This window comes from Eucalyptus grandis, chromosome 7 (assembly GCF_016545825.1).
Source record: "Eucalyptus grandis isolate ANBG69807.140 chromosome 7, ASM1654582v1, whole genome shotgun sequence".
NCBI lineage: Eukaryota > Viridiplantae > Streptophyta > Magnoliopsida > Myrtales > Myrtaceae > Eucalyptus > Eucalyptus grandis.
In genome coordinates, this window is record NC_052618.1 from 38,141,605 (window position 1) to 38,212,949 (window position 71,345).

A 71,345-nucleotide genomic window follows, 5' to 3' on the forward strand; every position below is an offset into this window, starting at 1 on the left:
GATGGATAGTTCTTTAAGTCTTGATATTTCTCTTATCTTTTCAAGATTAACATGTTTTCTATGGTTGCAGAATCGATACTATATAGATCCTAATCAATTTTTTATATAAGACATCATGTATTGCTTAAAAGTTGTTTTGCAGGTCAAAAGTTCTTAAATCTACAAGAAGTTTTGTCACCATAAAAAATGGAGAGATTGTTGGAGAAAATTCCTTTATTGTTTTGAAGTTGACAAAACATTTCCAAAGTCTAGTCCGAAGACTTTGTTAAAGTCCGAAGACCACCAAACTTTAGGTTCAAAGTCTGCCCACACTAACAAATTCCAGACTAAACGCTATTAAATAATGAAGACTTATCCAAATGCAAGATTATTTTAATTTCTTCAAGGATTCGATTTGTATGGCGTATGGATGACCTTCTAGTTGGATACAATACCTACATGATTGATTATCCTTATTGGAATCATTTTTTATATTCAAATCTTTTAGAAAGCAAGCAAACTTGGAAGGTTCTACTTATGGAAACCAAGATCCTAATTGTATGAGTGAACATGATTGACAAGCTTTCATCACAAATCATCAAACAACTCAAGATCCCTTTGATTGATTTTGTCCAACGGGTAGATTAGAAGAATTTCTTTGGAAAGTGCCAACAGTCAAGAAGGCATGAAGGAGTGTTTAAGGTGGACTCTCCTGTTGTTCAATAGTGTGCGTGAAAGAAAATTTTCAAAGTCTGAAACTTTCTAATTCCTTGTTATTTCATTCACTGAACTCCTTTATTATGTTCATAGTTTTATCTAGATGCTATAATAGGAATTTGTTCATAATTTGTCATTTTCTAAAAGCAAATTGTTTCTACTATTCGTTGCGAAAAATTGTCTTCACACCTATTCATCCCCTCTAGGTGTTCATACTAGCTCTTTCAATATCAAGATACAAAATTATTTTTCTAGCTATCCTAGCCTATAATTATATGTTATGTTCTTCTTCTTCTTCTTCTTCTTTTGGTAAATAAATATATACTGAGCTATAACCAAAATTGTACAAAGCAGATCTGCACAAAAAACTTACACTCATAAGACAACCTAGTCCACACGAGTGGAAGGGTGCCGAGAAAAAACTACAAGCTGTCCAGCAAGGGAAGCACAAGGCCAACAAGGCATCGAAGCCTAAACAACTGCTACAAAAGAACCAAAACAAGATCGGCCAAAACAACAGCAAATACACAGAGACGGAGGCAACTAGCAGCTAGAGAGCGTCCCCAAAAACGTATTCATGAGCAGAGAAGGAAAGGCAACCAGCAACCCAAGTACTGAAAAATCAGCCACACACCACCCTAGAGCAAAAGACTCGCCAACCCCAGTCGAAAATCAGGGCCCAAAGGACATCAAACAACCACCTCCTCTTACAGAGCAATGTCAGCCAACATAGGGAGAAGATAGATGAGTAATTCCTCAGCTGCGTTGCATCCTATTATGTTCTTTGTAATAACATAAGCAACAAAAACAAAAGAAATCATTTTTCTTCTTTGAAATCCACTCAACCATTAAAGGAGAAGTAAATATCAAAGCCAAGTTCATACAATTGACCCACATAGTCAGGCTTAAGGAGAATTTGGGAACCATCAAAGTGTTAGGTAATGACTATGTAGACATTTAAATGTTTGCTATGTGACTAATTGACATCTCTGACTTATCAGTTGTATGAAGATTAAGTGTTTGTGAAAGTAAATTGTCACGCCCCGAACCTTGAGCGCGCGCGCATCCCTCTACGGTCGATAACAATTTTGGGACTTCCCAGGACGAGTCACCGACCCTTTCATTTTAAGCACATGCAAAAACAAAACAAAAACCCTTGACAACAAACAGCATGTGATAAGAAAGCAAGGCAACATTTCACAAATGCACACTCTTATAAACGGCAAGGTTTAGGTACAAAATGAGTCTGATCAAAAGCCTACAAAAGACCGGCTCTAAAAAAGGAACTGTCCTATGACATACTAGTTGGACACATACGTTGATCCTTCAAACTCCACCTCCACAGACTCCGAGGCTTCGGTCTTCCATGCCCACCATTTAAGGACCTGAAAATGGTTATACAATAACCAGTGAAATAATGTCTCAGCAAGTCCACCCCCTAAACCCTTATTAGGAAGAAAATACACCCAAATGGCTACCTAAGCTTACTCATGAGACAGAGGACTTACCTTGGTCTTAGTTCATTCCTGTAAATCAATTCAATAAAAAATCATCAAATCACATCATCACATCAATCATGAATTCAAATCGAATCATCGATCAATTGACTCAGTCAATTATATGTCAACGAGACCATTCCTCGTTCATCTCAATTACTCAATCCCAACGCTGAATTACGGCTCAGCAAGCACGGCCTACACGGTTATCTCAAATACTCAATCCTAACGCTGAATTACGGCTCAGCGAGCATGGCCTACTAAAACTTTGGTGGTAATGCTAAATTACGGCTCAGCGAGCACAACCTAGATTAGGTGGCTTTCTTGACCTAACTCACAACAACATGTCCAACAACTCTCAATAGTCAACTTATCGCAACTATAAATCCTTACACGATTAATTACCTACGTTAACAATTTTTGAAATAAAAACCCACCATCACCAATCACACTCAAATTGCACAATCTAACAATCAATTGCATAAACTAATTACGCCACGACAATCAGTACGGAATTCCGGTCACCTACTGTCCCAGTTAATTCCTGGAAATAATAAATAATTAAATAAATTAAAAAATAATTAAATAAATTGCAATTAAATAAAGAAATAAATTGCAGTTAATTAAACTGAACTATTAAATTAACCAAACTATGCATGCACCAAATTAATCAAGTCAACATTTTGCAATAATACTAAACAACAAACATAGAGCAATCCCTCTTATGACCTCACACATAAGTTATCAGCATGCCCCAAGTCCACCACATCACTAAATACACCTTATTTAGTAAGCACAACATCAAGAACAACCACAAAACCATAACCGGTCTTAATTGGAAGAAACCGGGACATTCGCACGTCTCCAAGTTTAAATCCAGAAACCTAATCCAACGACTTTGGAAAAATTCCAAATTTTAATATATTGTAAGGGACACATAAACGTACATTTTTTTATGAAGACAACTTAATCCATATCCTTCTAGATTCGGCCCAATAAATCGCTCAATCCAGCACAAAAAACTGGTTCCGTTTCTAGAAAATATGTCTTCCGAAATCAGTTTGGTTTGAGGTCCAAAACATGTTAGTTTGATTTGAAATTTGAGTATGTTAAAATAAATGATGTGATAAACAACTTTTGTGAAAAAAAATTATTTTGAGATTCGAACCCTAAAAGTTTATAAAAACCCATAGAATCCTAAAATGTCACAAATTCCAACATAGTCTAAAACTCTATTTGTAAATGATGGAGCTGATATCTCCTTATTTTAAATCCCTAAAAATATTGAGAAAAATATATGTTGTAGCTGAAGATGTCTAAAACATTTCTTAAGAAGGAATTGACCTCAAATTCGCAACTCATTTCGATCCACAAAAATGACAAATGGCAAGGGTCTAGAGATCCGAACTACAGACAGTCCACTGGATTCAACTAAACCAACTTCAATGGTGCTAATCTCACTAATTAGATTAATACTAAACCATTCTAAGGTTAATCTAACAATTCTAGATTATCACTAATCCATTCTTAAGCTAATATAAACAACCCTTAAGCATAATTAACTTCATAAACAAGGTTTAGTGAGTAAACTCATAAGTTTTGCAATCCGATGAGTTCATAGCAACGGCAACAGCGAGGCAGGCGATAAACATCCAAGCGATGACACCAACCAAGGCTGGGAAGGGGCCGGAAATGGGACTTGAAGCTTCAAAGCTTCTGCTGGTTTAGTTTCTGCTCAAAACCGAAGAACTTGGAACCTACGACTGAAACAGCCAAGGAGGAACGGCGGAGGCTAGGCGGGTGGTTGCGGTGGCTTGGCTGGCTTCAACGATGGCTCACGGCTGCTGAATGACCAAGGACGGTGACTAGGGAGGTTTGGGATGCGGCTGAACTCACGAAACAGCAGTTGGCTCCCCGGAATGTGCGACGGCAAATGCGGGCCGGCTTCCACGGTGAGCGACGCTTGGACGGAAGAGAGTGAGCTTTGGCTGGCTGGCTTGCTGCTAGCTTCTCTATTTTTGCCGAGCTTCTCTTCTTCAACCACAATGGAGAAAGCCCCAAATTGAGGGAGAACGTCTGCTAAAGAGGGGGCTCCCCAAAGGCTCTCTAGCCTTCAAACACTTGTTCAACTGTCCTTGCTTTGCCCCCCACCATGACAGCCCATGACCTCAGCCATTCTCTCTCCTCAAATCTTCCTTAGCAAGATTTCAATGGGTCCAAAATGTTCTATACCCCATGGCATACGAATTTTGTGCAAATGTTCATCAATTCCATTCAATCATCTTCCAATTAAATCCAATTGAGCTCAAATCAAAGTCTATAATTTTATCCAAGGTGTCCTCACTTAAATCCACATTTTTCCATGCTAATAAATCCATCTTGGATGTCAAAAGTGCGCTCAAGAATGATCTTCCAACTTTCCTGATCCAATTCCGTCAATTCTTGATTTTTTGCCGAAAAACTTGGTTTGAAGAAAAATCTTCGAAAGATGAGTCGACGTTCCTAAAATGATTTGTGACATGACGGAACTTCCAATTTTCGAAATCGGGTTCAATTTCTCGATTAATTCCAATCTTGCGCGATTTTAGCGCGTCCTAATCTACCTGGTAGCTTTTAGGAACTTTTCGTGCAATTGACCCATGGTCAATTGTTTTCGAGCCACAAAGTGCATCTTCAACACATTGGCGACTCTCGGTTGTTGTATAAATCTCAAGATTTCAAATACGAACACAGGGTACTAAAATGACAGAGAAATCGGTCTAGTGCTGATCAACAACATTTGTGCGATCAGGTGGAATCACTCACACTTAATCATATGCCTTTGTCGAGTCGACTTATCTCTGGTCTCTAATCGGTCTATGCCATAGTGACCCTTGCAGATTAGTACGGTCGAACAAATGTTTCCTGTTTGAATTCTCAAGTCTATTGTGTTAAAATCCTTAACGGCTTCACCTAATAGACTAGTTATCTCGTGAGTGGCCAACTAAAAAAAGAGAGCTATAGGTGCGAAGATGAAATGCTCGACTCATTCAATTGAAAACAGAATTGGAAAATCAGGATGTCACCCAAATACTTCGATTTAAACAAATTGGTGTTCAAAATAATGTGATTGTAGCAGGCTGAATTAAAGAACCATGGACAAAAAATCCCTAGAATCACGAACAATGTAGAAAAGCTAGGGATTGAAGAGCTAGAGGTACTAGATTCTCGAATAATGGAGCAGAGATCCTCTAAAGATAAAGTAATAGATGAGCTATTAGGAGAACCCCTAATGAAAACAACAATGGTGGACAAGCATGCGAGTGGGTTTCTTTATCGAGACCGGTTGTTTGTCCTTATAGGCTGCCTAGGTTGTCGTTGATAGTCAGTGGATGCAAGATGACTAGTTCGATGACAATATGTGCAATATTTGCTATGCAATGAGGAAGAGGCAAGTGTGGCAAGTACAACATCTAAAGGAGTGGATAAGATGGGGCAGTGCACCTTCAAAGTATAAGCTGAGTCTCTTTAGTCAATAATTTTGATACAATTGTCTAAAGACGAGAAAATGGATCTCAATGTAAAAGTGAAGCTTGTGTAGATTCAAAATCATCATTGAGTGCCATAAGAAATCGCATAACACACATAGATCACGATATTTAGCGAACTTGCAAGCATCAGCATCAGCTTCTGATTGCGGCTTTTATAAAGCCAATTGATCCCAAGCAACATGCATGGAGGGAAAAAAATCGTTAACAGATTGACTAGTCTTCTGATGCATGCGATGCAAAATTCCTAATAGTTGATACTGATGAGCAATATTCAAGGTGGAGAAATGGCCAAGAGGCAGATCCACACTTCGTTTGCTATATTGAGGTGACCAAACTGTAGCTTGATGGAAAGAGCTGAAGTATTTTGAAATCATGTTAAAATCTAACTATTCTTGCTATTCCAATCCTCCAAACGTTCAATAAGTTTTTCCCCAATTTTTTTCATCAATCCTTTTTATTCTTTTTATACTTTCTTCGTCCGTAAATTACTGGAACGTCTGTCATTGTGATTTGCAGTCCACTACCTATACTTCCCTAATATTTTGGGGCTTGTTTTGTAAACAGTTTCAAATAGCTTCGCCATGAAGGACAGTTTTCGGGCATTTAGCTGGAACTTCTTCCTGATTTTGATCTTGCCCCTGCTCTCATTCCATCATATTCAGTGATGACATCTGTATCGAGGACTGTCACGCTTGATGCTTACTTGTATGTCTGTCGCCTTCAATGCACGCCGGTATGTCCGTAAGTTTTGCGCATGTCACAGAGATGCCAGGTGCCTGTTTTATCCTTTGGCGCTTCTGTACCATAGAATTGTAGCTTCCCTTGTTCCAAATGGAAAAAATTGATTCTTCTTTTTTGGGGTTCCATTCTTAGATGGCTAGAATTATTGTTTGCTAGTTTAGATGGCCTGGAGTTGTGCAATGTTGAAACTCTATTGCACCTTCAAGAATTCGATGTTGTCGCCAATGTGTCCAGACTTGCGATTTTTTTTCTTTATTCATTTTCTGCAATGGCAACGTATGCGATTTTCCTGTTCAATTTGAATCCCCATTCCAATTGTCCTCTGCGATGACTCAAGCACGTCTAACTAGGTTCCAGTGACTACTTGATTTCTTCCTGTGGCTCATACGAGAAGTGTTTGATTATTTCAGTTTCTCCTCTCCATCATATGTCTACACCTTTAATTCATGTTACTGTCATGGAAGGATTGTACAACTTAGCGATGAAAACTTGACTGAATCATTTCTCATTGTAGGAGTCGGTTTGAGGTCGTAGATCAATGGTTGAATCCTCAAATTTAGGGCAAGCTAGAATTTTGTGCTCCAAGAACAATCATAGATTATTTAGTGCAAAATATGACTCCACATCAGTGAGAGAGGGGGAAGAAAGTTTGCTGAACATGGAATACAAAGGGGAAAAATGATGATACACGCACATTTCATCTTCATGGAGAGACATAATCTGTTGGGCCATAAGGCTCAAACAGCTCAGCAAAGAATCCCTTCTTTCTCTTAGGGTTCCATCCCATGTCTCTGCACAGTTGATCATTGTACCAAATGTGAAGTGCACCAATGCATGATCTTCTGTAGTATGGACCTGAAGATCGCTTCATGTACTTTTCCCACTCTTCTATATCCTCCTCCATCTCCTTAATGGAAGGTAGCTTGAACGTACCTGCAAGAAGCTCGGCTAGCCACCGGCATCGTATCTCCGACGTGTACAAGTTTGCAACACTTTCTGAGAACCCGATCACTGCTAGTTGGGGAATTCGGGGATGAATGCATTCCCTGATCGGATGTGATCACATAATTGAGTCCGTGACGGTAACCATAGAGAAATAACACAGGCTACTCATCTTTTGGCTGAACTTTCCAAAGCAAAAAGTGCACATTTCATGCTTAAAAGTTTTCCAGCTATAATTTTTGCAAAGACATTCTCAGAAAAAAGTGTTGAGATGAACAATGAGAAACCAAAGACATTCCCGGGAAAGAAAAAAGGATGAATAAGTAGACAAAATTTTCTCTAAATGTGAAGACAAAAAGCATTCCCAAAACCAAATGCACCTAAATCTCCATGAGAACCCAGGACACAGGATCAGATTAGCTTATAGCAGGAGGGAATTCTAGGGCAATACCTGTATAGTGGAACTATTGAATTAGGAGATCCAGATAAGCAGTCCTGAAACAGTTGTGACTCAAAACAAATCTAGGAGCTTCTTTTCGCCCCTAAACCCAGTCGCGAGGATGACCAAGTCTGAATTCAGAGGCTCGACCTCTCCATCTATTGAAATCCGTTCTTGCAGAATCCGAATGCTGGGGCCTTCTTCAAGATTATGCTTCCTCTTCCACCCTGTCGTAGAACTTTTCAGGTACAGTCGAGATCAAGCAGGAGCTGAGTTCTCGAAGGAAACTGTGTTTTGGTACCATCCCGAATTTCTTCAACTGAAGCTTTCGCTTTATGTGGCTTTCAACAAACTTGGAAATCACCCATCTCTGTCATTGAAGTGGATTGCATTACATGAACAGCATGTAACAGCTAATGAATTTAATCATATGACGCACTTAATCTGAATAATTTCGAATTCAAATTTATTACTCCATGTGAATAATTCTGAATCCAAGTTTCTGTGACCAAAATTACTGGCTCGATATTACTAAATGGTGAAAGATATTCCTCTTGCAGCTCTAGTTAAGAAGGCGCCTATATCACTGTAGGCGAACAAATCGACATTTGTTTGGAAAGAACAATCACTGTGAGGAGAAGTTGCAAGAGATTTATCTCGTCGCGTACCAGGGGTGATAAAAGCGTGGCCAAGAGGCTCAACAACAAGCCCTCTCTGGGCTTATGCACGAGGAGCTCCGAGAAGCGGGAGAAGTAGAGAAGTGCGAGAGGCACGCCCCATGGTAGATAATCCGGCAGGTTCCAGTGTTCCGTTTTGTACAACACCGTACAAGGTCGCTCCACTCCTGCAGGGAAAAAAATTCAACCAAAAGGAAGTTGCCACAAATCCACCCTTGTCAAAATGCCGAGCTGGAGGAGCGGCTTGCACACGGTGAAGAAAATGTAATGCGGCCACGACTAGGCTTCAGTTTAAGGAACGTTGGGATTCAGGAGTTTCGCATTTACCATTAACAGCTGAGCACTCCATGGCAATGTCCAATGCGGATTTCTGCAGACCGACGACCACCACTCTCTTGCCACTGACGAACTCCTTCGCAGCTTGGTAGTCCATAGCTGCATAGTCCATGGAGTGGATCACCTTGCTATGGAACGCTTCCGGGCCTCTGTTCGGTGGAAACTCCGGTATGTTCGGAATGCCACTGAATCGACCGGCACAAAGAATCACAAAGTCCACTTCATACGTCTGTTATTGTCATTAGATGGTAAGGTATAGAAACTAAGAAATTGCTACCGAGCAATCATTAACACAAAATGGAAATGCAAATTATTACGGATTGCCGGTCTAAATAAGTATTGGCATGAGACAGTAACATGAAACTGAAGAGCAACCCCCAAATTATGCAATAACAGGAAGCATACGTCTACCTCAGTTTCAAGGCTCAGACAATCCTGCACTCTGATCTTCCACTTCCCACCCGAGCTGAATGGCCTGCCGTCACCGCCCCACAGGCTCCATGACTGCATCGCCTCAACAGGTGGCCCCTCGTACCCGATGCTAAGAACCCTGGTGCCGAACTTGATGTGCTTAAGCAGGTCAAAGTGGCGGGCGTACGACTCAATGTACCCGAGCACTTGATGTGCATCGGGGAAATCCTCGGCTACCGAGTCTGGCCATGGGAAGTCCGAGAACTGGTAGGCTGGTTTTGGGGTCTGGATCTTCGTGGTCTCCACGGTCTTTGTCCAGACCCCTCCGATGCCGGCTTTGGACTCGAAGACGATGGGGTGGAGGCCCTTTGAGAGGGTGTTTTTGCAGGCTAGGAGGCCGCTGATCCCAGCACCAACTATGGCTATCTTTTTCGTCTCCATCTCACTTTGCTCAAGTGGCTTTTCCTGTTCTGGAGAGAACTATATGTGTATATATATATAGTTCTCTTTGAAACAGTTCTTCCCCCTTCCCCTTTCTTTCTCTCTCTCTTTCTTTTATAATTCTCTTGAACAGTTCTTCCCCCTTCCCTTTTTTTTTCTCTCTTTCTTTTCTCCCCATTTTCCTCCGCATGTCACCCTGCCGCCCCCCACTTTTTCTTTTCGTCTCTCTCTCTCTCTTTCCCCCTTCTTCTTCTTCTTCTTCTTTCGTCTTGCTGGCTGCTGCTTCACCCAAGACACAAAATCTCCTCACAGAAACTGCCATCCCTCCAAAATCCCTTCACAGAAACCGCCATCCCCCAAAGCCCCTCTTCCTCCCCGGTTTCTCCCCTCGTTTCTTTCCCCCATCACTCACCATTGTTGTCATTTCCTTAAAAATTAAAATAATCCTCTCAACCATCCCTTCGCACCAGATTCCCCATTTTAATTTTTTTTTTCATCTACTCTTCTTGTTAAAATTAAAACCCTCCTCTTCCTCCTCCTCGCCTGTTTCTCTTCATCTTGATCTCTGCTCTCTCTCGGTCACCTCGTCGCAATTGCTTGCCCCCGCGCCTACGGCCCTCCCTCCTTCGCAGCCACAGCCGCAGCCGCAGCCTTCTTTAATAATTTTCTCACCTTCGCACTTGCAGACCCGCCTTTGAAGCCACCATGCTTCTCACAATTTCTGGACACACGAGTGAAAACGTGTCAGAAAAAATTGACTACGTGTCGGATTTTTCGACACGCGTTGACCGCTTGTCCAAACGTATTCAAGTGTATCAGACACATGTCGGAATATCCGACACGACACAGAAGCTCATAGAACGTGTCCGTGCATCATAGCCCATCTGTCGATTTCTCTTGAAACAGTTCTTCGGGAAAATATGATTTTACGTGTTTCACTTGCCTTTACCAATGCTCGGTCCAGCATTAGCATAGCTTGGGGAACATTATGTGCCTAAATTCAACGCATATTGGCAACCATCGTTTTTGAACCGACCTCTTGACTAGCATCACTTTTTTACCTTTAGAAAATCATCTTGAAACTGTAGAGTACATGGCAAGCTGTCTATTTCTTAATCAATATAGTGTTTACCCGGATTGACTTGAGGACAAAATTAGACTTTCGAATGTATTGCCTAATAATCCACGACAGTTTTATTTAAATATTTTAATAAAAACAGTTTATTTGATTTGGAGAAAAATTCATGTAAAAGATTATGCTTTGCGGGAAACCATTTTCTAGAAAAAAAAAGTGTTTTTTTCTAACTTTATACCCGCATATTTTCTTAATTATAAATGATAACCCATGTGGATTAAGAGGACTGCGTTTTTTATTTTAACGTGCCGATGCGAACACGCTCAACACCCCCAAGCTTCCCTATATATATATATATGCTGGAGAAACCGCTTTTGTCTTCTATAAAAGGAGGGAATGCCTTTTCAAGGTTTAAATTTAACCAGGATGAAGCCTTTTAAGGACTTACTTAGGTCCAATATATCATGGATGAGTACTTGCAAGTTATACGTCTTATGTCAATTTGGTAAAACCCATGTTTACTTTGCTTTTATAATTTACTCAAATAATACTGTTTACGGAGTATTTCCTTTGCTGTGAGAAAAAATTGACTCCGTAAAGTGAAACCTTGAGCTCAAACTCTTTAACTAGAGAGAGACAATATATTTATAATGTGCAATTGAACTCAATAATCAAGTGATATAAGATCATACTTTAACACCTCATTTGAAGTGCAAATCAAACTAAAGTCGTATACAAGAAGGCACATGGAATTGAACAAAGGGGAGTCACAAATGCCCAAAAACCCGAGATATAAAGGACTTGAAAGCCCGACTCTAATACTATGTTAAAAATTTCAACTAAAAGGTTAATATATCATACAACAAGATAACATGTTATAAGAGACAAAAGGAATTTCCTAGATATGCCAAGTGGTGACGTACTTTAACTGAGCTGTCTCTACGTATCTTTCGTCTTTTTATATTTCAAGGTAAACTTCTTCTCTTTCCAGGTGATCTTCTATGCACAAACAAGAACCAGAAAAGAACGAAAAGAGAAAAGAGGAAAGCGCCCATCGACGTCACCACTAGTGGCATCGCCGCCGGTCAAAGCTTATCAATGGAAGAATTTATCATTGCAAAGCTTGTGGCATCCAAAAATCTCGTGACAACCTCTGGAGCACCATGAACCATGATTAGGTAATTGAAGTGCCATTTGATTTTGTATTAGCCATTGAATTAATGAATTTCAATTAATTTAAGGCCAAGGATTTTATTTAGGTGCAAATTGATATAGAAATCTTATTCTTGGTGGTGCACTTTATAAGTAGAATTTTATTGATTTAAATTACAAAGTCTTGTGGATTTATAAGTTGAAATTAGGTGTTTGTTTAAATAAAGATTAAAGGGGATAGGAATAGGAGAGGGTGGGCTGATCTTTAGGCCCAAAGACCGTCCAACCAGCCCACACCAGCCCCCTATTCATTCGGCCCATGAAGGCCTAAGACCGGCCCAGCCTTGAAGCCCATCAACTTTGCATGTGAGCTGCCAAGTGGCATGGAGGAGGAGCCAAGTGTGGCTGCCCCCATTGGCTTCCTTGGGCAGCTTCATGCAATCAAATGATTGCAAATGATTGTAGGGAAGAAAGCTAAAGGGAGAGAGGCAGATGGGTGGAGAGAGAGAGAGAGAGAGAGAGAGAGAGAGAGAGAGAGAGAGAGAGAGAGAGTATTGTCCGAGAGAGAAAGGGAACCAAGAGAGAGGAAGAGAGAAAGAGAGGAAGCGGGCGTGCGAGAGGAAGAAGAAGACCGTCCGTTCGCCACTTTGCCACTGTTTTTGTTGCTGTTTGTGCTTGAGTTTAAGGCAAGTGAAGTCCTAAACCTACTCCTTGCATTGTTGTGTGTATGTGTAGTAGATGGTAAGTCTTGGTTGTGGTATATAGGATGAGATTTCGGAGCTTTGAAGAGGGATTCGTTGGTCATGCATGCTGTTTCTGGAAAGACCAGTTCGACCGTCCGTGAGTTTGTGTGTTGCATGTGACTTTTTAGTTGGAATATTGTTTTGATCTCCCCATGAAAGTTGTAGATAACACCTTGAAGAACAACATACTAAAATTTGAGGCAAAACGAACAAGTATTGGTTGGTGAAATGATTTTTCTTTGGAGGACTTAGATCTGGAATTCGTTGTGATGACCTTTAGAGATTTCTTGGTCTGTAAAGTAACTTTCTTGTGAAAATATCACTTTGACTTCTTAATGAAATTTGTGTTATACTTCTTGAGGTAGAACATATCAAAATTTTAGAGAAAATGAACAAATATAGGGCGGTGAAATCGTTGTCTTTTGAAGAAACTGGATCTGGGAAAAACGTTACTTCGACCCAGCATGATTCCGTGATTTTTATAAAATTATACAGTTAAAATTTGTTCGTGTGTCCTTAACTAAAGTTGTAGATAATATACTGAGGAACAACATACTAAAAATTTAGAAGAAATGAAGATATGTAAGTCGATGAAATGAGTTTCTTTTGAAAGATGATAATCTGGAAAAGATAACACCGAGAACAGGGGAAATAAATCATCTATATCTATTAATCTAGAATGATTTGGGTTTCTATTTCTCATGAGATATTTACCTCTACGACTTTTCTATAACATGTCAAAATTTCAGAATTTTTGGAGTTCATTTGGGTATTTAATTTAAATTACTCCTGAAACTGTGCAAGCTGAAATATTGAAGTTTTGAATTCTGTGATGCATGGACCATACTGTTTTGTGTGAGATTCTTTTGGCATGGAGTTATTCATGAGATATCTGCCTTTAGGTCTCGTCTATAATGTGTCAAGTTTTCAGAATTTATTAATGTCATTTACTAATTTTTCTGGAGTTTTAATTAGAGGAATGCATTCTGATTTATCCGAAACATTGATGTGTTTTGAAAAATGAATGAAATTATCCATGTGATGTAATACCTTGAGTGGTTGATCTTGCTGCATATGTGATGACATATGACATGTTATATGGCATGAAAAGTTGGTTGAGATCTTTGATATTATTGCATCGAATATCATGTTGAAAATTGAGATACATGTGTGTGGATATAACTTGAGGAAATAACGAGACTATTGGAGGTGTGAGCCGATAATGCCTCGGGAGTTTCGAGATGCCTGGAATGGGGGGTGCCGGATGCCGGGAGTGTGGGGGTTCTGGATGTCCTCAGGAGTTTCGAGATGCTCGGAGAGTGGGAGTGTCGGAAGCCTCGGAGGTGTGTGCCGGGGGATACCTCGTGATGCTAGTTGGGATACGAGATGCCCGGAGTGTGGGGGTGCCGGATGCTCGGAGGTGTGTGCCAGAGGTTCCTCGTGATGCCAAGTTGGATACAAGCGATAAATTGTGGGATGAAAACACTGGTCCCTAGAATGATAAAAATTGAGACTGTATCATATGGCATGGATATATGCATGAATGCTTGATGATGAGTGCATGGTGATATATGCACATATGGCATGGAAATATGCATGAATGCTTGATGATGAGTGCATGGTGGTATATGCACATATGGCATGGATATATGCATGAATGCTTGATAATGAGTGCATGGTGGTATATGCACATATGGCATGGTGATATATGCATGATTGTAAGGTAAGGTATGCTTGAATGCATGAATGATATGTGTTTTATTCTTGATTGTTCTGTTTGACGCATTGAGTAGTGTGGTGGATCTTTACTGCTGAGTGGTTATACTCACCCTTTTGGAAATTAACATTTCATATTAGAAAGATGCCTTTGCTACCAGTTGCACGCGGTACTTACTATGGCATGCCTACTGATGTGGATGTGGAGTGTACTGAGCATGTCTATGTCGGTGCTCCTGGTTTAGTTTTTGTTTGAGTCTAAGTACTGGTGATGTACAATGTGGGTCGAGCTGATGGCCCGGTCATCCAAGAGTTTTTATCTATTCATGTCCGACATGACGGAGTTATGTTAGGGATGTTACCGCCGCCGCCACCCGATGCACCGGATTGGGTATGATGGCGCGTATAGCTGATGAGAGCTGACACTTTTTGGAGATAGCCGACGCTCGTTGATGGAGGGTGCTACATGTTCGATGTAGAATCGAGTCCTTTTTGGGGTGGTAGCCAAGTATAGTTAAAACCTTGGCCTTTTTGTTGTATCGACCTTGATGTCCATCATGAAAATATAAATAAGAGTGAATTGACATTATCTTTTCTTATGGTGCGTAGTTGGTGTGTATTGCATTATGGTTATTGGAGGGAGAGGTGGTGAGACTTGTTTATGCTTCCGCTAATAAGTTGTGCTGGGACCGGTTTCAAAAAAAATAAAATAATCCCTGGTCAAAAGGGTATCGATCGGTGAAGTTATATGAGATCGAGTAATTAGGAAAGATCACCTGTGGCGACCTCAGGCGGAATCGGGGGTGCCACAGAGCTTGATCCCGTACCGACGTGGGCTCATATGGAAAGAGCAAGATAATGTTTTCTTTTTCATATTTCCATTTGACTTTTGTGTTCCCAACAAAATCTGACCGACCCATTTCCGAAGATGAGATCCAAATGCTGCTACAGTTTTGAGAACAAGTAAAAGAGAGAGTAGGCTAAAAGGAAGGCAAATATCTATATGTTCATGCACCCAGCAGCATTCTTGCTGAAAACCCTTCTGTGACTCGTGAAGCGAAGCCGTCGAGATGCGCGAGAAGACCAGTCCTCACCACCCGACTATGAAAACTCTATTAATACGTGACTATCGAGGCGTACTTGGTAAAACATAAATTAAGACCAAGAAGGAAGAAAAGAGGAAGTGAAGAACGAGACGATGAAGATGTATTTTTGAGGTAAATTCTAATCTTCTTCTTTTCATCCTTGTACATGTATAAATTTATAATATAAAAGATAAGAATAGCAGAAAGGATAAACAAGATTACCATACGATTATAATTTCCTACTTTATCTCCAAGCATCTTTGATTATATCAATTAAGATCAAGGTCAAGGATAAAATCATATCTATCTCCAATACTCCCTCTTAAGTTGGTGCATAGATATCTTGGATGCCCAACTTGTCAAGTGAGCTGTAAAAAATCTTATTTGATATAGCCTTCATTAGTATATCTGCTAGTTGATCTTCTGATTTTACATACAAAAATCAAAGAACCTTGGTATCTGAGTTCTGCTTAATGAACAGGATTATGAGATATACCTCAATGTGTTTTTTACGATCATGCTGAATAGGATTATGAGATATACTGATGATGGTTGTGTAGAACAACCTCATCTCGAAGATAGGAGCATAACCAAGTTCCATCATTAATCTCTTAGGCCATAGAAGTCCGACGTTCCTAAAATGATTTGTGACATGACAAAACTTCCAATTTCTAAGATCGGATTCAATTTCTCGGTTAATTTCAATCTGACGCGATTTTAGCGCATCCTAATCTACCGAATAGCTTTTAGGAACTTTTTGTGCAATGGACCTATGGTCGATTGTTTTCGAGCCACAAAGTGCATTTTCGACACATTGTGCGATCATGTGGAATCACTCACACTTAATCATATGCCTTAGTCGAGTCGACTTATCTCCGGTCTCTAATCGGTCTGTGCCGTAGTGACCCTTACAGATTAGTACGGTCAAACAGTCATTTCATGTTTGAATTCTCAAGTCTATTGCGTTAAAATCCCTTAACGGCTTCACCTGATAGACTAGTTATCTCGTAAGTGGCCAACTTAGAAAAGAGAGCTATATGTGCGAAGATGAAATGCCCGACTCATTCAATTGAAAACAGAATTGGAAAATCATGATGTCACACAAATACTTTGATTTAAACAAATTGGTGTTCAAAATAATGTGATTGTAGCAGGCTGAATTAAAGAACCATCGATAAAAAATCCCTAGAATCACAAACAATATAGAAAAGCTAGGGATTGAAGAGCTAGAAGTACTAGATTCTCGAAGGATGGAGTAGAGATCCTCTAAAGATAAAGTAATAGATGAGCTGTTAGGAGAACCCCTAATTGAAACAACAATGGTAGACAAGCATGCAAGTGGGCCTCTTTATCAAGACTGGTTGTTTGTCCTTATAGGTTGCCTAGGTTGTCGCTGATAGTCAATGGATGCAAGATGACTAGTTCGATGACAATATGCGCAATATTTGCTATGCAATGAGGAAGAGGCAAGTGTGGCAAGTACAACGTCTAAAGGAGTAGATAAGATGGGGCAGTGCACCTTCAAAGTATAAGCCGAGTCTCTTTAGTCAATAATTTTGATACAATTGTCTAAAGACGAGAAAACAGATCTCGATGTAAAAGTGAAGTTTGTGTAGATTCAAAATCATCATTGAGTGCCATAAGAAATTGCATAACATGCATAGATCATGATATTTAGCAAACTTGCAAGCATCAGCATAAACTTCCGATTGCGGCTTTTATAAAGCCAATTGATCCCAAGCAACATGCATGGAGGGAAAAAAATCGTTAACAGATTGACTAGTCTTCTGATGCATGCAATGCAAAATTCCTAATAATTGATACTGATGAGCAATATTCAAGGTGGAGAAATGGCCAAGAGGCAATCCACACTTCGTTTGCTATATTGAGGTGACCAAACTGTAGCTTGATGGAAGGAGCTGAAGTATTTTGAAATCATGTTAAAATCTAACTATTCTTGCTATTCCAGTCCTCCAAACGTTCAATAAGTTTTTCCCCAATTTTTTCATCAATCCTTGCAGGAGGGCAAATTGCCAAAGTTTGCGTCCTCTAAAAAAAAAAAACTGACATTTCTTGGGTGCATAAAATATAATTCAATCTATTCAATTAGTTTGAATGAGTATTGACATGTCCATTTTATCCATTGGAAAACACTAATTCATGTAATCACCAAGAAATAAGTACTAGGAGTGCGACCACCCGCTAGGGTGGCTCTGCTGGGTAGGCGCTCCTTCTCCCGGTGAGAGGTCGAGTGTTCAAAGCCCCTGCGAAGCAGGGAGGCTGGCGGAGCCACTAGGTGACTTACCTGGTGGCACGTGTGTGGTGGCTAGCACGTGTCGCCCAGGGGGTTTACGACACGCTGTCGGTTGCGCCGGTTCCTCCTGTCCACAAAAAAAAAAAAAAAGTACTAGGAGTGCGAATATGGAGAAATAACGCCAAAAATGGATCGGCACGTCGAAATACCTTAGGAATCGATTAGTCAATGGTAAACGATCAATGTTCAACGGTCAGTAGTGATGTGGAGCTGATGTGTTGAATGACGTGGCAGGTGACAAGCAAATGACGTGGAGGTGACATGGCTTAGAAGCAGCAGCAGATGACATCAAGATGATGCAATAGTGATGTCAGCAATCCACAGCCGGCCTTCTAATCGTGTGCGACGCACGTGGGCTTGTGGATCTAATGCGCAAAATCTGTGAGTGCGCGTGAGGGCGCATGTGACGTCCTTTGGGCGGCGTTTGGCTTGTTGGATTCATTGAGTGACGGAGAACCTGTCTAAAGTCTTTTATGGTAAAATATAACCAGCTTAATGCGTCCAAAATCGACTTATCGTTGACGGTTTTGATGAGTCCGACACGGCGGCTGGTGGCAACTCGTGGCAGCGGCGTCCGTTGTCAAGAATATAAGTCTAGCGATACCGACAAACAAGATGTGGAGGACTCTTTACCAGCAACTGAAGTTGCAGACTTGGTGGAGAAACGAGAGTGACGCGACCTACACGACTAACATCTTAACGATTACGTGGAGTGAACTTAGCCTATTGCGAAAACTTCTAAGGAAATAGCTTTTCAAGAAAGAGGCTCTAATACCAAATTAAGAATACTACGGAAGAAAGAAATAGAGAATTTTGTGTATATTTCGATGTATTTTGATAAGGAGTATATGAGCTTACTTATAGGCTTTATAAGATGGTTATCTATAGTGACAAAATATTACACAATCAATTACAATCAATTACGAAGATATTCAAAGTAATATAGATATTCAGAATTTCGTGAAGATATTCAGAATATTATAGATAATCTTAATATATATAACATCTAAAATACACATGCTGCGGCATTGTCTACTATATGATAGGCATCGGAATTAGCTTGGAATCTCGGCTTCAGACTTGTCATGCTAGAATGAGACGTGCTGGTTCGATTCATCCTTGTATCATCATATCGAATGATCCGAAAATGCTCGTTGGTAGGGAAATCAGCGATTTCCCTGAAGCATACTTACGAAGAAGCAACTTTATCTACTTTTGATTTGACTTTTCTCATGTCATGACCTCTTCGTACACAACAAAAAGGAAAAAAGAAAAGTTTAGATGCGCATAAGATCTGGAACCCGGGGGATCTCGAACCAAGATCGATACTCGATCATGTTTGATGCAATTGCCGCCTAAAGGACTGCTAGTTCCATGACTCCGAAAGTTCTACGTTAACGCCATCTTTAAAACCAAGTATGGGATTGCGGTAGACATTTCCTATCTTGATTTCCGTCCACCTGTAAATAAGTAGACAGAAAAGATCATGGGACAACTGCCATGAATTCTCGGCCCCACATTTTCTTGCCAGAGACAACCAGTATATTCGCAGAAGAATTGAGAATTTGTCTACCCAAACTTTGTGACCAACACATGAAGAAATGCACATAAGAAGGCTCGAGTGTATTATGCTCCAACACATTGTCTCATTCCTCCACCGAAAGGCATAAAGCTCTTCAATACTGTGCCCGAATCAAGATCCTGATAGGCAATGGACATCAAGTTATGCCAAGAAGACAGGAAAAAATTCAGTCAATGAAGACGTATTGAAAAGAGAGATCAAGAAACATCTGCTAGTTAAGTTTCAAGGCACGCACCTTCCAGCACCAAGGGTTAAATTCAAGAGGATTCTCAAACACATTGGGATTCGTGTGGAGCAGTAGTGACGACCATGATCGACCACCCTTTTGGGATCATAAATCCTGCAAATGCATAGTTTGTGACAGTATATTGCTAATTAGAGTTTCAAAAGTGCGAACATTTATCGAGACCACTTACCGTTAACTGGGATATCTCGAACTACTCTTCGGAGTAGCCCTGGAGCAGTATTTGCCAGCCTGAGTGTTTCATTTATTACCTGAAGGTTTTTTTTTCATAGAGTACTCTTTACATGTTGGAACATGATTCTTCTTTGAAGTATAGAAGGCATAGATATAAAAATGCCAATGAAGGGATTCCGCGTCACCTGCATCGTGAAAGTCATCGACTTGTATTCATCCCAGCAAAGTGCAGTACTTTGGCCCTCTCTCCTTTCAAGGATCAGTTTGTGCTCGGCCTACGATGTAATTGTTGCCATTATTGAACAATTTTTTACAATATGGCATAAGAGAATTTTTTAGATATTGTTAGTTCATACGCATTAGGTAAATCCTCTTACCCTTAATTCCTCTAGGATTGCTGGGGTCTCGGACAGTAGCTTGAGGATCATAGCCAGCATTGACGAAATAGACTCAGAGCTTGCAAAGATGCCTGCAAACATCATCTGAACTATGGAAATCCTCTGTTAGGAACTCCTGATCATGCATACTGTCAATTGCCTGATCGAGAAAATCTACATTGCTTGCTTTCCCTGCATTGAGTATCTCCCTCAGGATACCTTTGAGCATATCTATCAATTTCTTGTGTTCCTGGAGTAAAACGATGAATTGTCAAAAGGATTAAGATTCATGTATTTGGCTCAAAAGTTTCCAAGGTTTTCCCTAAGCTAAGTTTCTACTTCATAGCCCATGCTTTCCAACTCCCTAACGCCTATTCTGTCAGTCTTCAATGACAAAAAAAAAAAAAAAAAAACTCAGATATACTATATTTTTGTAACAATTTAGCTGGTAAATTGGCACTAAATGCAATTTTTGACTGCAAGGGAAAGTGAAATGGTTATTGAGATTTTCTTCCGACGAAAAAATCTGAGAAAACATAAGAGGTGTTGCAAGTTTTCAAATACCTTTAGGCACCTATGGTATGTAGTACCTGGGACATTAAGAGGAAAGGCCATGAAACATTTTCTAGTCCACAACTCCAAAGGAAGTTAATAGAACAACTTTGGTAGAAATATGGTATTGTATGTGAAAGGCCGCTTTCAAAGCGTCACCTCATAGAAAATTGGGTAAATTGATTATACTAATCATACTTCTCATCATGGCTACAAGGGTACAATTACACCTTTCGAATACACCATTTTTTTCAAGACTGTTGATACCTAATTTTGGCAACCCTAAATAAATAAAAAATAAAAAACACATTAGAACCAATAAAAAGAAAAAAATGGGGAAACCAATTTAATTGATCGTGCATAGAAGTTGGGAATTCCGAAGAATATTCAATTTTTGGTAAATGTGAAAGCAAATTCTTGATCAAAGAAATTAGGTGAATAAAAAAGTAAGGAGTTTGATAAAAGGAAAAGAATAAAACATTTAAGGAAAAATTAAGCCGATTGTAAGATCATGCTCAATTTACAAATCATGAATTAAGGGAAGAAGGCGTGAGAGACAAAAAATAAAATAAATAAAATAAAAGGAGAGAGAGAAAAGAAGCCTTCGTCCATTCAATCAGTCAACAAGGGGAGTCTTGCTTACTGAATGAGTGCAGAAAAGGTACAGAAAGGTACAGTGAGAGAGACGTGAGGGCAGAGAAAGGAAAAATAAAGAAGCACAAAAAGAAAGAAAAAGAAGGAGTCTTCTTCTTCACCAAACCGGGGCTCGACGTCCACGCCCTGCAGATCGTGCCTCTGCAGCCGTGAGCACCGCGCCTCAGACCGCCCATCGCTCGCCAGCGTCCTCCGCTCCTCCGCAGCTGCCCGCAGGAGCTGCGGCGTGCCCGACGCCGCAGCAAACAGGCGACCGACGCCCCCTCAGCGCAATCGACGCCTGCACCTCCGCCTCGTCAGCAAACCCGCGTCACCGCCGTCGCAGCCCTCCGCCCGGCGCCCATAGCAGCCCGCTCGTTCCCCCGCGAAAAATCTCGACACCTCTGACCCCCGAAGCTCTGTCGCCGTCGCTCTTGCCCCCGTGAAGCTGCTACTGCCCGACGCCACTGCTCACCACCGCCGCTGCGACCCGCGACCCAGCTGCTGCTCGCCGGTCACCGTCGCCCCGCCAGCGCCCGACGCCTACTGCGGCTGCGACGACCCAAACGCTCACCACTGCTGCTGTCGCTCTGCACGACGCCTCCGCCGCTGCTGCTTTCCCTTCGCCGACGCTTCCGCTCGCCGTCTGCGGGACCTCCGCCGCAGCAGTTCGCCTCCGCCGCGCCTCTGCCTGCCTTCCTCCGCTCGGAGCCCGACGCCGCCGCGCCTCTGCAACCCGCGACCGCCCCCCTCGCCGAGCCTCTACCGCGTCTCCGCTCACCACCGCGCCTCACCCGCGACCTGCAACTCGCCCCGCTGCAGCCCACTCGCCACCGTCCTCCTTCCGGCGCACCACCGCCACCCTGCCGGTCCTGCCCGCGACGTGCAGCACCGTCGCCCGCCGCGCCTTCTCCACGAGCCGCTACCTACAACCCTCTGACGAACGCCTCCGAGCGCCGACGCCACCAGCAGCCCGCAGCAACCAGCCCGTCGCCGCTGCTTCTGTTTTCCGTTCCTCCGCTGGTCGCCGTGCCGCACCTCCGTGCCAGCCCGCGCCACCGACGCCGCAAACGCCGCTTCGCCCGCTCGCCGAAGCCGTCGCTGGTCCACCTGTCAACGCGTTTGCCGCGCGTCGTGTTGAGTTCCCCTTAGGTAGTTTATTTTTATTTTTATTTTTCATTTATTTTGCTTTATTATTATTATTATTATTATTATTATTATTATTATTATTATTATTATTATTATTTAAATTTTAGTTATTTAAATTGAAACATTGGGTCGATGTTCATTTTATGAATATTGTAGACATTTCTGCAGGATTTTGTCCAAAATTATTATAATTATTAATTTGATTCGTAAACGTTGAATCATTTTTTAATTATATTAATTTTTTTGGGCATTTTGATAGCATTTTGGTTATTAAATCATTATAATTATTAATTTGACCAGCAAGGCTTTGGATCAAATTAATTATTTTGAACTTTCTCAAATTTTTAATTATATTGTGATGTTTAGGTTAAAATAATCGTTAATTTAATTTGTGAGACCTTTTTCGGTTATTTTAATCCTTCGTTTGATGAATATCTCAATTAGTTTAGATATAATGTTTATATGATAATTGCTTGTCTTGAAAAACACTAAAAAAAAAAAAATTCAAAAATCAAATCTTGCTTCAAAACATGTTGGTTTCATAAATTAGAATTGCATTTTTAGATTGCACATTTCTATAATTTTTTGGAATAGATTAGGCTTGGATTTAATTATTTTTTATAAGGGCTTAGATAATCTTTGTACATTTTTCTTAAGAAAATAGTTTTCTAAGATAGGATAGGGTTTAAGTCAAATTAATCCCTAAAATAAATTAAAAATTATTCATTTTAGATGGTTTAATTAGGTTTCCTTTATTACAAAATTTAATTAAAAAAAACAAAAATATTAGGTGCATGTCAATTAGTTTGCATGTTAGGTTCACTTAATTAGAAATAGCTTGTTAGTAAAATTAGGTCATGTAGTTAAAGTGCATGTTTTAATTCCGAAATAAAAGAAAATCCAAAAAAATTGTTTGTTTTGTGTGTTTATTTATTTTGATGTAATTTGTTTGATTCATGAAGTGTTTAATAATGATTGAGCACTTGTGTGATTACCCTTTGCATGATAGTAATTTAAATTAAAATTAAACCAAGCCGCCTACAAAGACATTTTTGAAAATAAAAGAAATGGCACCGAAAAGATATTAGAAAAATCTAGTGTAACCAAGTCCCGTACCTAAAATCTCTTGTTCGTAGGAGTAAAATAATTCTCCTATTATTTTACTTAAGTGTCTAATCGACTTACATAAACTAATTAGTGGCAACTCCTAGATAAAATCCATTTGCATGTTAAAAATTTGAATTTAAGTCACGAATTGGTATGGGTTTAGGAGAACCCGAGCTAAGTTTAAAACTCAGTAGTCCAATAGCCTAAACCCTAGGTGGTGCACCCGAAATTTAGGTCACGACAAAGACTTTTAGGCATAGTCAACTAAGCTACTATCCTAGGATCCTCCAACTATTTGGCAAATGACCTTTTAAGTTATCCAACATTATCATACTTATCAAAATATTCACCACTACAGTTAGATTTGATTACTTTTAAGATTTTTACCAACTATTTCTTGATTTCAATTCGAAAACACTTGAACATGTCAAAAGACTCGGATTTTTTCTTAATCAAGTATAGATAACTATATCGAGATTAGTTGTTAATGATTGTGATGAAATTAAAATTTTCTACACAAGGTTTCTGTTGACATGGAATCGACTGGATCAATTAATCGATGGCTCGATTTGACTTGATGTATTTATTTGTTGAAGTGATTCAGTGAATATATGAATTATACTGACTTGCAGGAAAGGACTGAGACAAAAGTAAGTCTTCTATCTCATGCGTAACTAGATAGCCTTTAAGCGTATTTCCTTCTTAGTCGGGTCTTAGGGGGTGAACTTGTTGAGATGCCATCGTCTCATCCCGTTGTTGGATAACATTTTCAGGTTCTTAAATGGCAGCTCTTCCCGAGCATTTTGGCCAATCAAAGAAGGTTACCGAGTAAAGGTGTTATATTCCGCTTCATGGGAACCCAAGGGGATGGGTCTATGAACTCGTGAGGTTCGTGGTCTATGTTGATGTGGGTCTACCCTATAAGGTACCTCATCAATACGGATCATGGTATCGTCGTAAGCGAAATGGACAGAATGAAGGTCCCATACCAGAGTTTGAGGTCCTTATATCGGTGCTGGAGGTTGCTTTTGGAAAAGGCACGGTAGATCCTCCTTGTGGTTCAATGGTAGACTCGGATCTTTTAGATCCAGGGACCTCGGAGTATTCAGTCGAAGACTCGACTAATTAGAGGATCTGTAGCCCGCCCCCTTTTTGCAGAGCTTGTATATAGTCGGCTAATATTGTATATGACATAGCTTGAAATGTATATAAAGGTGTGGGTTGGTTTTAAAAAATTGTGGCCCTACTTTTCTATCACATCTCCATGTTGTCTGGGGATTAATTATTCGCTTCCATATGCACATTAAAATGAATGGATCGGTGACGCGTCCTGGAACGTCGCAATTTAATCGACCACCGAGGGATGGGCACATGCTCGGAGAATCGGAGCGTAACAGATCCAGTCAACGTCAGGTATGGTACAATCAACAAACAACTCGGTCAACTCGGGTCCTGGGTTCGAGCCAGGTCGACCCATTTCCCAACTTCGTTGACATAAGCCCTAGCGAGAGCCCGCCAAGCACGTGCAACGCACACACTGCTACAATGCGCGCATGGCCATGCATGGAAGCACGTACAACGTCCCCTAGTGTCTTGCGACCACTCAAAATGCTTTTCTCAACGAGCTCTTTCCATTTATGTGATCAAATTTGATTTTTACCGCACAAAAAATCATGAAAAATGCTCGAATCCGTACATTCAAGTTCTAGATTATGGTTGTTCTGATGCCACATGTAAGTTGTGAAAGCGCACTGAAGATCTCCATAATTAGAATTAAGAATGCATATAAATAAGTAAAAAGATCTGTGCGCTTGATTTAAAATCCATCATTCTTGATGTGAAACAATAATGATTCAAAGCTCAAGTGTTTCTCCTCTATTGTCCTTTGTATCATTGGCTCAATGTGACTACCCTCACCCTTAGTGTTCCATAAATGCTTCTTATATGAGGATATTTGTGTGTTAGGATTAGATGAGAGACATGATCATTATTTATAGAATTTTCGGCTAGACCATCTCATCACAGGTTGAGCTCAACTTGGCCCATAATAACCAGTTCAATATTAGACTAATTAATAATATCTCACTTTATTAGATTAATCCTGTAGAATAGTAAATTACAGTATCAATTAATATAGTTCACATCAGAAAAATTCTGACGATTCATCCTTATATTGTTATAATAAATGACCCCAAAATGCTTATCCCAAAATGCTTATCGGTAAAAATCATCAATCTTCCTGGAAGCATACTTATAGAGAAGCAATTTTATGTGCTTTTTATTTAGACTTTTCTCATGTTTTGACCTCTTCGTACGCTGCAAAAAGGCAAAAGGAAAAGTTTAGATGTGCATGATATCTAAAGGATGGGGATCTTTAATTCAGATCGATACTCGATCATAATATCCTAGTCCCATGACTCTGAAAGCTTTACGCTAACACCATCTTTAAAACCTAGTACGGGATTGCGGTAGACATCTCCTATCTTGATTTCCGTCCACCTGTAAATAAGTAGACATAAAAGAAGATCATGAGACAACTGCCACGAGATCTCGGCCACATTTTCTTGCCAGAGACAACCAATATATTTGGAAAAGGAATGAGAATTTGTCTACCTAAATTTTGTGACCAACACATGAAGAAATGCACATAAGAAGGCTCGAGTGTATTCTGCACCCACACATTGTCTCATTCCTCCACCAAAAGGCGTGAAGTTCTGCGATATTGTGCCTGAATCTAGATACTGATATGCAATGGACATCAAGATATGCCAAGAAGACAGAAAAAATTCAGTCCATGAAGATTTATTGAAGAGAAAGATCAAGAAATATCTGCTAGCTTTTCAAGTGTCGCACCTTCCAGCGCCAAGGGTTAAATTCAAGAGGATTCTCAAACACATTGTGATTGGTATGAAGAGCGGTCGTGACTACCATGATCGACCACCCTTTGGGATCGTAAATCCTGCAAGTGCATAGTTTGTGAGAGTATATTGCTAATTAGAGTTTCAAAAGTGCAAACATCCATCGGGACCACTTACCTTTCAGTGGGATATCTTGTAATGCTCTTCGGAGTACCCTTGGAACGGTATTTGCCAGCCTGAGTGTTTCATTTATTACCTGAAGTGTTTTTTTTTTCAATGAGTACTTTTACATGTTGGAACATGCTTGCATAGAAGGCGTAATTATATATATATATATATATATATATATATTCTTGTGAAGGGATTCTGGTCACCCGCATCGTGAAAGTCATCGACTTGTATTCATCCCAACAAAGTGCAGTACTTTTGCTCTCTCTTTCAAGGATCAGTTTGTGCTCGCCTACGATGTAATCGTTGCCATTATTGAACAATTTTTCACAATATGGCAAGTTCATACTCGTTAAGTAAATCTTCTTACCCTTAATTCTGCTAGGACTGTTGGGGTCTCAGACAGTAGCTTGAAGATCATAGCCAGCATTATCAAAATAGACTCAGAACTTGCGAGGATGCCCGCAAACATCAACTGAACTATGAAATCCTCTGTCAGGAACTCCTGATCGCGCATGCTATCAATTGCTTGATCAAGAAAATCCACATTGCTTGTTTTCCCTGAATCGAGTCTCTCCTTCAGGATACCTCTGAGCATATCTATCAATTTCCCTGTGTTCCCGGAGTGAAACGATGAATTGTCAAAAGATTAAGATTCATGTATTTGGTTCCAAACTTTTTTGTTTCCAAGGTTTGCCTTAAACTAATTTTCTACTTCATAAACCATTCTTTCCTACTCCTTTAAGCCTATTCTGTCAGTCCTCTATGGCTAAAGAAAAAACTCAGATATACTATCTTTTTGAACCATTTAGGTGTTGAAGTTGGCACTACGGGCATTTCCTAACTGCAGGGGAAAATGAAATGGCGATTGAGATTTTCTTCCGTCGATAAAATTGTAAGAAAACATAAGAGGTGTTGCAATTTTCAAATTACCTTTAGGCACCTACGGTATGCAGTACCAGGGAAATTCAAGGGAAATGCCATGAAACCTCTCAAGAACCTGTTGAACCTCTCATTGGTAGCGTCTGCTGAAGCCTCATCAGCATCATAACTAAAAAGTTGCTTCCCCGCGAAATCGAACATCATCTAAAAGATGGTTAGTTCAACAAAATAACTTGTAAGCTCAATGAAAATATTTCAATGCTGTAAATTTTAAAGGAAACATGCCCCAAACGGACAAACTAGAGTTTTACAGCAGAAGCAGCTTGTTTCACTTCGATGCACGGTTGGCTGGACCACATTCTTAGACATCTCTCAACCCATTCCTCTATTTTCTGAAGCAGCTTTTCTCTGAGGATGTCGGAGCCAAAGTGATTTAGAAAGATTCTTCTTATGTACTTGTGAACAAGACCGACTCTGCTCAAGCGGGATTCGCCCTCCATTGCAAGTATCTTGGCAAAGGTGTCAAAGTACCACATTTCAACGAGCCTCCTTCTTGCTGAAGGATGTGATTATTAAATTCTGGGTCTACAGAAAAAATGATTGGCCGACCTGCTAGACTGGTTCGGAATATTGGCCCATACCTGAAAATAGAATACATGATTATCACGTTAATTCTTTCAGGAAGCAAGAGAACCAGTTTCCTTTGCGGCAATCTCTATTAAGCAAACATCGTTGAAAGAGTTTAAGAATGGACTCAAGCGCTTTCTCATCGTTCAAGGTTCTCAAAATCCATTTATTTTTTTTATATTCAACGTTAAAAGAAGTTCGAAAGGTCGTTATGGGTTTGGCCTCGACATAGAAAAATTTCAGTAGTTCAGAAACCAAAGAATGTTACCAGTAGAAAAACTAAACTCGACCTGACAGATTAAAAACATAGAATACTCGATTTGTAACTATATAGTTGAACAGATAATCTTTTAGTGCAACACCATACCATTACAACTTGACGCACACGTGATATTCACAATAAGGTTGAAACCCAAGCCAATCTAATCGGGTTTTCAAGAGTCAGCCCACACAAGACCAAATTAATATGGACCCTGCAATCTACAAAGCATTGGGTGGAAGGATGTTACCTCTGAACTCTCTTTCTAATGAACGGATGAAGGTCAAGAGAGTAGCTGGGAATCAAGATCTTAAGAGTCTCCCCAAGGAGAGGCAAACCCATTGAACCTGGAGGCAAAACCCCATTCCATCTGGGTTTTCTCCACTCGTAGACCCAACGAACACAGTACAATAAAGTCGCTACCGCAAGGCACAATGAAACGACCCACATTTTTCTCTTCAAGTTTGCGATTCTTCCAATCCTGCAAAGAGACCATATTTATAGATGTCCAACATGTGCATGAACTGTGCCACCCCGAATCCCAGCAGAAAGGGAGGATGACACGACTATTCTTCTACCCAAATGATGCAATTTCTAACCATCTGTTCCAACTTCCAAAAGTCTGTTGATATCACTCTCGCTCTAGAGGTCGCTAACCAAGAGACCTGAAAATATTGGGAATGAGAGGAGTGAGCAATCACAACTCAGTAAATAATACATCTCTTATTAGTAAATCGAGCAACTTATCAAAACTTCATAATCCAAACTCAAAGTATAAGATACATGGTGAATCGCATATAAGTTGTTTCATTTCAAAAAAACTTTGTATAAATCAGAAATACTCATTTAAATTCACCATCAAAATTTAGATATCAATGGTCAAATCCATTAGTTAATCTCTATAAAAAAAAAAAACAATGTCAATAGTCCATTCTATTGTCTAACTCGTACAACATTACTTCTCAATGTCCTAGAAGTGGCTTCCACGAGGCTCACGACATCATATGGTATTTAGCCCTTGAGTAGTACAAGGCCTTGGAGGTGGTTTCCACAAAATTCGTATCACCGTGTAGCACCTAGCCCTTGATCAACACATATCAATGGTACAAGGCCCGAAGGTAACTCTCACAAAGTTACATGAATTTTGTCCCATAGTCGCATGTGAGTTGCACGTGCTCATAAGCATGCGAAGATTTGGCCGGCCAAGAGAGATTGAAGTTATCCATTTCCAGCGGTGACGTAAGACTCCACGCCTAAAGTTTATCTAAGAATGGGTGTACTCTAATGACTCTTTTGAGAAAATAGGGCCTATTTGAAAATTTCCCAAACATAGAACACGCGATTCCTATCTTGCTTATGCAGTTGAACAGATTATCTTTTAGTGTGACTCCATACTATTACAATTTTATACACACATCTGAAACCAAAGCCAAGCTAATTGAGTTTTTCAGTGCCAATTCACTTTGGTTTGCTTTCGTTCCCCATATAAGACCAAATTGATATAGACTATATTTCATCAACTCATGCAATCCCCTCGAACTACAAAAGAAAATTGGAGGAAGAGATGTTACCTCCATTTGTTTAGCAGAAAATGAGTGATTTTGAATATATTTTTCTGAAAATAATCATTTGTGGCACTGACAAAAATAAATAAATGAAAAATATTTTCATTGTGCACGAAAATATTTATCTACAACGAAAATATTTTTCATTGATTAAATATTTGAACAATATAAGTTATCATTTTTAAGAAAATGTTTTCCAAATCGTTCATTTTTCGCGAAACAAACGGATACTTCAATAGGTTTTGCTTTGGGCCGAGTATGGAATCTAGATGGACGGTATCCCAAAAAACCGAACCAAACTACTCATACTTAAAAATACCATTAATCTCAAGCAATTCGCCACTTCTAATAGGCAATTATCTTTTATTTTTGTATTAATATGTCTTTTATTTGGATAGTGAAAAGAATGACATCAATTGAGTTTCATATTCCCAATTACTTCTTCAGGCCAGCTTTAGCACTTCCTCTCAAAAAGCAAACGGGTTAGCAACAACATCATACATCACGTCATACATCCCAAACCCACCCGTTGCCCTTTGAACGTATGATAGGACTATTGAAATCCAAAAGACAAATGGAAGACTAATGTGGAGAAACGGCATACTGGTTGGGGAGCGTGACAAATGGAAGACTAACGTGGAGAAACAGCATACTGGTTGGGGAGCGTTTATCTATGAACCTTAGCTTCTATTACAATTGTTTTTAAAAACATATTGGTCCAAGAACCAGCGCATCTAATGGTACAATTGTTCAACCGGTCTATAGATAGACCAGGTGAACTGTCCAATTTAAGTTTAGAAATGCATTCTAGAATAAAGGGCTGATATATAGAAAACAATGCACTTTTTTAATCACAAATCTGCACAAAGCTGCATTGGTTGTGTGCACCTTTTTTTTTATATATATAGGGTTGTTGATTTGAGTCTCCATCATCACATGACACATGTTGGCCCTAATTTTTATAAGAAGTCATTTAGATGCTTTGCTATTAGAGGACGAAAGAGTTGGTTCTAAAAGCAAAAAAAAAAAGTATGAGAATTTTCAGAGGCAAGTGATCAAATTCTACCACCACCAAGGAGGATTTTCGTTCTGAGAAATCTGCAGATTGGTTCAACCAATGGAACTGGGTCACCTCCATCCTTTCACTGGTTCCAAGTCCAAACAGCGTAGGGTGCTGAGCCAGACCACAAAGTCACTGCCACAACAAAGAACGAAACAACCCTCATATATATATTTCCTTCAAGCTAGAGACTCTTCTCATCTTGCAAGGAGACCATCTTTAGATGGATGCCCAACAAGTGTATGAACGATGAAACAAACACCCACTCGTGAGAGCGTACTTCTGTTTTGACCATTTGAACTACTGCACCCACATCCGAAGTTCCCAATTGAATTTCTCTTGGTTCAGCAAAAGCGATGCCTTGCACTACTAAACCTCAACTTCTAATTGAGCAATGGACTTTTCTTGTTCCTAATTTTTTTACTAAATAGCAAGCTTTACACCAAAGTAATTTGCAATTAACATTGCACGTGTTCCAAAATGGTGTTTGCGTGAGCATAAGATTTAGCACTAAGTAGTTGGAATTATAAAATATTGCCTAAAAAGTAAACACAAATGGACAATTTTTTGGGATTATTGTCTGTCAAAAATTATTTTGATACAAACTAAATTTGATATATATATATATATATAATTGATTTATATTTATAACCATTCCTCAATTTTTTTTTTTTGAGTAGTCCTATTATATTAACTCGTTCTTCAGAACTATATCGTCTTCACCCTAATGTCCCCACCCCAACCTCATGAGAAAGTGAGGATTCAAACCCTCACTTCCCCCTTCCATGTTGGAATGTAGCCACTAAGGCAAAACCAAATGAAGTACCAAATAAAATACCAAATGTAGTTATGGCTGTTTCCGAAATATCTTGTAGAATTAAAACTTTTTGCATTCCTGGGCCATCTTATATATAATAAAAGATAACAGTCTGGCCCAAAAAACAAACAAGAAAGATTTAAGTCCTCGTTAATTCGCATTCCAGACCTTCCATGAGCCAAGCCTTATATCAAAATCAGACAAATAATTTTGTTTTTCCCTGTTTCAAAGAGGGAGTTCCTTTGGCAGCGGCAGCAGCAACAAATAATCAACATCTTTAAAGACAATTTTCCAACTGCGACTATGAAAATTCAAGGTCAGACTCGAAATTCAATGATAAAATTGCCCTCGTGAGAAGATTCCAAATTCGAGAATGGCTGACAAGATGCTAGGGTGATAAGAATTACATCCTCAGCACTCTTGTCTGGTTTGAAAGGGAAAATTGCATCTTAAACCCATGAAGTTAAACATGTGTTGGTCGAAAGTTAAACATGACTTTTGAAGGCAAAAATTTGCCACATTCAACAGAGGATTAGAGTAGGACTGACCAAAAAAAAAAACAGATGATAAAGTTGTAAACCTTCGTAAGGTATCAAAACTGGAGAAACATGTAAAGGCTAACTCACAAACAACGAAAGGTGTTCGATAAGCGCAAATCACGTGAGTACCTAAGGGACACCAGAATGTCTCTTTTCTCGACAATAAATGCCTGCATATCTAGTAAAACAACCTACACAGAGAAAAATGATATACAAGTATCTTGAGAAGCACAAGGAGGCAGAACTCTGGGATTGCTCAAGAAGGTATTTTGTAACCACCCACTCTTTCCTGGATGAGTTTCATGCAGAAGATACACCGCAAATCTGCTTGTCCAGTTGCCAATCTTTCATCTACATTTTCCGCCTTTGTTTCTGTCGTTGCAGTCATCAGACATCTAAGGTTGCATCAAGGGAGATCCACCATCAAGATGTTGACACTTTCACTGAGCGACACCTGGAAACATATAGGATACAATGTCTGAGTGAAACTGCAAGGAGAAAAAGCATTTCGGCTTTCATTTCAGCACGAAGGGACTAATAAGAAAGAAAAATGTTCATTCACAGAACTGATTGAACTAAGATAAACGTTGACCGATCTGTCCTCAAAATTTAGAGTGGCTGCACAAACCTTTAGGTAAAGAAGGAATTGCAACTGCATTTTAAGTAAACAAATACTGGATCCTTTGTAGCTGAAAACAGGCATACATGAACGATATTCCAGCATCTTGTTATAATGATGGCAGTCATCTTAGAATGACACCATCTCCACCCAGAAATTTTCCACTATTTCCAGAACTTACTTTCATTGGGAAAACATATGTAAACCAGGTATTTATCAAACAATATCAAGCTCAAAATAAAGAACCAGGCAGCCACTCTCCTTCCCCAGTCTGTCATCTCGCGCGACACAAATACCCCAAAATCCAGCCTCCCCAATCCTAGGTGCTAAGAATGGAAGCGCATTGAGTTCGGGTTCAAATCCTAGCCAAATCCTCATATGGGATTATAATGGCATTTGAAGAGAAAACCCTATGGGGTTTTGGGGTTTTGCTTTGGGCTGAGTTTGGAATCTAGATGGACGGTATCCCAAAAACCGAACCAAACTATTCATACTTAAAAATATCATTAATCTCAAGCAATTCACCACTTCTATAGGCAATTATCGCTTACTTTTTGTATTAATATGTCTTTTATTTGGATACTTAAAAGAATCACATCAATTGAGTTTCAGATTCCCAATTACTTCTTCAGGCCGGCTTTAGCACTTCCTCTCAAAAAGCGTAGGGTGCTGAGACATTCTGCGCGTGCAAAAAAAGATTACGAATCAGATTCGCTCCGTGGCAAACGCCTACCGATGGAAAAGGAGCACAGCTCGGTCGCCGACGTACCTGTTTGCTTCTGGCGGAGGTTGAGCGCCATGGCTGCCGGAAGCTGCGTTCAGCTCGAGCTTACGAGATGGAGAAGAGAGAGTGGAGATTCGCGCAGGAGATCATTCGCCGCTCCGGCGGTCGCTTCTCCCGAGCTTTCGGCCTCGATCGCGATCTGGAGACAGTAGCAGCGTCCATGGGAAACGTTGCCGACAAGATGACGAGCCGGATTTGCAGTCGTGCTTTCGTAATGGGCTCGATCGGTTCGGCCTGATTTGGGCCGAGCGATTTGTCCGGCCCATTTTGCGGCCCAAGTGAGAGATGGCCCGTTGAGCAGTGATTTCGGTAGACCAGATAAATTCCATCATATCTATGGTTTGGCGACATCTCTAGATGGGACGAACCTGGATAAGGCCGGATGATACTAGAGATAACTTCACTGGGCCTAAGATATGGGATTGATCCAAATTAGATAAGAGAAAAGAAAATGGTTAAAAATAGAATGGGACTACTATCATAATTACGATGGTCGTTGGCATTGGATATGATCTCATCATCGTTATATTCTAAATTTTTCCAAACAAAATATAGGATATGAGCAATTGGAAGTTATCTTACCATATTGAATCATATACGTTATGACGGTTCAAGTCAAGAACGGAACCAGCACGTTTCTTCCGGAAAAGGTCAATAGGAAAGGGCCGGGAAAACTTTAGGTGTTTCCATAGTAAGACATTCTCGTCTTTGAAAGCTAATTAGTGGGTATCAAGTGCTACGTACTTTTCTATTTCCCAAAAATATCATACTTGTAATGCGATGACTAATTTGGACATATGAGATCATTATTTTCGTTAAGCATGGAACAAAAATTACTCTCTGAGGTTTGAATTAGAGGTCCTTAGAACAAACCAAATGTACAAACTAAAATAAATTGATTTGACCTAATGTATTATCACACTTGACTTGAAGTTGAGGTTTCATTTTGCTAGAGCTTTATTTTTCAACTTTCAGCTTGAGCTTAACTCGTTAAGTATTATATGTCTCAATACCACCCTATCTAGACACGACTCAGTTATTAATTTCTATCATGAAACTTAAGCTCTAGCTCAAATTTCATCATCAAATGAAAACTACAACTGATATGATTTTTTTTTTGTCATATGGAAACTCATTCGTGTATTTAACATAGAACACATTTGAATGAATGAAATTAAGCTTTATAAGTTATTAAAAATAACTTATTAGGAAGTTTGGGGCCAATTCGGTTTAAATATCAGGGCCAAATTAGGCTAGGGAGCTCTTGAGCAATTCAAGTAAAGCATAATCAATCTCATTTTGACTCCATCTGATCCTCGAATCACTTGTACTCAGGTCAAACTTAGCAAGAGCTGAAGAATCTCCGTTCATTAATAAGTCGGGACAATAGTCATGATTGGACCTTGGATTTCTTTCTAAAGTTTTGGCTCTAGTAACTAATGTTGACACATGAATTTTGTTAATATCTTTATTTGGTGAACCAAAACCAATGATTTTGGTAGTGACCGAACACTAGGGAAAATAAAAAAGTTTAGAGTAAATGTATCATATATGTACAAGTTATATTTTTTATATCATAAAAAGTTTAGAGTAAATGTGTTATAATGAGTATAGAGTTTAGGATAAATGTATCATTGATGCGCATTGTTTAGGATCTTTATGATTTTTTCTCTTCACTTAAGGCTATATTTGTTTCATGGAATATTTTCCATAATTTTTTGTGTTTGGGGTGTAAACTTCTTAAAATTGGGAAAATGATGTCCATTTCTGAAAAAAGAAAATCATTTTCTCCCCGCCTCTCGTCCTCGTCTCCTCCTCCTTCCTCTCGTCCTTTCTTCAGAGCTTCTCCATCTTTCTCCCCTTGAGTCTTTCTCTCGTCCAATTCTCTGGAGCTTCTTCGTCTCGTCCCTCGTCTCCGGAACTCTCCTCCTGCCGCCACCGCAGCCGCGGTGTGCTTCTCTTCTAGATAGCAGAGTAGAGAGGGCGTTCCCGCCGTTGTTTAGTCATCCTTCACAGTCCCAAGTCAATCATCGGGCGATTTGCTGAAGTTTCGCGTCCACTGATATCTTGGAAGTCCAAATTGTAGATCCAGGTCGGTTTCCACCCCTCGTCTCTGAGCAATTCTCCAATGTCGAGTGCAGTTCCGTCTTCATTCACGTCGAATCGGCTGTGTGTTCGTTGTTTATCGCGGTACTTCACTTGCTCTCTGGTGGGGGTTGAGTTGAACGCATTCAACAAGAAGTAAGTTACAAATGATTCAGAAGTAGTCGCCTGTTGGCATACTTTCTAGGTCGCCACATAGGGCAATCGCGTGAGCACTCCGGCATTTTCATGATGAGACGAATGATGGACATGCAAATCTTTCTCCACAACTTAAAGCCGGAGTTCACTGCATCTGGCCTATGGAAGATGATTCATGCAATGATTTTCTCAGATGAAAGTAATATGTCACGGTGATTTCATTTCCTGAGATGGTGCTAATCACCGAGCCACCTATTGAGTCATTAACTTCAACTCCTCCCCAGGTGTTTTGAATCTTGAGGGAAGAAGGTGAATATGTTCACATTTGACAGAGCCCAGTGCAAGGTTTTCTTTTGAAAAGAAACGTTCAGCTCTTCTCTGATCAATGGAAACTTAACGCCCGCCGAAGCAATTGAGTAATGGTCCACTTGCACAACGCGGAGTTTTCTAATACCTTTGTGGTGCAAAGTTTGTTGATTATTATTTTGGTTGGTTGGGTTAATGTTCGCTTTGTTTGCACGTTTATTTATGGTCTAGGGTGGCAGATGGTAATTGAAACTTTTTAGCTATGAAAGCTATTGAAAGCATTTGTTCGTCGTACTTATAGGTGTTCACATGATTAAAGGTTGAAGTTTGTTTGTGGGTTGTGTTTGAGTTGAGTGAGAGGTCAAGAGGGTTTGAAGGCATAGGGAGGGATTGCTAAAGTGGCTGAAACAGAAATGAGGAGCTGCACTTTCCCAGAGCTTAGCTGCATTCACGTCAAATTCATTGGCACGAATTGGCTCTCTTATAGAGTGCTAGGCATAACCGAGCAGGTAAATTTGGAAAGCAATTTTTGGTAGAAATTGATATTTCTTGGTCGTTTCTGGCTCTTATTGAAAAGAAGCTACTTTGTATAATCATAAGCAAATATATTTGTAGAAATTGATGTTTGCTGGTTCATAAGTTTAGTTCCACCTTCGTGTATGCTTTGCTTACATCTTTGAACCTGACCACCCAATTCTTGAGTGCATAATGTTTCTCAATTTGTGAATTGATGATTCGCAAATATTCCCAAATGCTGCTCTAAATTGATAACTCTTAAACATGGCAACTAGTGTTTGTGAAACAATCTTCTCAGTTTTAAGTATAGTTGTGACTTGGCAATCACGTTTCTATCAATGTGTGTTAGAATTTAATAGAACATGGAACTTACAATTCATTGTGCAGATGGATAATGATAAAATCCAAGTGGCAGTAGTGGGTGCCGCTGCAGCAGCAATCATGACTGTTATCACACTAGTCATGGATGATTATAATCATTTTGAGATGGTCATAGCTGAGAAAAAACGAAATCTATCAATATGTGACGGTAAGTTTTTTCATCACTTGTCATGGGCCATGTAAATGCAATTCTTTTGTCTTCTTGTTTTCTTTTTTTTTCTTGTGAAGGCAAAAGATGTCTAGCTCTTTTCCTTTCGGTTTTAGCTCAAAGTGAGAAGTTCCTGCAATTTTAGTTGAATGCTATGGCACCACGATTGTTACTGCTTGTATCTCTAGTTGGAATAATCCCATAAATAGTTTCCTCTATTCAATCTGCAGTTTCATAGTATTGTTTGGATGCCTTCTTCTACTGGAAATTTTACTATAAATAAGGTGTGGGGGGTAAAAATCGGATCTTCACCAGCTAAAGTGCTGGCATCAGCTGGTTTGGTTCGATTCAGACATACCAATACACAGTCTTATATGCTGGCTTGTTATTTCAAATATGCTGCCTACTAGATTGATCGAAGGAGGAGAATCCTAGGAAGGGAATCCTTTTTTAATGATGTTTGCATTCTCTGTGGATCTTTCAAGTTCGGCCACAGCCGCTTGAGTTTCGTCAAACTCGCCGATATTAACTCCAACCCCAGCGCCTCTAGGTCTGGGTCTGGACTTTCAACAGCCTTACCGCACCACCTTTTTTTCAACTCCCCTGCCTTTAGTCTCAGATCTCCCACCACATGGCTAAAAAGCTTCCTCTTCATCATCTTCTCTCGCAGAGGCTGTATATCTGTTATCTCCCGTTTGGCTCATCGGTTTCAAGCTCAGATGGCTGTGCTGGTAGCCATGATGCAGAAATTGTCTGCACCATCTGAGACGAACGTCTCTAATCAATGCTTCATCATCTCTAGCTTTTCTGCAGCCTTCATCGCTTTCGTGAGATTATGGTGGGTTTTTTGTTTTTTTCCTGAAATTTTCCCCTTATGATGTTGGTTTTTGTTTTTCCTTCAAAGAACCTGAGAACACATTGATTGGAGTTGTTCAAAGATAAAGGCAACAAACAAGAGTCACTGTTACGCTTCTGCTTTGATGGCATCTCCAGCGCTAAACTTTGCTGACGAAACAATGTTTGGAAGCTCGAGTGTCCATGGCCAAGCCCGACAAAATTCGAGCAGTCACTTGGATTTCTCCATACTGTCCTTCCTTTAATTATGGTACCCTTGAGATGTGGATCACAAAACATAAAATACAAGTAGTACATCCCCGTCTTATCGATCTCAACAGTCATGCTATCCATCTTTATTTCTTGATTTCTCCCAGCAAAGGAAGTTGTTATGCGTCTAGGCCATTCGGGGTTATCTGGGATTCTCCGAATAATAACTGACCTAATTTGCAGGCTTTCTCATCAGCCAACTGCGGAGTACAACATATCATATCAGATTTCAAATAAGAACTTCCGATCTTTTATACCAAGTATGATAGCCTCCACTGAGCCACTATTCTCTTGCATTCCATTTTGTGCATCAGCGGACTCCTTTCTCCTTATGAAGGCGACATCATCAGGCCTAAGTTGGGGAATCAAGATGAAGAAATCGAATCAATATCAATAATCGTAGGGAAAACCTTCAAACCGAGATTGATGAGGGTTTGCACGAAAGAGATAGACTATAAGATCGTCTGTCTCCAATCCAGTAACAATATGCACAAAGTTCAAGCAATTGTGCAAACACATGCGTTCGTGTCTATAGAACAGGTAGCTGGCACATCAAAAAAAAAAGAAAAAGAAAAGAAGGGAAAGTAGGCACACCAAGAGGTCCAAATATGATGCTTACATTACATGAACCATCAAATAGAAAGAACATCAGCATAATTTAGAGGCAGCAAAGCACTTAAAATCACTCATGTAACGAACACAATCTAGCCCCGCACTTTGACTACAAAAAGCAATCGAGTCCTAGAATTCCCAATTAATCCCTAAAACTCAAATCAAAACGTAGGAAATCCTCTAGCGAACCCGCGGCCGACTCCAGACGATTCATCCAAGGACTTCGATCGTGTTCTCCTGTGGATATACGTACAAACTGCATAGAATCTAAGCAAGTTCAAACACTCGCACGGCTGCAGCACAACGTTCCGGAAACCAAAACGAAGACGGAGCATCCATTTCGGACGCCGGCAAACCACCGAAATGAAGGAATCCGCACCTGATGAAGGACTTCCCCTTGGGGCCGGTCGTGATGTTGGGAGACAACGTCGTGGAGGAGGAAGGCGGGATCACAGAGCGGGGGCCGCGGAGGCCCTTGCTGCCGCCGTGGAAGAAGAAGGCGTTGGAGCGGGAGGTGATGGCCTCGTTGAAGTAGTCGTGGACGGAAGCGTTGACAGCGGCGATCGAAACCAAAGCCGCGACGACGAAGAAGGAGGAGAAGAACCTAACCGACGGTGAGCTCTGCGCGATTCTCTCACTTCCATCTCCTTCCTCCTTCACCCTCTCTCTCTTCCTGAGTTGAATGAGCTTTGACAAGGGAACCAACCTCGGAGCTGAACTGAGATGCTTTCCATCTTCCTTATTTTAATTTCTTAAAAATCCCTACTTTCCCAATAAGTAAATTTGGATTATTTGGATTAAAAATGATTAAACTTCCAATTCCCATTTTCTTATTTTAACTAAAGTTAGGATGAGTAAAGAATATTTCACTACTGATAGCATAAAAGATTTTTTTATCAACTTGGGTTGGTTCTTAATTTTCGTGGAAAATTATGAGACATATGATCGAAAGAACTTATGACCATCAAAAGGAAAATTATGCCCATATTAAATAAAAATTATGACCCATTATGTAATTTTTTAATAATAGAAAAAGTGATGTACTATGAACTTAGGCAGCTTGCTATTTTTTTGTGGACAAATAGAAATCATGGGATCTATATTACTTGCGACAACAAAATGGAAATTATGTTCTGTAAAGAAGGTTACAAAAATGATATGTGATGGATAAGTTGTTATTATTGGCAAAAATTGTGAATTTCAAAGGAAGAGTGCTATCAATTAGCCAATATCCGTTCTTGTTTTTTTTTTTTTTTTTTGTGTGTAAATCATCATACTAGATGATCTTGAAAAGATTCTTTTGTAGTTCACATCAAAATTGAAAATAATTAAGTTATTTATCCAAATGATACTGATCTTTTTTGGTACGTTTACGAAAGTAGATATAAACAAAACCCTAATTTCAATATGATATGAATCTAAAAAAACACCTTTGGTTATTGTAATTTTTGGAGATGATGATCTGGCATGGGTTTACAATCTTAATTTGATACATGCGAGTAAATTCTAACCCTTGTTAATATAATGCATTCGGAGATTTTAATATTCATGATATGTCGAAATTTGTTATCAAACTAATGGGGAATACATGGAATATAAATATACTTTTTTATTGGTTTAAAAATTGCTTAACTGGGATTTCTGCACATTGACATTGACACTCTCCTAATCTTGTTCTCAATTTGTGTTGAATGAAAGTCCGCAAGCTGAGTTATGATGGACTTTGACTAGAGATAACTTAGCCCTTGTTGGATTTTTAACTTCTAATTTTGGTATTTTGGTCATAACAAGTCAACGACTACTTAGCTTTCACTAACCTTGCACATTCTTTCAATTTAATGTTTGCAAGGCCAGAACTAGTGCACCAATATAAATAGGAGAAAAATTATCAAAACAATTCTATTTTTTTTCCGTCATAGATATTTTACAATTGTGTCAATTCAATTCATCCAATCAATTTTGTGCGGCGAGCACTAATGTGAAGGCCATCCAATGCCAGCCATCTTGCCGATGCTAATGTAAATAATTTTAAAAATATTTTATTATTTTATTAAATTTTCCTTTTTTTTTATTTCTCTTTTTTTTCTTTATCAGACTAAATTAGCACAAATGCAAAGGTTTTAGAATTGAATTAACAAAAAATAAGGTTTTAGGACTGAATAGGAAAAATTGTAATAGATTTAGGATGTTTTTGGTAATTTTCCTTATGAATCGGTTAGATGCTTAAAGAGCACTTTCAATACATTATTTTAACTTGTGGGCATAAAATATCAAAATTGTATGATTCTATCATGTTCGATTTAGTCGAATCTAAATCGGTAACATTCATTAGCCTCTATATTTGTATGAGGTCGGTGAATTTATTTTTTTTTCATTTATTTGGTGAATACAAAGTCAACCTACCTAGTTTGAAATATTGGATGTGACATCCCGAAATTCGACCCCGTTTCGATCAAATGAAATGTGCATATTGTCGGCGCGCCTATGGTCTTTTTTCTCTAAGCTGATCACTCACGAGTTAATTAACCTTTTGGGTGAAGCCGTTAAGAGATATATCCGCGGAAAACTCCCTAAAAGCTACCTAATGATTGGATTGGACTAAAATCGCGTCCTGGCCGATTTTAACTATGAAATTTAATTCGGTTTCGGGAATCGAATATTCGGCGTGTCACGATTCATTTTTAGGATCTTGTCTCATCGTTCGTAGAATTATCGACGAGTCCGAAATTTCGGAAAAGAAATTATTTGAGGAAAAATTGAAGACAGAAAGAAAATAGAAAGAGAAAAGAAAAGAAAAAAAAAAGAATAATGGTATTATTTTATTTTATTTCTCTCTCTCCCTCTCTCTTCTTTTCTCTCTCTCTCTTTCTTCCTCTTTTTCCCTCGTGTGATTCCCCCTCCACCGAATTGTGGGCTGGCTTCCACCTTACTTTTCCTTTTTTCTTCTTTTTGACTTTTCAACTCTCTCTCTTAACCCTCCCTCACGAGAAAATATTCAGTGGTTAGCAATCGCCACGTCATCGTCCTACGTGGTGCGCACTTACCACTCGGAGATCGACACGCGTCCTGTGGGACCCGCTGGAAAATGGAGGGGCGGGCTCGGCTTGGCTCGGCTCGCTGAAGAAGAAAAGACAGGTCAAGACTCCTGCCCAAAAGATTTCTCTCTCCTGCATTGAATTTTCTGCAATTTTCTCTCTCTCTCTCACTTTCTCTCCTCCTCCCTCTCGCGACGTCCGCTCTGCTCTCTCTCTCCCCCCTCCGCGAAGTCGTCCGACGCCGACGCCGACGCAGCCTTCGCTTCCTCCCCTGAACTCGACTCTGACGCCGACGCAGCCTCCGCTTCCTCCCCTGAACCCAACTCTGACGCCGACGCCCCTCCGCCTCCCTCTCGCGACCTCTAGTCCGCTCTCTCTCTCTCGTCCTCGAAGTCGCGCCTCTCTTCCAGCAAACCCCGACGCCGACGCCCCTCCACCGGTTGCCTCCGTCGGCGTCGGAGTCCGTCGCCCCCGTCTCCTCCGCCTCCGCCTACGCGCCCGACGCCAACGCGTCGAACCACGATGGCGAAAATGGAGGAGAGAAAAACGACGAAGCAGAAGACGGAGACGAAGAAGCAGAAGCGCGCGCGCTCGGGGTTCTGGACATGGGTCGTCGCGTCGGTCGCGTTCCGGCTCGCCCTCGTCTTCCTCCCTAGGAACCTCGGCCTATCCACCCGCCCCGAGGTCACCAGCTCTCTCACCAGCATTCGCCGCCGTAACGCCGCCTCTCTTCGCTTCGTCGATCGATTCCCGATCCCCGATCCCCCCTCCTCCCTTGAAATCTTGGAGGTCCATTTTCTGATACGATTTCTGGTTTTTCTTGTTTGTGCCGCCTGCAGTTGGCGAAGGCTACTGGTTGAAGCAGTCGGTGATGTCTCCCTACGCTCCTTTGCTGTTGCTTGTTCTCGGACCTCTCGCTGTCAAAAGGTAACTACCGGAGTATAATCGCCGATGCATTTTGAAGGCTAGGTTGATTGTGAGCTTTGCTGGTTATCTGCTAGAACTGAACTAGATTTATCTGGCGCTATCTAAGCGGAGGCTGTGGCTTGTGCGAAAAGTTGTTTTCGATTCCAGAAATTGAATTTCTTTTTAGGGGAGACTTGGAAGATGTTCTCCGGAGCAGTTCTGCATATAGGAACTGCATTTGCTTTAATTGCGTGGTTGATAATTTTTTTTACGTGGTATGTTGCACCTCGCACTTACTCTTTTAATGCCTTAACAGTGAGCATTTCTTTGGATGATGAGCTCCACAAAAGTCAGTGATAAAATTGGTTTTCAATTGTTGCTGATTAATCACCCAGATAAAGCCTGTTACTGAGAACTGAAAATATACATGTTCAGTTAAAAATATTCCTGCTTTCATGCCCTTGCTTTTATGTTGCCTTGATAAGTGCACCTCTGCAATTGGAGATTGACCAGGGCAAATTTTTGTTCCCATGGAATTAGCAGTTCATTGTTTTCTGTCACATTAGTCAGATTGGAAAGCATGGTTCAAATGACAACAAGGGGAGAAAAAGTGACATCGAAAAAGAACTTGGATTCTCTGTCATTGCCCGTGGGCATTATATGGCTTTCTAATGTCTACTTAGTCTAATATTCAACATTTACTGTACTGGGAATAAGCATGTAATAACGAGATACTTGAAATGCTCAAGGTATATGGTTAAGAGCACTTTATTGCTGCCTGCTACCAGACACATGGCGAGCGTGAGAGAGCAAGAACAAGCATACGACCAGTTGGAGGACAAGATGAGAAGAGAATGTGAGAAACGAGAAAAACAATTAATGGGTCAATGTAACCCTGAAAAAAGTTATTTAGTTACTGTAGAGCAATATTGCTCTATGGTCAATCCCGCCTTTTGGTAGACGGTATTCTTGAGATTTATGTTTAGCTAGGTCTACTTATCTGATAGAGTTGTGCATACTTGAGCTTCGAGCCCACGTCTTGTGCTGAGCCTTCATGAGATCATCAATTAGTAATAAAAATAATTACCTTGAAGAGGATATTTTAACTGAGCTCAGCATTTTGATAATCTATTTCGACTCTCTCTTGTCATGATGTGCAGTACAACACAGTGTTATTTCGGAGAGAGATTCATGCCGTCCCTTCTTCCATTCAGGAAGCATCCACAATGACTTCTACAGCGTCACCTGACAATTATTTTTCTGACATGTACCACTCTCCTCCAAGGCCTTTGCCCTATGACGTAGAGCCAAGGCGTTTGTGCATGCAGAGGGATGGACTGGTTCCAAGGCATGAGAAGGGTTCAAGTCATGCCAATGAGGAATCAGAACCTCTTAGGAGTGACAAGAATGGGGAATCGGATAATATTTGCTCAGAAGGCAAATGGACTAACTATGCACATGAAAAAGGTTTTAAAGAGCAACCATATAAGACCTCACTTAAACTATCCTTGGCAAAAGCGAATGCTGATATTGGGCATATTTATACGACATCAGAAGAGGAAGATGTTTGTCCGACGTGTCTTGAAGGTAAAAGTTTTTGTATTAGAAGATTGGTTGCTTGTTGCTTTCTTATTGAGCTGACAATTATCAGCGGGCTAAGCTAATTCTGAATAACGTGAAGTGCTGAATAAGTTTTAGAAAAGGGATGAGACATAATCTTAGGCTAGTTCAACTTGTTCACTTTCATGCCTAGATGTAGTTGAGTTTTCAGCTTGTAAACTATTTAGAGATCCAATCTACTGGTGAACTTGATTTTTTTCTGAAAGAAATTACCTTACCATTGTATGCTTTTGTGCTTTCCTTTTTTTCCTGGGAATATGCTGGCACAGATGCAGATTCTTTAGAGAAAATTTTGAAGAGAACTTTCATCTGAAAAAAGAATAAAAATTGACAATAAGCTTATGTGGAAACTAGGGAAGTACTTCCATGAACTTGGAATTTGGGTCTGATTATTGCCTCAGACAGTGGCAGCAGAAGTATTGTGTGCAAGTTGGCTTGTTCAGTATTGGTTTATAGTTTTGTAACATGTCACTGCAATGTTGTGATTAATTAAATTGTTGATGTTCTTGATGAATTCTATCAATTTTTACTGCTTACTAAATGCAGAATATACGCCTGAGAATCCAAGAATAATGACAAAATGCTCTCACCATTTCCATCTTGGTTGCATATATGAGTGGAAGGAGAGAAGTGACATCTGCCCTGTATGTGGCAAGGTAATTCTTTTCCTAGATCCCAACAGCAAACATGCATACATACATGCATACATGTGATTACTGTGCTCCAATGATTGCTTCACCGTGGCACAGACCACGATTCTTAGTTGTTGTCTGACCTCACAGAGTGACCTTTCTCAGGGAAACTCTGTTTTTGGGGTAGGAATTGGGATTGTTTCTCCCTCTGCTTTATGCACGTTGGGTTGCAATCATTTTAAGGACACGTTAAGAGCTTTTTAAAAGATGATATGCTATTTGGTTTTCAACTGGGATCGGTAACTTTTGAATGGTTATAACCTCCATACTAATCCCTGTACAAGTCCTACTGACACCCAGGATAAGCTGTTATGCTTGCAGCTTATTGCTTTATAATTGGAGGCTTTCCTTTTCTTGGGGATTTTGCCAGGCTGGGTAGTTGTCATAAAAAGAAAGATCATCGAACAATTACCTAAAACAATGGCAGAAAATAGTAGTACATTTCTAGCCTCATGAGCTTCTATGGGTTGAGCATGCTGCCAACATTTCGGCAGCCTCTCATCGACTGATAGTTGTGGCTTCCTATGATTTTGCGGCTTCACAAGTTATGGGATTGCTATATGTCTTCTATATTGATTTAGAGGTGGTGCCATTTTGTGTGGGCAGTTGAGAAAAATCAAGATGTTCTGGTATTTCAACTGTTTTCTTCTCCTAGTTGTGTGCTTAATTGGACCTTTTTCTGTTTGACAGGTGATGGTGTTCGATGAGACTTGATCTTAGGTGAATGCTCATGTTGACGATACTGTCAGCACTGGGAAGAGAAAAAGAATCCTGTTAATATACTTGATGAAATGTAAAGAAGTCTCTGTGCATATTCCAATTTCTCAGACTCTCTCTCCAAAGACCCATTATACATTCCTTCTAAATTATCTTTTACTTTGTTTAGACTTGGTTATGCTGCTTGAAACTGCAATTGTAAATACGAGCAATATCTCAAGTGCATATTGGTAAATGTAATTGTCTGGTCGTTGCCTTTCCATTTTTGGGTTTGGTTTAGTTATAGAAACTACATATGAAAGAAAGTGCATAAGTGGCCAACCAAACGACACGCTGTCTTGCTTTCGCGTTAAGGTGCTGTCAGGTTCTCTTCTCTGAGTTTGCTGATGCTCGGGCTTTGCCCTTGGTAGAGCGACGTGTAAGACTCTGCGACTTGTTACTTCGGTGCTTGCTGGGCTTCTGGGGTTAGATTTACAATGAAATGCTTAATGTCGGTCCCAGTGCATGACTTCGCATCTGTAGTTAAGTCACAAGTTTAGCAAACGGCAGCTTGATTTACCTATGGATTCTCAAGCAAAATGCCGTAGTTTTTCAGACTCCGGCCAAGTGAAGCTGGCAACACTTTCTGTTCACTCAGAAAAAGAGAGTACGAGAGCAAAAGATCGGATGTTCATTTCTTTGCCAGGCTTTGGGTAATTGAAACGAGTAAATCAATCGTCAGGTATGTGAGAAAAGCGATTTCGCATAACCATAAAGCACATCACAAGTGGACGTTTATCTGTTGAAACAAGGTGTTGGCATGCTATGGCAAAAACAGAGCCAGCAAAATCTCCAAGAACCGTAAGAATTTATTCACTCATTTTTCCTATATGGTATTTATAGTAAAACAGATAACACAACCTGCTTTTATTTATTTATAAGTAAACGCACAAGGATGACATTTTCATTTCATCTACTTTCCACTAGCGATAATCTCAAAGGCTCGCAGGAACACCTCGGGGGGCTGGCCACCACTCAATCTGTGCTTCCCATTTATCTGTTGAAAATAATGATCTCAGAAAAGGTATCTCTATGTCATCCAAAAAATTAAGGCAAAATATGAGAGAGAGACAGAGACAGAGAGCCAGGGGGGGAGAGAGAGAGAACATCATTTACCACGAAATGCGGAACCCCAGAAATGTTCGATGAGTACTGTTCGAGCTCCTCATTTACCTTGATGGAGCAAAAGAAAATTATGAAAAGGTTCGTGAGATTCTTAGAATCAGCGGCAAACATCTGGAAGCTGCCAAAACTAAAGAGATTAACTGCAGTAGATTTCAACAGGATCATTGAAAAATTCATGGAAAAAGGAGATAACACTTTCCTGAGTCAGCTTAGAGAAATGAAATCTTTTAACTCCGAAAAGCTCCTTCTAGATATTCTACATAATTAGTCACGCATTCTCTCCTGATCTCTAGGTTCGAATGTGAAGCAATGTGTCTGTGTGTGTGAGAGAGAGAGAGAGAGCCTCTTGCAGTCCATTATTTGGATTATCCAGAAACTCGGCTGCCCCGTCTACTCCAGCCTTGGCAGCAGCTTCCACAAGGAATTCTCTGAATCCACGTTATACAAAGTGTTAAGTTCGAGTGTGCACTAAAAATTAAAATGAAGACGAGCGAGCTTCATCAAAAGAATGTTGGAAAAAGCTTCATTTCTAGCTTCGTGTTAAGTATAGCTTAACCAAATTTCCCTGGGGATAGAGTAAAGTCTGGCAAAATGGTCTCTTTATGATTCAAATGAAAAATTAAGGACATACGATGAAATTGGTCAGCCTCTTTTTTTTTTTTTTTTTTGACATTTTCTCAGAATATGAGGATGTAACGCTAAAAATTAGAGAAGAATGGCCCCTCTCTCCCAGCTTAGTAACCTTTATTTAGGATAACCAGCACACCCAACAATGATTTCCCTGTGTCTTACTCTCACATTCAAACACTATTAAGAACAACCGTAATGGTTCGGAGAGATCTTACGTTTATCTTCCAGACAAATTGGGCAGCAGAATCAGCTAAACCAAACTTTTTCTATCTTGGGAAGAGGCTTAAACTATTCAGACCTAGGTTAAGCCAAAGGTCATGATGCATGTTTGACAATATGGCTGTAGAGGATATTAGATTCACAAAGACTATTCCCAATGGAATAAAGCCAATTCTTAAGAAAAAATTACAGGGGAAGAAGATGCATCTTAAGAGATGATGCAGTGATAAGGGATTTTCCAAAGCTCAGCAATCCACTTCGATGCATGTGTGGACACATACAACCACATGTAGCTCAATGCATGTACAGGAAGTGAATCTACTTGTCACCAATATATCTTCCCTGGGTGAAGTAGCCAATAAATAGCTCCTCCACAAGTTTTTGTTGCTTCTCGAGCCTTCATGTCCCAGCATAGTATATAAGCCTGTGGCTATCCACAGTATTTCCCCTGCTCATATATTATATATGTTACCAATCTTCTCAGCACAACCTCTTGCTTTGGGAATTTAAACATCCAATGTACACATGATATCATAAGCATCTTACGTGAGACCAGACATGTTGTATTCCAATCCAATACCTCTAAAAACCTGCAAAACGTGCAGGATATAAAATCAATAGTTGCATAAGTAACAAATTTATGGTGTTCAAAAGGAGAAAGGGAAAACCTCGCGGATACAAGCTTCCATGCTCTCTGATCGAGATCCAAACTTTTTCAGGTAATACTCTTTCTTGTTGACACCTTCTTTTGGGGCAGATGGATTCAGAAAAAAAGGATGCCATTTGATCTGCAAGCCCGATGAGACATCAGTGAGAATGGAAAAGGCACACGTGCATGAATGAGAGAGAGATAGAGAGAGAGAGCTTCAAAATCAAACTGATCCTTTGCAGTGGCTATAGCCTTGTCTAAATTCTTTTTGCCTACACAGCACCACGGGCAAACAGTATCCGAACTAATGTCAATTCAAATGAGCTTCTTCCCAGCATTGTTATCAGCTGACTCGGCCATAATCTTCACTGATCGGCAGATATTCTGGATAACATAGATGAGTCAGATTCCTATCTGTCCAGGATAGCATCAGTACTAGACTCTTTATTGTGAGACAACCGCTTCAAAGTTATCAAGCAGATGAAAACACGATAATTCCTAGGCATGGAGTTTACATCTAATCAGTAATCGGGGTACCACTCAATTTCTCTCCAGTCACGAAGAAGTTGTTTCTACTCCTGCTCGTATATTGGCAGTGGTTCCAGCTAAATATTCTAGCCATCGCAAGTAGGCATTTGAAGGACAGAGGAAAAATATTGAGTTCCTTAGTTAATCCGCCAATTATACCATGAACTAGAACTACCAAGACTGGGCTACAAAATTGATTTACTAAGTAATGCGGCGGAGACTCCTTTAGGCATTTGAAGACGACTCGCCAGCTTGAACGTCAGGTCAGTCACAGTTTTCCGACATCACTCAGCTAACTAATTTCGCAAACTATCGTAGTATCCCTGGCATCGCTGTTTTCCTGATGCATGGGGCTACATCTATCTTAGAAATCAGTTACCCCACTGAGAAAAATGAACGATGATTATCTAACCTGCAAAAAACACTACTTTGGTACACATTATCCGCCCAATCAGTGTGGACTCGAAATGGGGTAGAAGAAAAAAGGGTCGGCCAAAGGAGAATCCACATTTCAGAGGCGGACTCCCTTTTCCCAGCAGAAATCAACCCAATAGTTGACTTCCCAAAATGTTCGACTCAGAGAATCAAAGATAGGACCAGAAGCATTGTAATCTGTACTTAGGTTAGATCCTTCCAGGTATTTGACAACACTGAATTACTCATGCTTTGAACAAGAGACGAGTACAATAAAGATCACCACACATCACATTGCATGAAAATAGTAAATCGCGAACTACCTACGAGACACGAGAGAAGTAGATACCTGCATAGTAGAAGATGCTCTGGTTGCCCTTCAATTCTGCATAGCGAGAAAGCTACAGAACATAATTAACTTCACAACACGCAAGAAACTAAGACTCCCCTAAAAAGAAATTCAATTTCTGGAATCGAAAACAACTTTTCGCACAAGCCACAGCCTCCGCTTAGATAGCGCCAGATAAATCTAGTTCAATTCTAGCAGATAACCAGCAAAGCTCACAATCAACCTAGCCTTCAAAATGCATCGGCGATTATACTCCGGTAGTTACCTTTTGACAGCGAGAGGTCCGAGAACAAGCAACAGCAAAGGAGAACCGTGATACATGGAACCTGTGGAAGGGATCAAAGCATCAAACAGCGACACACCAGTAGGCAAACAAGCAGCTTCCTTCCTACAGAGATCGAACAGAGCCGAACCTGCGTAGGGAGACATCACCGACTGCTTCAACCGGTAGCCTTCGCCAACTGCAGGCGGCACAAACAAGAATAACCAGAAATCGTATCAGAAAATGGACCTCCAAGATTTCAAGGGAGGAGGGGGGATCGGGGATCGGGAATCGATCGACGGAGCGAAGAGAGGCGGCGTTACGGCGGCGAATGCTGGTGAGAGAGCTGGCGACCTCGGGGCGGGTGGATAGGCCGAGGTTCCCTGGGGAGGAAGACGAGGGCGAGCCGGAACGAGACCGACGCGACGACCCATGTCCCGAGAACCCCGAGCGCGCGCTTGTTTCTTCGTCTCCGTCTTCGCTTCGTCATTTCTCTCTCCTCCATTTTCGCCGTCGTGGTTCGACGCGTTGGCGTCGGGCGCGTAGGCGGAGGCGGAGGAGACGGGGGCGACGGACTCCGACGCCGACGGAGGCAACCGGCGGAGGGGCGTCGGCGTCGGGGTTTGCTGGAAGAGAGGCGCGACTTCGAGGACGAGAGAGAGAGCGGACTAGAGGTCGCGAGAGGAAGGCGGAGGGGCGTCGGCGTCGAGTCGGGTTCCGGGAGGAAGCGGAGGCTGCGTCGGCGTCGAGTCGGGTTCGGGGAGGAAGCGAAGGCTGCGTCGACATCGGCGTCGGCGTCGGACGACTTCGCGGAGGGGGAGAGAGAGAGCGGAGCGGACGTCGCGAGAGGGAGGAGGAGAGAAAGTAAGAGAGAGAGAAAATTGCAGAAAATTCAATGCAGGAGAGAGAAATCTTTTGGGCGGGAGTCTTGACCTGTCTTTTCTTCTTCAGCGAGCCGAGCCAAGCCGAGCCCGCCCCTCCATTTTCAGCGGGTCCCACAGGACGCGTGTCGATCTCCGAGTGGTAAGTGCGCACCACGTAGGACGATGACGTGGCAATTGCTAACCACTGAATATTTTCTCCTCCCTCACACTCTCTCTCGCTCGACACTCTCTTCCTCCCCCTCTCTGTTCGTGTGAAGCCAGCAGACAGAAGCAGAAATGGAAGCAGCAGCTCGCCTGGGATAGGAGCAGCCCGCTGTCGCCGCCCACGCTCCTCCGTTCGCCGGTCGTCCTTCCTCGCGCGCGCACGCGTGCAGCCGCACGATCGCCTGCCCTCTCCACCGTCCGGGCGTCCCCACCGTGCGACCCCAGCCCCTGTTCCGCCCCTGTCCAGCCACCTCCGGCAGCCGCCCAGCTCCGTCCGGCCACCGTCCGCCCTCCCCGGAGCTCCGCTTGCTCTCCCGACCCCTTGCCGTCCCCAACCATCTCCTTTTCCCCTCTGTTTTGCAGCAACTCAGCAAGTTGCCGAGTGGGTTTCCAGCAGCTTCGGGCTCGCTTTTGATCTTTTCGGGCCCCGAACTCGAGCCGTGCTTTGGGGTTTATTGTTCCTCGTGTCGCTCCCATCGGATTGATCCGATTTGCGCGCGATTCCAGTGAGTAATCTCACTAATCCTTGCTTAGTGGATTAATTATTTAGTTTTAATTAATTAGGTTTAGGTGGTTAGATTACTGTTTATTAGTCAATTGTGATGCGAATTAGGTAATTTGATGATGCAATTAGCACGTAGATGTGGTCTATTATTTATTAAAGGTAGCTCGGGATTTTCCCGACCCTTATCGGGCTTCAATTTGGCAATCGGGCCTAAGTGGAATTTTTAGTAATTAAATATTATTTTTCGAAATTAATTTAATTAAATATTTATTTTTCAGAAATTCAACCTGGGTGGCCAGTGATCGGAATTTTATGTTGATGATCGTGGTGCAGCCCGTTTATTTAATTGGGCTTTATTTTGAGCTAAATTGAATTTTTAATATTTATTATTAATTTTCGAAATTAATTAATTATTTATTTATTTATTTTTTGGAAATTAAGGCTGAGATAGCCGGCGACCGAAATTTCATGCTGATTGTCATGGTACAGTCCATTTATTTAATTGAGCTTGATTTTGTGCTAAATTGATTTATGAGTGATTTTAGGATTTATTCCTAAATTATTTGATTTTGGTTATTAATTGGAAAATAACCAGGTGTCGGTTGACAGCACAAAAAGTGTTTTAGTGGGCTATAGAGAATGGTGGGAATTATGAAAGAGGAAATTATAGTATTTTGGCTAAGACCGATCGTATACCCACACAACTATTTTATCGGGTATGATAAAAATAATAGAAATATTGGACGATGGAGATGGTATATTATATCGACCTACGGGCGATATGTCAGCTTTGGGTGAGTAGTATACCTTATTATTAGCTTTGGGTGAGCATATGGTATACTATATCGGCCTTCGGGTAATATGTCAGCTTTGGGTGAGCAGTATACCGGTATACTATATCGACCTACGGACCTACGGGCGATATGTTAGCTTTAGGTGAGCAGTATACCTTATTATCAACTTTGAGCGAGCAATATATTATCAGCTTTGGGTGAGCATATATAGTATACTAAATTGGCCTAAGGGCCCTACTTTATCAGCTTTGGGCGAGTATATGCATAGTATACTATATTATCAGCTTTGGGCGAGCTATACTATCTATTTGTCAGCTTTGGGTGGGCAGTCCTGATTTGATAGGACTTTATAGATAGTATTGAATGTGCCGACCAAGCATGGGTCGTGATGACATGTAATCGATTAAGTCGATTGATCATTGTTTTGATATGATGTTGTGAATTGATTGATTGAATGGAAATGACCGTGAGTGGTCCTGTTGATATGTAATCGACTAGGTCGATTTGATTGATGCTTCGATCTCTGATGTGATTGCTTGGGTGTCTATTTGATCTGTGCTAACATGCAGGTGGGATCTGAGGCCAAGGTAAGTCCTCTGACTCGTGCTATGCTTAGGCAACCATGTGGTGTATTGGTTCCCTAATTGAGTCTTAGTGGGGTAGAACTCGCTGAGACGTGATCTCATTGGTTATTGAATAACCATTTCAGGACCCTGAGGAGGAGCCGAGGAGGAGGAACCTGAGGAGGAGAAAGATTTTTGAAGAAGAAGAAGATGATCTAGAGAGGGATCTTGAGTACAACCCAGATGTGGATTGAGATCCCATCCCTTTTATGAACCCTGTCTTAGTGTAGATAGGTGTGAGACAAGTATGCTATGAATAGTATTGTAAATATTCTATGAGTTGTGCTGTTAATAAAAGTGTGGTTGTGAATTTCAATATGAAAAATATGGCCAGCTTTTCTATCACATTGTTTTATTGTTTGAGAATTTATAGTTGCTTCCGCATGCGTAATAAACAGAAAGGGTCGGCGATACTTAGTCCTGGGATATCGCACTTTAAAATCGACCAAAGGTAAGGGATGTGTGCGTGCCTAAGGATCGGGGCGTGACATTGGAGACGGGTCAAACATGTGATGGGTCAAGCATTGAGATTCTAGGTATTTTTCGTCAAATAAGGACTGGAGCTAACATTGTTAGAAGCAGAGGGAAGGATAAATTGCTTCGGAGTAGGTTGTTCATTTCCCGGCTTGCTATTTTGTGATGATCATAGCGAATCCAGACCTCACTTATTCTTCGAGTGCAAGTATTCTCATCGAATTTGGCTTCACATTTTGCAGACGTGTTTCATTCATCGAAGCATTGGCAATTGCAATGTTGGACTATCTTGATTGAAGAAAGACCCACTAAAAGAAGTAAATTTCGCGATTTGTTGCATTCATCAATGGAGAGCTAGGAACTCCAAGTTGCATTCAATCTTTTCCTCTACCTCTTGTTGATGCTGTGATTCAAACTGTTGAGATTCACAATCAAACATAGGGACTCTCGAGGTTACAATCACCTTTGAGCTACATTTGAGATTACGTACTGTGGAGGAGAGCTCCCTCATTTATGGACCTCTAGAGCAGTTGCATCCATTATGTAGCAGCTATCGTCGATGGTTTAGATTTTAGAAGATTGTGGTGTATATGTTGAATAATATAATGGTTTTGGTAGATCATAGAATTTGAAGCTTTTAGTTTCTTGGCCCTTGATGGAATCGATTCCTGTTAATTAATATAAAGTTAGGGAAAAGAAAACATACAATGGATACTTCTCTAAAAAATGAGAAGGATCCCTCTCGTGATGCTGACTAATGAGGGCTGCTCCATCTTTGGTGTACTAAGTGACAAATTCATTTCGTCTCGTTTCGTTTTTTTTTTTTTTTTTTTTTCTGTACTGTAGATTCATCCTCTTGCTCTTTTGTTAATCAGAGAGGTCTGTAATTTTGGAGTTTTTGCCTGAGTAAATGGTGTACTCATTATGGTGATCTTTATGGAATTATGTCCTTGTCCATATGACTAGGAGAGTGTAGTGTAAGCCCACCGCGTCGTCTTCCTTTTGACAAGCAAAGCATGGTTCAAACCTCACAAGATTGCTGCACATTGAAATCTTATGTGAATTCAAACCTCACAAGATTTGGAAGGTTCAATTCTCTCCAGCCACATTCAAACAAAAATCTGCAACAACCAATAAGCCGTTGCTCTTTGGTAATTAATGTGTAACATACTATGATTTAAGAATTAAGAGAGAGTATCTTTTGCAACTCCTCACTTGTTTTCTGCACAAAGTTTATGATTTCCTAGGGGCAAACAAATATCCACGACCTGGATTTAGGCCTGGCTATTATCCGATCACATAGTATAGTTAAGAACAACTCTCATCCCCAAATGGCTATGATCTTCATTTCCTTGTCTATGAAGTTTAAACATATCGAGCTCAAACCTAATTAATTCCAGCTCCCACCACCCCAATTGACATTCACAAAGCATTCAATGAAGCCAAAGTGAAATTGAATACATTCATCGCCGGAGACTTCTGACGAAACTTGCAAAGGTCAAACACATGCAGGGAAGATCAGGTGACTCGTATTCTTGTGCTGAGTTGTCGTGTTGATCGCTTGCTGGTGGGCACAGAAACCATCAGCACCATAGAGCTTTAATCTTTCCTATATGGATCAAAGGAAATTAACAAAGATGTTTCAAGGATATGGGTAAAAGATGAACAAAATAAAGCCACACTAGCAGCAGACATAGAGTCACGAAGCTTTGCATAAAGATGCACTACTACTCACCAGCAGCGGACATAGACTTCTCAAGTGCAGTGATATTCAACAATGAGGAAGACAAATTCTCATTGGTCTTTGCCAAAAATGACATGTTTTTGCTACATGATTCCTGACATAAAGCAAAAGAATCATATACTTAATTAAGTCCTCCTACTTCAAGGAGAAAAGTCTTTTCTTCATACATCAGACCAAATAATGGATTGCCTCTACTGAGAAGAAAGGGGATCTGATTTAACATTATTGGAAGAAAAGGGAACAAAACAGAACACATTACCTCCAGCCTCCTAGCATAATCGCTCAAAACCTTCATAGCAAGCTCGGCTCGCTGTAGAAGCGACATAAAATCCAACCCCTGCCTAGCAACCATTGCCCCTCCTCAGGAGGGCCAATTGCCCCAATGCTTGGTGCAGGACCATATCCCACTGCAGGAGATGTATATGCAAACTTTTGTGGCTAGTGCACATTAAGCAGGAATAGTACTGTTGTTATCGGTAATAGATACTTCCCTCGTAGTTCCATCATCTAGTCTCTTCCCTAATCCATTCCTAAACGGCTTCTCCTCTCTTATCTCGTCTTCATCGTCCTCAAGCTCAGTCTCTTTTCTCAATAGCACATCCACTGCCCTATCGTCAAAACTCTTGAAAACAACTTTCTTTCCACCCTCAATCTTCTCTCCAAACATGGCGATTCGCCTCTGAAACTACGGCTCCTCATCGCTCAAGCCCTCAGCTGTGCCGTGATTACACCCTCCATCCAACAAATTATAGTCCGGTGCAGCTCCCCGTGATTGCCTCAGCTGTTCTCTCTATGCTGTTATTGCATTTGTCGTTGCCTGATCGGGAAACAACAACGTGGACAAATCCCGCCCCTTCGCAATTCCAATTGTAGCCAACCGTCTCTTTGCATCATCTCTATACGAACCTTCCCTCTTCTCCCCAAAACGCCTTTCCTTTTCACCCTCTTCCTCATCAATTTATCCACTTGCCTCAATGTTTGTTCGACCATGGCATTGCGTTTCACAAGACCCTTCAAAAAAATGAAGAATTCGGGTTTAGAGTCGGGCTTGGACTTCGATCCCCCAGCATAGTGAGAGTTGCTTGATGAAGCAAGGGTCCTCGTGTCTTTTTTGGAGCTTGCGCAGGGCTTCTTTGGTGTAAGTGCCCGCTTGAGGAAGGACATTCAAAGGCAAAGTACTGGGGGACAAATAATAGTAATCCTCTATTAAACCAGGAAAGGAGATATCACCATCATGGTTCGGCTTTTGGGGAATGTCTTTGGCAAAATGCAAATATCTTTAGGATAAAGGGGTTTTCGGGAATGCTTGGCCATTTGGCAAATTACGCATTGAAAAGTTGCTTGTGCGAAAATACCGTTTGGCAAAATTTATTCCAAATGGGCTTTTGCTTTTAATTTTCTTTTTAAAAAATCTGAAAATGAAATCCAGCGGCCGGCGATCTTTGGACGGCCGGATCTGGCCGTCCCAGCCGCCTCAGTCGCGACCTCGGGCAACGCCGTCGCCGCGACCTCGGGCGCTGGAGGCGCAGAGGCGGATTTGGCCGTCCGGCGGCCGATCTAGCCTCCGGACCGCCAGATTCGGCGGCCCGAGGTCGCGCGGACCCGGGCGGCGCGCGCGCGACCTCGGGCGGCGTCGTTGCCGCCCGGAGGCGCAACCTTAGGCGACGTCGTCATCGCCTAGAGCGCGACCTCGGCGCGCCCGAGGTCGTAGAGGCCGGTCCGGCCTCCGGACCGCCCAGATCTGGCGGCCGAGGTCCGCGCAACCTCGGGCGACCTCGGGCGACGCGGACCTCGGGCGGCGTCGTCCGGTTCGCTCGTAACCCGCCGACGTCGCCGAGGTCCGTGCCGCCTAGGTCGTGTCGCGCACCCCCGAGAAGGTGGTCACCGTGTGACGCGCGAACCTCGGGCGGCGGTGGCGGTGGGTCGCGAGAAGCTCGGTGGCCTAAAGAAGAAGAAGAAGACGAGAAGAAGAAGAAGACGACGGGAAAGAAAAATAGGCGTGGCATTTCCCAAATGCCAAATGCTCAATGCTGCCCCTCCCCAACATTGAGCATTGAGCATTCCGAATGCTCATATTTGGGCAAAGGAGCTTCCAAAAATTTGCCAAACACTAAAATTTTCCCCATGGGCTTTGGGGGTCCAAGGGGCTTTGGGAATGCCCAACTAAACACCCCCTAAGTATCACTCATGTTGAAAACTTATTTCAGCTTTCAGTTTTATAAAAAAGACAAATCACTCATAAAACTACTCGATCTCAAAATGGAAAGAAAATTTAAGAATGAGCTTAAAATGTTATATAAACTATTAGAGAAATGTAGGTACAAATAGCAATCAATACAATTCTCTCCATATCCTCGGTGTGAATCACTTGGGAGGGGTTAAAACTGGAGGTGCACAATGACGATGCAAATAGAATAAGGCGTGACATTCTCTCTCGATTACTCAATTGCTTGGGCTCTCTCTCTCTCTTTACTACTCAATTGCTTGGGTGGGGGGAATGGGATTCTCTTCTTCTTTCCCCATTTTCTCAGGAAATACACCTTGAAAACAATACATTATAGATATCAAATCCCCATCGCCATCGCCATCACCATCACCATTCATAGAACATGACATACACATACGTATATCAATTCGGTTAACGCCAAGCAGATGCGACGGTGAGAGTTCGGCCGCCCCAGCTGAAGCAAACCCCACCATTCTCCTCTTTCACCGTGTGGCTCGGTTGTCTCGAGCCGCACCAGCCGAACCACACCTTCATCAACTCGTCCACGTGTGGACCCAGTGGCTTCAACTTGAACCCAGCCATCCCCATGCGGGCCCTCCACTTCCCGAACACCTCACATCTTTCAACCCGGTCCCTACCTTCGCAAGCAACCAAGTTCACCAATTTCCGACTCAGCCCCTCCTCCGCCCTCGTCGCTCGCTCCGAGTTGTACCTAAAAAAATTAGAGTCGAACGTCTCGAGCAGCGCCTCGTAGTACGCCAGCGCCTCCCCCACGCGCATCGGGAATGGCGCCATGTTCCCGTTCATCTCCTGCTCCACCAGCGTCACCACCCGCGGCGCCAGACCCTTCACGCGCCGGAGGAGCTCGTTGCGTGGATTCTCCACAGACACGCTCTCGTCCGGCATTCTGTACAGCTTGAACGCCAAGTTCACCGCCAGCATCTCGTCTGGCTCGCAACCTAGCGAGTCGCGGCTCAACTCGCTCAGCTTCTGCCTCACAATGTTAAATACTAACCTAAATCCGCTACGGGCCGCGAGATCGCTCAGTCCATCCCCAAACATCCTGAGTCTCTTCTCAGGGTAGAGGCTGTCTGCGAGCGCCGTGATCTTGAGGGTGAATTGATTGCCCGCCTGACGCAAGGACAGCGCGTAAAGGAGATCTATGTACTGTCGTTCCCAACCAATATCGAAATCAATGACATGGAGCTTGTTAGTGGAGGGTTGCTCCGATGCAGCCTCCAAAATCGCGATATTGGCAGCGATGCAACCGCCCCTGAAAGAAGGAGACAGATCGTAAAGTGACCGAACCGACGACACATGTTCCTCGGTGAACAACTCCGTCACGGGAGGGGGGTAATCGACTGGGCTCACGCGCGATTCAAGCGCAGAAATCATGTATCCTATCAATTTCTGCTTTGAAGTTCTCATGGGGTTCGGCACGGCAGACAAGCGTCTCAGGATCTCCGAAGCCACGTCTACTCTGCCCTCGTATATCGCCGTCGCAGCCTTTACTAGCGACTGTTCCGACTTGATGGAAAATGACCCCCGGATGGGGGGCTTGACGCTCTCTATCGGAGACCTCCGGACGGGGACAGGGGTCTTGACGCTCTCTAACGGAGACATGATGCTCTCACTTCCCTCGGAGACCTCGGAACTGACAAAGGCGTTGCTCGGGACCTGGAAGCCCTCATAGGACTCAGCCCCGCTCGATAGGGATTGGGTGTTGCTGCTGAACGACCCGAGGACGCTGACGATCAGATCTCCCGCAAACAAGGGCTGCCGTGGGTCATCGCCAGTTTGAGACTGAGCGTCGAAGGCATCTCTGAGCTTCTTGGGATTTTGGCCACAGAGCTCTTGGATCGCGCGCTTGCGGCTGGAGGAGAGGTTCTTAGGCCAAGCGGAACGCTCCATTGATGAGAGAGGTCTTGTGCTTTGCTTTGTGATGAGGGAGGAAAGTGAAGAAAGAGAGTGAGAGAGAGTGGCTTTTTGACAAAGACAAAAGAGCTCATGGCCATATGCGAAAGAGGCAAGGCAGATGAGTTGGAGGTGGGGCGAAATTTCTACGTCTCGCGGGATTCAGCCATGCCCACGCGCGGGGCGTAGGAGTTACTGTTGATATCATGATACATAGCAAATTATTTTCCAGAAAAAAAAAAAACGATATCTTATGTTATTAGTATTACTATTGTTATACTTGTTATCATATATCTATGGGAGTGATAATTAAATTCTAATGTTATATTCATGAAGCCTAAGGAGATCATTATTTCATATTTGTTATTCTGTTTATTAATATTGTTAGAAACAACTGAAAGATAATTAAGCAATTTCCTATAACTTTCATGATTTCTCGTATTTCTTAAAATTGTACATTATATCCATTTGATGATGCATATTTTTTATTTATCTTGATTGATTGTAATTGGTGCTACAATATCATTTACCTTAAATAGTCATCTTGTAAAGATTATAAATAGGCTAATGTAGTTTTCGTTATTAAATATAGAGAAATTATACCATTCTCTCTTCCGCATATCTTATCTTGGTGCCGAACCATAAAATGAGCCCAACTACATATTCTCATTTGAGGGTTTATGGTAATCTCACCCATACCAGCCCCTTTCCTTGAAACATTAGCTAAGCAGCTCGACTGAACTACTTCTCCGACAAACTCCCTTCAGTCAAAACCATCTCAACCTTCCTCATCATCAACTCGCGCCAAGCCAAATGATTCCCTAGAAGATCGTCCACCAGAGATGCTTGGGTTTGTTAAGAGAACTTCTGCAGCCATCGTGTAATGAGAAAAAAGAAATGGACTAGCAGAGAATCAACTGGGAAATATTGTCGGACGGTTGATAGGGGCAGTGTGTAGTGGTAGGGAAACTAAGGCGATGAAACAATGCCAATAGGCTTGTTAACTAAAACTGAAAGCAGATGGAAATAACTACTAATAATAGAGAAGGATTACGGATGATCGAGAGGAATAGGGGACAACGATCATGGAGGTAGCTGAAAGAAAACATCATTGTGATGCTGGGAAAGCTCCCAACCAAGAGGAAAGCTCTCACAGAGGAGAAAGAACCATATATATGCCTACCTTCCTGAACAAAAAAAACTTGATATCTCATTCTTTTTAGAATACAATCACCAGCTAGAAAGCTAATATATAAAGAAGTCCTGAACCTTCTAAAAAAATATAATTATATTTTAAACCTTCTCAAATTGATGTAATCAAGTGTTTCGTCAACTCTGTCTACTTTAGTTAATGAAAAATACATTTTTATTACTCTAACAAGATAGGTGCCACATAAGGAAAATAAAGAGAAGAAGGATTAAAAAAAGAAAGGATAAGAATTAAATAAAAAAAGCTAAAAATCTAAAAACACTCCTCTCGGCCTCGGGCCACTACCGCTTGGGGCCATGGCCACTCCAATTTCACTAAGCTCACAGCCACGGCCGACATGGGGTGCTTGAGTCATCAAGCTCGGCCATGACTACTTGAGATTGATTGAACTTGCCGCTATTAATCTCCGACCTGAACGTCTACAGGTCTGCGTCTGATCTTATGACAGCCTCACTTCACCATTTTTTTTTCAACTCCTCGTGTTGACTCTCAGAGCTCCCACCACAAGGCTAAAAAGCTTCCTCTTAAATCGTCTTCTCTCCCCCGGGTCGCAGATCTATCATCTTCCGTTTGGCTCATCATTTTCACGCTCACATTGCTGTGTTGGTACCTGTGATCTATGTAGCACCGACACGGACACGTGACACGTGACACGACACGACACGACACGTCGACACGTCATTTCTTAAAAATAGAGAATTTCGACACGTTCCGACACGTTATATATTAAATATATTTTTATATATAAATGCATAAATAAATAATAATAAAAATAGCCTAGAATTAATTTACACAAAAAATATTAAATAATATCATTCATTATTTTAATTTGTTACAATAATACACAAAACTTAGAGGAAAAAACATTGTTTAAAGAAAAATGCTAAAATGATATTTTTAAATTTATTTATTTATCATATATAGCATTTTTTTTTTATTACTTCTTTCAGAGTAAAAGACTTTTAAAAAAAATAAAACAATTCTAAAAAATAAAACTGAAAAAAAAAAAATTGACCCGTGTGTGTATATTTATAGCAATTTTATTACTTCTTTTATTACTTCTTTTGTGTATATTTATATTTTGACCCTCAAGTATTAGAAATTTTTTAAATTGACCCCGTGCGTGTCGGAATCGCGTGTCGGAATTCTGGACTCGCATGTCGGAGCGTGTCGGAAAGAGTTGACCACGTGTCGGATTTTTCGACACTCGTTGACCGCGTGTCGGAGCGTGTCGGGACGTGTCGGAGCGTGTCGGACACGTGTCGGAGTGTCGGACACGACACGAAGGCTTCCGGAGAGTGTCCGTGCTACATAGCCTGTGATCATCGGAAAAAAAAAAAGTCTAATCGGGCTAGTTAATGCGATCGATGATTGAGATTCTCTTAGCTTTTTGTTTTTCCTTAAATTTTTTCCCCTTTTGATGTTGGTTTTGGTTTTCCTTCAAAGAATTTGAGAACACATAAATTGGAGTTGATGAGAAATAAAGGGGAAAATGACACTAATAGTCCTCAAATTTTGACCAAATATATAATGTGACTCATAAATTTTTAATTTATTCAATGTGATTCATGAACTTTAACTCAATTTCAATTTAGTCCCTAAAATTTTAAATTATTTAACGTAATCTATGAACTTTTCACATAATTCAGGGAGTAAATCAAACTTGTATAAAAAATGTAAAATTTCAATAATTTCGTATCTGGTCAAAATTTTGGCTAATTTTTCAAAGTGGGTAGCTCGATGAAAGCATAGATCATGGAATAAAGGAGAAAAAAAGTATTCCGACATAAAAAAAGAAAAGAAAAGAATAGAAAAAAAAGGTATCTTTGATTCAGTCAAAGATTTCAAGGTGCTGGGTTTCGAGTCTAAGATTCCGACATAGTATTTAACAACCAAAGCAAAGTAAAAGCACGCCTCATCTTCATCTGCGACAAATGGAGACGGGCATTCAAAATCTCCTTCCTTCTTTCCTCGCGAGTTCTCTCCTCGGTCTCTCTCTGTTTTTCGCTTTCTACCAGTTCACCCGTCCACACTCAACTGCTCCCTATCTTCTTCTTTTTTAATTCTTTTCATTTCCCACTTTTTCTTTTACCAATTCAATGTTCTCCTGATGCAAATGCCAGCACATGCAGAGAAACGGAGGACAAGCATCGCTTGGCAGGGGAGGGGGACAAGGATGTATAAAAAGCACACTCCACTTACTTGAGAATAACAAAAATAATCAACAATTGGACAGTAAGTGAGAGGCCATGGTGTTGGAATCCTGTGTTAGTCTCCCTCGAGGTATAGGGGCCCAGTCCTTCAGTGCCGTCCGAGCACAGGGGCCGGAGTCCTCAGTTATAAAGAATAATAATCTCATATTCATGATTAAAGAATTGAAACATTAGTAAATTTAAATGGAAGTAGCTAGGTAGCTGAGGTGGAAGGAAATTGAAGGGGAAAAGACGAAAGAGTACGTGCACTTCAGCTGGCCAAAACTAGATGGAGACATTCTCTACTATGGGTGAGCATCGGTCAGGTCAACCCCGGACCGGCCAACCCGCCGATCCCGGGTCCGATTCCTGAAGATTGAGTCGGTCCTCGATCCTGAATTCTTAGATCACGCTCTATACGGGTTGGTCATCTGTCTCAAAAAGTTAAAAGTCGATTCAACCCTGACCAACCTCGACTATATATATAAAATATATTACTTATAATTTTTTTTATATAGAGAAAACGTTAAAATAAACAGCGTCAACAATATTAAATAGCTATTTAGTGAGGAGTTCAAGTAATTTTACATTATTCTTTAATAATTTAGATTTTTAATGTCTTTTATAGCGTCAATAGTCATAATTTATTAAAGAGAAAAACGTTTTTATGAGGAGTCCTAACGGCGTCCAAAAAAAGTATAAACAACTCCTTATGGCATCATCTTCTAGTATTCGTTCTCTTCTATCTTATTTGTCTTCTTAGTCTTCAATTTGCCAAAATCGAAAGAAACAACTTCTCTTCTCACCACTTGACACTCGTCTCACTCGCTTTGGGTCACTTGTGCCGCTACCGCTCGATGCTCACTTGGCTTGTTGCTTCTCGCTCGACATTCGATATTCACCCCACTTGACCCTCACCACTTGCCTTTCTTCGTTGACCTCACTCATCATCGAACCCATTGGGTTGGTATGATCATCAGTTGTCCTTTTAAGGAGTACAAAAAATGAAATAAAAAATTATTGGTTGGTCCCGAGTTGACTTCTAAACCGCATCAAACCCATTGGGCGTTTGATCCTTAATCGTTTTTTAAAGAGTACAAAAATAAAATAAAAGATTTTTGGTTGGTCTTGGGTTGATCCTAAACCGGATCGAACTCATTGGGTTAGTTCGGTCCTCAATAATTTTTTTAAGGAATAAAAAAATGAAATAAAAATTTATCGATTGGTCCCGAATTGACCCCCGGAACCGGACTAAATCCATTGGGTCGGTTTGGTCCTCGGTCCCAAAAATTGAGAACCATCACCGTGCGGATTGGTCCTAAGGTTAGGGGGTGGACCGGCCCAACCCGGACCATGCTCATCCCATTCTCTACTTGCTCCTAATTTATGGAGTAAGATGGGAGACGTCCTCCAGTCCCAGCCTGAAGCAAATATCTTTGCCAATGAACAACAAAAATATTCGGATGGTGAAGTTCTCTCAACAACAAGAATGAACACTAATCACCAAAATTGCTCAAAACAATGCATTGGCAACAGCAAAGAGTAAGCGAGAGAACAAAGTGAGTCTGATCGAGCATTAATGAGGAATCCGCTGAGCACATCATAAAAATCCGAATCGAGGCACATGAAAACGCTGAAGCAAGCATACGCATGAGCAAGCAACAAAGGTGAGCCTAGTTTCGCACTTAGCAGGCTAAAGCTTCCTCTTCATCATCTTCTCTCGCAGAGGCTGTATATCTATTATCTTCCGTTTGGCTCATCGGTTTCAAGCTCAGATGGCTGTGCTGGTAGCCATGATGCAGAAATTGTCTGCACCATCTGAGACGAACGTCTCTAATCAATGCTTCATCATCTCTAGCTTTTCCGTAGCCTTCGTCGCTTTCGCTCGATTATGGTGGGTTTTTTCTTTTTTCCTGAAATTTTCCCCTTATGATGTTGGTTTTGTTTTTCCTTCAAAAAACTTGAGAACACATTGATTGGAGTTGTTCAAAGATAAAGGCTAGGGGTGAGCGTGGTTCCGGGTAGAACCGAGAACCGGAAACCGGTTCCCTTTTTCTGGGAACCGGAACCGGTTAGGTTGAAAAAAAAAAACCTTTACCCCAATCTCACTCAGTTCACTTCACACTTCACACTGCTCGCCCTCCTCTGTCTCTGCCCGACGCTGCTCGCCCTCGACGAGTTCCTCTCTGGCAAGACCTACATCTTCGAGTAACGCTTCCTCGACGAATCGGGCGATCACCTTCTCGAATCTCCACACGGAGCCGGGCCTCAAGTCCCTCGACGAGTTCCTCTCCGGCAAGACCTACATCTCCGGGTAACGCTTCAATCTCTCTCTGTCGGTTCTTCACGCGGGGGATCGATCGGTCGATTCGGTATCTTGGGCCCCCTTTGCTTGTTTGGGATGTTTATCGGCGTCGTTTTCGATGGCAGAAATCAGCTCACGAAGGAGGAAGGACGACATCAAAGGCGTCATTTTATTACTATGTATTGGATTATCTTCACAAACAAGAATGAGTTCTTCCTATTTCTTAAAGTTCTTGCTCACCCTTGTGCATAGCAATCCATATTTAAGTTGTGCAAGCACAAATTTAATTTGTGTCCATACCCAACCTTTACTATCTTGTACCTGCTCACTTTTGTATTACTTTGGGGAGCACATTATTGCCTTACTTTTACTGAAATAGAGTTTCCTATTTGTGCTTTATTATATTTAACAGTCTATTGAGGGGATGAAAGTTGTGTGCCACAAACTGGAGCAAGCCACTAATGATCCAGATGGCAGTGGTATGAAGGATCTTGTGAAGGTCTCGGATAAACTTGTTTTATCCTTGGCAGATAAGGTAAAAGCAACAGAGAATTAAGGGGCTTAACACCCCACCCTTTGTCCATCTCCATCCTTGTCCGTGTCAATTTGTGGGTGTACACTTTCATGCTCTGCTTTATTTTTGTTCTTGTTAAGGTCTTTGCTTGTTCTTCTTCTCTGTTCCTAGCTGTAGTTGTTATTGGAACTTGCTTGACATTTTTTTATCTTTTCGGGCTCAAAATATTTCTTGATTTCTTTGCTTGTTATTAGGTTGCCAAGACATTTGACTTCAGCTTAACAGGAGCTTCGTCAAGGTCATGCAAGTATGTTTTGAATACCCTCATGCAGGTGAGTTAACTTTTAGCAGCTTCAGTGTCTTTTAGCTTAAATACAACCTTGTTCCTTCTATAGTCATTTACATCTTATGTGTATGTGGAAGAGCTTATTGTAGAATTGTCTGACAAATTTCCTTGCTGCAGACATTTCAAAACAGACAACTTGCGCATGCTGTCAAGGAGGGCTCTCTTGACCGCCTTATTACTGAGCTTCTACTTAGACTTTTGGATGAAAGAGTGCCACGCATGGATGATGGAAGCCAACTTTTGAAAGCTCTGAATGTATTGATGCTTAAAATTCTGGTAATTTTAACAATATTAGCTGCATTGACAAAGACTGGTTTCATGATGGCAGATCTGACTGTGGACATCAGGCTTTATTGGTTCTTGGATTTTTTCCAGAGGTATGTCTCACTGTGCTTAAAGCATAACTGTTTTACTCAGGGATAAATGAGATGTACTTTTGCTAGATGAATAAGGAGAATATTGTATGCAAGTTGCTAGAGTTGGACTTTCAATCTGACAAATAGCTTTTATGCTATTTTGACTTGTTTGGCCAGTGACCTATCATTCTTTTTCATAGGCTATTGCAGCATTGATTGAAGCGTTGCGCTCAGTCAAGGAGTCGGAGCCCACTGCAAAGAGTGGCGGTAGTGATCTACGATTATTAAGCTTGGATATTTTAGCAAAGCGTAGTGGTTGTCTGTGAATTAGGAACTAAATCAGATTGTTTCATCTTTTCAGGAGCTTCACCCCTGGATGTTGCGATTTTTCATTCAACAGCAGAGATTTTTGAAATCATTGTTACTGATTCCACAGCATCTTCTCTGGGCTCCTGGATTGAATGTGCAGTCGAACTTCATGGAGCTTTACATTCCTCGTCCCCAGGGTCAACTAGAAAATACACTCCCACACGATTTTTGGAATGGATAGATGCTGGTGTAGTTTTACTGTTGAAGCTTGTTTTACTGCCAAATTCCAGTGTGGCCATCTTCAGTCACTATATTACAAGATGAATTAGATTACACTTGATTATTACACTTGAAAGTGGAGGTAATAGTTACTTTTGCCAACGGCAGCATATAGTTATTGCAGTCATTTTATAACTAATTGCATTTTCACCTACCTGCAAATCTTCAGGCATGTATCAGATTCGAGAAGCAAACCAAATGGTGGAGGAGTTCATGCTTGCCGCCAATGTTTCAGTTGCTGAAAAAATCTTTAAACACTATCCTCTATGTTCTCTGTTGAGGTAAGCTGGTGTTTTCTGTTATGTCAATCTGGGATTAGCTCTCCTAGATTTCCTGCCTTTTGCTGTCATCTTGGGTGCCACTGTTTTATTTTCACTGCCATCCTTTCCAATTTCCAACCTTTAAGTGACACCGGCGCGTCACTCAATGCGCAGTTATTATTAAAGCTTTCTGGAGTATAAATGTCTTGAAATAATGACAAAAATGGAGCCTCATCCTGTACTTCAGTTATTGAAGGGTCCTACTTTTAGTCCTTTCTCAATTTACTAGTGGTTATATGAGTGATTTCACTTCTTTTTGGAGTTTGACCACCTTGCAAGTGGCTTCGTAATTTCAAACGATGATTGTGGTTTGAGTATAAACTAATTCTATAGTACTTAAATGGGTAAAAGTCTTCCTATGTTATGCCCCCATTATACTCTAACTTCCATTGAAAGAAGCCTGATTCTCACGAAGTTACTAGATATACTATTACCCTGTGATTAGAGGGAAAGCTATAAGTATTTTCTTATGGTGAGTCTGAGATTATATGTATCAATGCAATTGAACATCACCACTTGTATTTTTCTCCTTGTCTTTGAGAGTATCTATCAGATTAATGTCCATTTGGGGGGTTTCTGGCTATATAACAGATATATGTGGTTGATTGCTTTCACAGGCGGCATCCTACACCAACAAAAGAGATGCTCGAACCCTTGCTGCGTACATCTGCTTCTGTTGGTCTTGCGTTGGACGTATCTTCATCAAAAGCACTGGCTGATTCACTTGACCGTGCAGTGGTGAGTTTTCAATACCTGTGCTTTATCATTGTTTTTTCAACTGATGAAATCCATAACCTTCTGTTTGTGTGAGATAATGAGAATGACAACCATCTCTAATACTGCTCAAGTGGATTTCTTTATTCTAGTTGCCTTGCTGATTTAATTTGTTCACTTGGATGAGCTGACAGTTCTAGATGGATTACCTCAGGATTGGTCCAGCTTGTTATGTGCTTACTCTCCTAATGTCAATAAAAAACTACAGGGAGAAGATCCATATTTTAACAAATTGATACGAATACTTGCAACTAGATGCATGACACAGGTGATTTTAATTGAATGTAGTAAACCTGAAAATTTCTTCTTTTTTATGCTCTTGTTATATATGATCTATTTCCTTCGTTTGTCGTACAGGCAGTATATTTCTGTAGTGGAGACTTGACTTCGCCAGAATACCAACATTATGGGCTGGCTGCCCCATTATATACTCATTTTACTTCATCTATCAGGCGATATGCTGGTAAGAAACCAGTTCCCTTCTGATGCTTCTCTGTGGTAAATGAGATGGCACATGCTGATTTTGGAACTAAACTAGTTTGCAGATGTCATTGTGCACAGGTTGCTTGCTGCATCATTAGGAATTTACAAGCTTCCAACCATACTTCAAGACAGACCCCAGTTATTGCTGCATTCATTTTCATTTTTTTAAATTAAAAATGAAAAAAAAAAAAGGAACCTGTTGGAACCTTGATCCGACCCCGGAACCTGTGACAGGGTAGGTTCCAGGTTCTTGGTTCTGACGGGTAGGTTCGAGGTTCCAAAAAATGAGGAACCTGTACCCGAGGGTAGGTTTGAGGTTCCAAGCGGAACTTGTAATGAACCACCAGGAACCGCTCACCCCTAATAAAGGCAACAAACAAGAGTCACTGTTACGCTTTGCTTTGATGGCATCTCCAGCGCTAAACTTTGCTGACGAAACAATGTTTGGAAGCTTGAGTGTCCATGGCCAAGCCCGACAAAATTCGAGCAGTCACTTGGATTTCTCCATACTGTCCTCCCTTTAATTACGGTACCCTTGAGATGTGGATCACAAAACATAAAATACAAGTAGTACATCCCCGTCTTATCGATCTCGACAGTCACGCTATCCATCTTTGTTTCTTGATTTCTCCCAGCAAAGGAAGTTGTTATGCGTCTAGGCCATTCGGGGTTATCTGGGTTTCTCTGAATGATAAATTGACCTAATTTGCAGGCTTTCTCATCAGCCAACTGCGGAGTGCAACATATCATATCAGATTTCAAATAAGCACTTCCGATTTATATCAAGTATGATAGCCTCCACCAAGCCACTATTCTCTTGCATTCAATTTTGTGCATCAGTAGACTCCTTTCTCCTTATGAAGGCGACATCATCAGGCCTAAGTTGGGGAATCAAGATAAAGAAATCGAATCAATATCAATAATTGTAGGGAAAACCTTCAAACCAAGACTGATGAGGGTTTGCACGAAAGAGATGGACTATAAGACCGTCTGTCTCCAATCCAGTAACAATATGCACAAAGTTCAAGCAATTGTGCAAACACATGCGTTCGTGTCTATAGAACAGGTAGCTGGCACATAAAAAAAAAAAAAAAAAAAAAAGGGAAAGTAGGCACAGCAAGAGGTCCAAATATGATGCTTACATTACATGAACCATCAAATAGAAAGAACATCAGCATAATTTAGAGGCAGCAAAGCACTTAAAAATCACTCATTACTCAGATTCAATAGAGAAAAGCACTTAAAAATCACTCATTACTCAGATTCAATAGAGAAAAAGCTTTTTTCCTTAGTCAACCCGACATACAATCGACCTATAAAACAGTTCTTCCACAGCAAGCAACAATCCGGGGGGACTACAATTGCCATTTCCATCATAACCTCGTAACGAATCATCGACTTCTCGGACCTCCAGCGAAAGCTCTACTCGGTCAATGACGCAGAGTAAAACAAAGAAATTCCAGCACCTTAAGTCCTAAACCTTATGTGACGAACGCAATCTAGCCCCGCACTTCGACTCCAAAGCGCAATCGAGTCCTAAAATTCCCAATCAAGCCCTAAAACTCAAATCAAAACGTAGGAAATCATCTAGCGAACCCGCAGCCGACTCTAGACGTTTCATCCAAAAGGACTTCGATGGCGTCCTTCCGCGGATATACGTACAAACCGCATAGAATCTAAGCGAGTTCAAACGATCGCGCAGCTGCAGCACAATGTTCCGGAAACCAAAACGAAGACGGAGCATCCATTCGGGACGCCGGCAAACCACCGAAACGAAGGAATCTGTACCTGATGAAGGACTTCCCCTTGGGGCCGGTCGTGATGTTGGGAGACGACGTCGTGGAGGAGGAAGGCGGGATCACGGAGCGGGGAGCGCGGAGGCCCTCGCTGCCGCCGTGGAAGAAGAAGGCGTTGGAGCGGGTGGTGAAGGCCTCGTTGAAGTAGTCGTGGACGGAGGCGTCGACGGCGGCGATCGAAACCAGAGCCGCGACAAGGAAGAAGAACCCTAACCGGCGATGAGTTCTGCACGATTCTCTCACTTCCATCTCCTTCCTCCTTCACCCTCTCTCTCTGTGTTTCTCTCTCTTCCTGAGCAGAATGAGCTTTGACAAGGGAACCAACCTCGGAGCTGAACTGAGATGCTTTCCATCTTCCTTATTTTAATTTCTGAGAAAACAAGGGGAATTTTCCCTACTTTTCCAATAAGTAAATTTGGATTAAAAATGATCAAACTTCCAATTTCCATTTTCTTATTTTAACTAAAGTTAGGATGAGTAAAGAATATCTTATTACTGATAGCATAAAAAATTTGTTATCAACTTGGGTAGGTTCTTAATTTTCATGGAAAATTACGAGTTATATGATCAAAAGAACTTATGACCATCAAAAGGAAAATTATGCCTATATTAAATGAAAGTTATGACCCATTATGTAATTTATTAATAATAGAAAAAGAGATACTATTAACTTAGGCAGCTTGCTATTTTTTTTGGACACATAGAAATCATGAATCCATATTACTTGCGACAACAAAAAGGGAAATTATGTTTCGTAAAGAAGGTTACAAAATGATATTTGATGGGTAAGTTGTTATTATCGACAAAAA

General features: G+C 41.1%; 4 protein-coding genes, 2 long non-coding RNA genes and 1 pseudogene across 8 annotated transcripts; 2 read left to right on the forward strand and 5 right to left on the reverse strand.

Annotated features, from left to right (window-relative positions):
- Positions 1-7,035: 7,035 nt before the first annotated feature.
- Positions 7,036-9,712, reverse strand: LOC104453470 (annotated as a pseudogene).
- A 9,448-nt stretch (positions 9,713-19,160) lies between these two features.
- LOC104431792 (cucurbitadienol 11-hydroxylase-like) lies at positions 19,161-28,056 on the reverse strand. Its single transcript, XM_039317783.1, has 10 exons — positions 27,832-28,056; positions 27,598-27,724; positions 27,009-27,250; positions 26,648-26,706; positions 26,466-26,571; positions 26,226-26,353; positions 26,045-26,111; positions 20,264-20,421; positions 19,612-19,716; positions 19,161-19,254 (listed from the first exon to the last, which is right to left on the reverse strand). The coding sequence occupies exons 1-10, from the start codon at positions 28,054-28,056 to the stop codon at positions 19,161-19,163; spliced, it is 1,311 nt and encodes a 436-aa protein (XP_039173717.1).
- Positions 28,057-32,410: 4,354 nt separating this feature from the next.
- Positions 32,411-33,932, reverse strand: LOC108960978. Its single transcript, XR_001988940.2, has 3 exons — positions 33,776-33,932; positions 33,631-33,685; positions 32,411-32,841 (listed from the first exon to the last, which is right to left on the reverse strand). It is a non-coding gene; the product is annotated as an uncharacterized LOC108960978 (long non-coding RNA).
- A 9,091-nt stretch (positions 33,933-43,023) lies between these two features.
- Positions 43,024-46,328, forward strand: LOC104428317 (E3 ubiquitin-protein ligase At3g02290). The gene is made up of 4 exons (XM_039316732.1): positions 43,024-43,060; positions 44,200-44,626; positions 45,206-45,315; positions 46,042-46,328. The coding sequence occupies exons 2-4, from the start codon at positions 44,266-44,268 to the stop codon at positions 46,063-46,065; spliced, it is 495 nt and encodes a 164-aa protein (XP_039172666.1). The 5' UTR covers positions 43,024-43,060; positions 44,200-44,265; the 3' UTR covers positions 46,066-46,328.
- Positions 46,329-46,973: 645 nt separating this feature from the next.
- On the reverse strand, positions 46,974-50,666 carry LOC104428781 (uncharacterized protein YwbO). Its single transcript, XM_039316726.1, is given in 11 exon segments — positions 46,974-47,104; positions 47,224-47,280; positions 47,576-47,660; positions 48,404-48,529; positions 48,628-48,671; positions 48,750-48,869; positions 48,947-49,114; positions 50,022-50,057; positions 50,287-50,347; positions 50,435-50,482; positions 50,607-50,666. Coding segments are annotated over 8 exon segments (690 nt in total). The 5' UTR covers positions 50,028-50,057; positions 50,287-50,347; positions 50,435-50,482; positions 50,607-50,666; the 3' UTR covers positions 46,974-47,020.
- A 7,203-nt stretch (positions 50,667-57,869) lies between these two features.
- On the reverse strand, positions 57,870-59,723 carry LOC104428236 (scarecrow-like protein 8). Its single transcript, XM_039318320.1, has one exon. The coding sequence runs from the start codon at positions 59,647-59,649 to the stop codon at positions 58,150-58,152; it is 1,500 nt and encodes a 499-aa protein (XP_039174254.1). The 5' UTR covers positions 59,650-59,723; the 3' UTR covers positions 57,870-58,149.
- Positions 59,724-65,184: 5,461 nt separating this feature from the next.
- On the forward strand, positions 65,185-68,931 carry LOC104442638. Of its 3 annotated transcripts, XR_005553291.1 has the most exons (13): positions 65,185-65,368; positions 65,485-65,538; positions 65,772-65,894; positions 66,128-66,205; positions 66,337-66,474; positions 66,548-66,596; positions 66,776-66,842; positions 66,937-67,245; positions 67,333-67,444; positions 68,101-68,221; positions 68,466-68,525; positions 68,615-68,720; positions 68,803-68,931. It is a non-coding gene; the product is annotated as an uncharacterized LOC104442638 (long non-coding RNA). The 3 variants fall into 3 exon arrangements; XR_005553289.1 differs by having other exon boundaries at positions 66,337-66,596; XR_005553290.1 differs by lacking the exon at positions 65,485-65,538 and having other exon boundaries at positions 66,337-66,596.
- Positions 68,932-71,345: the final 2,414 nt, after the last annotated feature.

Bases quoted from the DNA above. Each gene is read 5' to 3' on its own strand.
- LOC104428317 (XM_039316732.1), top strand. From the start codon at position 44,266: ATGACTTCTACAGCGTCACCTGACAATTATTTTTCTGACATGTACCAC. The intron at 44,627-45,205 runs GTAAAAGTTTTT...TACTAAATGCAG, and splicing joins TTGTCCGACGTGTCTTGAAG to AATATACGCCTGAGAATCCA. The intron at 45,316-46,041 runs GTAATTCTTTTC...TCTGTTTGACAG, and splicing joins TCTGCCCTGTATGTGGCAAG to GTGATGGTGTTCGATGAGAC.
- LOC104428236 (XM_039318320.1), bottom strand. From the start codon at position 59,649: ATGGAGCGTTCCGCTTGGCCTAAGAACCTCTCCTCCAGCCGCAAGCGC.
- LOC104431792 (XM_039317783.1), bottom strand. From the start codon at position 28,056: ATGTGGTACTTTGACACCTTTGCCAAGATACTTGCAATGGAGGGCGAA. The intron at 26,707-27,008 runs GTAAGAAGATTT...TGAAACACTCAG, and splicing joins CAGTCCTAGCAGAATTAAGG to GCTGGCAAATACCGTTCCAA. The intron at 26,572-26,647 runs GTAAGTGGTCCC...ATGCACTTGCAG, and splicing joins ACAAGATATCCCACTGAAAG to GATTTACGATCCCAAAGGGT.